Genomic DNA, 60,948 nt, shown 5'->3' on the forward strand with positions numbered 1-60,948 from the left:
GGAGGGTGTGGGGGGCGGGGTGTCCCGTTTCCGGGGGAAATGCAGAGTTGTGCTTTAGGGTTTTTTTGTCTTTTTCACAGCAGCTTTCTTTCCCCTAGGATATCAGTGTGATGGGTCGGAGACACTTCTAACGACAGGCCTGTGTGTGAATCATTATCCAAAATGTTGAAAGTAGCCATTCCAGAAATGTGTCCTCTGTTCTTGAGACACATTCTCCGCCTCTGGTTTCAGTCCAGCTGCCCCGAACGAGCAGACGTCAGAGCCGTGAGAGACCGGGCGCCCTGGGCGAGGGCGACAGGAGGCAGACGGGACCGGGTTTCTGGGTCCCGAGTTTTCAGCTCTGCACCGCAGCAGCCACGGCCATGGGCACCGGATTCTGGAATGTGCCACCGGGATCCGGGATCCAAACGGGTGGTGGCCTGAAGTCAGTGCGCCGTGCGCCGCGGCGGGAGGAGCCCGGAGACGGAGACGGTGCCCAAGGAGGACACGAAGGGGGAGGTCGCACCGGGAAACCCCGTCGGGTGAGAAACGCGGGGGGACTCGCGCATTCATCCACGGGGCCCCGGGAGCAGGGCCGTAACGGGGGGCAGACCTGTGTCCTGTTGGGTTACACGAGGCTCAGGCCCCGCCCGCCGGCCCTGGCCCGGCCCGGCCCGGCCCGCTCAGGGTGGGCCCCTGGCTTCCGCTCCCACCTGCCGCCACGCCCACCGCGGCCCTGAGGTCCCGCCCGCTGTGCCCCCGCGGCGCCTGCGCTGCTGGGTCTGCGGCTCCAGCCTCGGGCTCCTTTCCTCGCACGGAGGAGAACGTCCGTTTTCAGACTCGGACACAAACGAGCCCCGCCTCGGACACAACGGCCACCGGTCCGGGCGCAGCGGCCACCACACCGGGCCTGCGGGTGCGGAACGCCTCTCCCGGGGCCTCTGCCCAAGCCCGTTCTGGCTGGCGGTGTGCTCCCCGGGTCGGAGCTCCGGGTCGCCTGCGCCCCGAACCGCTCGGCTGGGCCTGGTCGTCCCCCCTCGTCTCCCCGAGTCCGTCGCGGGAGAGGCCGGCCGGCCGGCTGCGCTCTGCACCTGCTTGGGAGGAGTCTGTTTTCTGGCGGGAAGTTAAAAAGTGCTGCTCTCTTCGCAACTTTTTACCGGAGTACGTTTTCTGTATGCCTGTGTTAATTTGGGGGAATTTCTCTGCTCGCACCTGGACAAACACGGGGACACGTGTGGTCACACACATGCAGGAACACACATGCTCACGGGCACACACGTGGGCTCACTGTCATACATGCATCATGAGCGTGCACTCAGATGCAACATGTGTGTGCGCACACACTCGTGCACACGCACACACACCCCTCCTCTCTGACCCGGCCCCACGTCTGGCGCGGTGTCCGTCCGCCCGGCCCGCCGGCCCGCCGTCCAGTCGGAAAAGCAGCGCCAGCCTGGCGCCGCGTGGGCCGCGGGCTTCCCGGGTCACCTGGGTCACCTGGACTTGCTGGCCTCCCATGGGCGTTAAAAAACAGGGTGATATTAGTTTCACTTCAAACCTTTCATTATTCAGTTTCGTTTACATCTCAGTATGTTTCTTTGTTTTCAGCAGATGTGTCTTCTGATATGTTCTTAAGAATGTGAAGAAACTTCTGAAAATAATTTTCCATATTTTGGAGAACACTGAAGTCATATTGTCCCCTGACCTTAAATATTTCAGGTGTAAACACACTTTACATTTTTATTGACTATTTTATAACAGGCTCCAAATAACCCTGTTTTCTCTCCCTCTTTATTTCTTCGAAAACATTTTCTTTAAAACCGACGTCGTTGCAGCAGGAATATGTGGGCTTCCCTCCGTCTCTGTCTGTTGCTTCCGTGGTCAGAACCCTTCCCAACCGCAGCAGGAGGGGAGCGGGGCTCCCAGCAACCGGGGTGCGCCATCCTCAGGACCCCAGCTCTGATGGCGCCCTGACAACAGCACCCGCCTGCCCGTCCCCCCATCCCCCTGCCACATCCCCGGTTCCTGCCTGCCCGTCCTCTTGGGACGGTGCTTCCCTGCAATTTACATCAACTCGTTTCCTGCTGTGTGTGGTCCTGTGTCATTTCAAGAAGCTTCCGGAAGCCCTGGCTGGGTGGCCCATGGGGAGGAGCGGTCTCCATACACCAAGGCTGCAGGCTGACCCCTGGTCAGGCGCTGGCCAGAAACAGCCGAGGAGGAGAGACGAGGGGAAAGATGAACCAGTGTCTCTCTCCCTTCCTCGCTCTCTCTCAAATTAAGAAAGAACATTTTTAATAACAGAAAACTGCAGGAGAGACTGGGGAAGGGCAGGTCCACAGCCCCAGAAGCTCCCCGAAGCCCCAGGGGTGGGGACTGTGTGCTGTGGCCTCTGAGGGACGGACACCCCTGAACCTGAAGGGCCCCCCAGCCATGGGACCCACATCCAAGACGACTCCATCCAGCAAAGCTGGCATTTAGAATGGAAGGGCAGATAAAGTGCTTCCCAGATAAGGTCAAGTTCAAGGAGTTCCTCATCACCAAGCCCTTATTATGTGAAATGTTGAAGGACTTATCTAAGAAAAAGAAGATCAAAACTATGGACAGTAAAATGTCAACAAACTCACAACTATCAACAACTGAACCTAAAAAAAAAAAACTAAGCAAACAACTAGAACAGGAACAGAATCACAGAAATGGAGATCACATGGAGGTTATCAGCGGGGAGGGGGAGGATGGAGGAAAAAGTATGAGGAATAAGAAGCATAAATGGTAGGTAGAAAACAGACAGGGGGAGGTTAGGAATAGTGTAGGAAATCGAGAAGCCAAAGAACTCATACATACAACCCATGGACATGAACTTGGGGGAACGCAGGTAGGTGGGGGTTGCAGAGCAGAGGAGAATAAAAGGGAGGGGAAAATGGGACAACTGTATCCCATTTCAATTAAATATACTTAAAAAAGTAAAACAAAATGAAAAAGAGAACCTTTAAAAAAAATAAAACCACCACAGCAAAAGTCATGGATGCAGTCCACATCTTTGAAAGAAAAATGTTGTTTTATTTATTTCGCAGCAGAAGAGAGAGCAATGTGGTTCCACTTAGGACGGTTCTTGTTTGTGCGTTGCTCATCCCTCTGCAACGCGCACCAGGGCTGACGCGGCGCCCACGGAATGTGGCCTCCCATGCCTGGGCCCCTCCGTCACCGCGCCGCGCCTGTGGGTGTCCAGGTTGGAGGGCAGAGTTTTGGGTTTCGGCCGGAGGTTGAGCGTTCTCCTGGCAGTTACAGAAAAGGTGCGTTCTGGGCCCGGAGGGCGGCGTGACGTCCGGCGGAGGTCTTGGGTAAAGCCGAGGCAGCAGCTGGAGAACAGCGTGGGGGCACTCGGAGCAGCTGCCCGCAGAGCCCGCGCTCAGGGAGGGGGCGACACACAGCGGCCACTCGGCAGGGTCCCGCCGGAGGGCCCGGGGCGAGAAGTCCCAGCCTGAGGGGCAGGGAGCGGGGCAGCGGAGGGTGACAGCGACACCCTGGAGGGTCTGAATGGGGGTGTCGCCCTCCCCGAGTCTCGCGTTCCAGCGGGAAGAGGCAGCGTGGCGTCGCGCTCAGTGTCGAATGCTCGTGACTGTCCTTCCCTTCCTGCCGGGAGCTTGTTTTGCCGACCTGACGGGCAACGGCCACTCTAGCACCAAGGGACTCGACCCGGGGGCTTCTCTCCGCAGCGGCTGCCCCTGCAAGTCACACAGTGAGTGACCGTGGCCCTGCGAGGCCCTGGGTCACGTCCCCGGGGTCCCAGCAGGCACGGTTCCCGGCTGGCCTCCGCTCCAGCCAGCGTGCCTGGTTGGCGGAGGCGGGGCTGGGCAGGAGCCCCCGCAGACTGTGGGCCCCAGGAGCCCGGGTCCCGCCGAGCCCGCGAAGAGAGAGTGACGGCCGGGGATGAGCGTTCGCGTGAAAGCGTGACTCCGCTGTGGACACGACTTCAGCAGACGCCCCCCGAGCCCCCTGCTGGCCGTGAAAAGAAGTCCCCCGACCTCCCTGGGGCGCGTTTGTCCCAGCGCTGCAGGCCGGGGCACACACCGCTGCCCCCCTCCCGGGGGGCCCTCTGCCCGCCTGGCCTCCCCACTCTTCCCCTTGCAGCCTTCGATTCTCTTGCCATTAAGTTCAAAACCACGGACACCCACCCTGGTTTCTGGCCAGACTCGCGTGGCCTCCCCTCGACACGAACTTCCTGTGACCGTCCAGTTCTAGCTGCCTGGGCATCTGTGTCGTCTCCTGAGCCTCGAGCGCCGGGAAAAGGTGGGCCTTCACCTGCATCGGCTCATTTTCTGGCCCTGTTGAAAAGCTCCCCTGAACCACACCCGTGAAACACACAGATTTACTCTGGGGCCGGTCAGTGGGAGATACTTTCACAGCTTGAGGCCTCGCACCCCGAGCCACTCATAACCCCCTCCTGCTGAGCCCATCGCCCGTCGGCTGCCCCCCGGGGTGGCACCCCCGGCAGAGCCTGGACTTCGGGTTACCGCTCCACGGCTCCCGGCTCAGCCACAGACCGTCCCCGGCTGCAGATGCTCAGGGGTGGGCAGCCCTCAGCCCGGGGACGTGTCCGAGACCCCTGGGGGTGCCTGAAACCACGGGAGGCCCAGCCCCCACTGGCACCACGCTGGTTCCGTACGCTCACGTCTGGTGAAGTCCGGTTTGTAAACCAGGCACAGGTAAGAGACGAACAACAGTAACTCATGAGACAATAGAATAATTTTAATATACTGCAATCAAAGTTATTCGAATGTGGTCTCCCCCCCACCTCGTACTAACTTATATATTTTTCAGTCCGAAATGATTCCTGACTCTGCGTCACTCATCCGGCAGGCTCAGCGCTTCCCGGCACAACACGCCGCCATCGGCCGGAGCAGCTCTCGCCACATGTCCCGCCCGCCTGCAGCCCAGGCCTGTCCACACCTGCTCTTCCTCGAACTGCGCAGGGAGAAGGCTCGCTCTCGCCGCAGACCCCACGACCCCAGCGACTCCAGCGTGTGCATCTGCTTCCTTTCACGCCCAGAACCCTCACCTTCTCCTCAGAGCGGCTTCCCAGCCTCCTCTGTCCCGCCCGCACCGCCTGCACCACCTGCACCGCCGCCCTCGTGCTTCGGGGCCACTCAGGTGACATGCGGGTGGCTGGGGCGCCACCTCTGCGACCCACGAGGGGCCACCTAACAACCCAGGCACCTGCCCAGGGTCCGGCAGGCCGGGAGGGCCCGCAGGGTGGGGACACCGGACCAAGGGGTGAGCCGTGTCCCAGTGGGGTTTCACCACGCTGTCCAGGATGGCACGCAATTTAAAACGTGTGAATTGTCTATTTCTGGAATTTTCCACTTAATATTTTGGAACAGGGCTGATGGGGAGTAACTGAGCCACAGGACATGAAACTGCAGATGAGGGACGAGCACTGGACTGTGAAGCTATTAACAGCAGCAAAACTGCAGCCGGGCCAGGAGGAAACAATCGGAGTGAGTTATTTTTAGTTAGGGCACAAAGCAGAGTTGGCACCGAAGAAAAGGCGTGAGAGGGAAAAAGAGGAGGGAGGGGCGGCAGGGTTTTACAGCCCTGCTTGGAAAGCCACATTTGCCATTTTAGAAAAATCAAACAGTTGGACACTGGCAATTTTATTCGGTTCAATGTAATAATGCCAACGCCAAGGTACCTGCTGCTCCCACAGAAACCCGCTCCTCCAGGCGGGGGGCCTACAGCCTGGCGCACAGGCCCGGTCCCTTGCCACCTGACCGCCACCCTTTGGAGAGCACCGCCCCTGGGGCCTGGAGCGCGCAGTCCGCGGCGCCTCCGCCCGCGGGAAGGAGTGAGCGTCTATGCCTCCCCGCGGCGGCCGCAGCCGGACAGAAGCGGTTTGATCCAGAGGGTGTTGGGACCACCCCCAGAGCCGCACTCCTGTTCCGCAGCCCGCAGAGCACGGGGTGCCCGAGTGTGTGAAGCCAGGACAGGCGCCTGGTGGGGAGGTGCTGTGCCGTTCCCATCCCAGCACCGAGGGAGCCCTCCGGGCCGCCCAGGCGACACACAGTGGTGCCGGCCTGCGCCGTGGAGACCGTCCACCTCGCTCGGCCCGCGCGGGGATCCGGACGGTGCCGGGTCCGCCTGCCCGCACACGCTGCAGGACGGCTCTGAGCTCCCTGGTGTGGCCACGCGGTGTCTTCCCGCAGCCTCGGGGCCCCTGGGCTCTCGGCCCGTCCCCATCACTCCCTCTCCAGCAGGTCCCCTCAGAAGCAGCCCCCCCGGCTTCCTCCTCTCCTCAGGGGTGCCCCCCACCTCTCGGGCCCCACCCTGGCACTTCCGATCCTCCCGGTCCCCCCGCGGCCCCGCTGTCGCCTGGCCCTCCCGGTTCCCGCGCACCCGGGGGACCCGCAGCCCGAGGCCAGGCTCGCTCAGCAGCTCAGCGCCTCTGTCCAGGGCGAAGGGGGGGGTCACAAGCCCGGCGCGGCGCCTCCGTCCCACATGCCCGGGGCCTGACTGTGTCCGTGGACGTCACGGGTGGAGAGGACGCCCTGGACGGCTTTCCCAGGCTCCTCGGTCCCGGGACACGAGTGTAGCAACAGCGACACCTGTCGAACTCGCAGGATTATCACACGGACAGGCTGCCGCAGTGCAACCAGGTAAAAACGGACGTTCTCCGTAACGCGTCGCGCTATTTACCTCTCGGGCGTCCGAGGAAGGCACAAGGACCGCCCCCTTCGCCGTGGAGCGCGCGGGCTCGTCGCCCAGAAACAGCCGACGGCTCAGGAGGCCGAGCCGGGTGGGCCTCGCGCGCGCGCCGCAGCGCACGGCGGATGACTGCGCGCCCCGCGACTGCGGTACCCCGGCCTTCGCCGGCCGCTACAGAAGCACCTGCCGCCGCACCCGCCCTGCGTGCGGCCTTGCCCGCGGCAGCCCCGCGCGGCCTGTCCGCGGCTCCTGGGAAGCGGACTGGACGGAGCTTTCCGGCAACTCCGCGGCGCTTCCAGATCCCCCTGTCCTGGCTTCTCCCCCGTGAAGCTCCCTAGTCCCTCCATAGGCGAGGCCACCGTTTACGTTAACTGGGTATGTGTTCCTAAGGTGTGTTAGCTATCATCATGGATGTTACATAGTTTTTAATTTCTTTTTTTAAAGATTTTATTTATTTTTAGGCAGGGGGGAGGGAGGGAGGAAGAGAGAGAGAAACAGCAATGTGTGGTTGCCTTTCATGTGGCCCCACTGGGGACCTGGCCTGCAACCCAGGCATGTTCCCTGACCGGGGATTGAACCTGTGACACTTTGGTTCGCAGCCCGCGCTCAATCCACTGAGCTACACCAGCCAGGGCTTCTTCTTAAAGTCATAGTTAACGTAACTGGAATTGTGACTGACTTTGGAGAAAATGTATAGGAAAATAAAGGAAATATATAAGAAATTAATTTTTTTAATTTACAAAAACAGATAAAAACCTAAATGAAGGCAGGATAGACAGAAACCGCCGTTCACGATGAAAGTCGCCGCAAAGCGGGCGCATCGAGAACAGCCAAGGGCCGCGCGTGGCTCCGCCCCCACCGGCCGGCACGCGGGGGCCCACGTTCGCAGCGGTGGTGGCACCAGGGGAGCGCGCAGGCCGCCTGGCAGGTCCCCACAGGGGGGTGTGGGCGAGGAAGGGAATCTCCCACAGGGACGGACGAGCCCTGAGGACGCTGCGGGGCGAGGGCAGCCGGGCCCGCGGCGCGGACGCCGTGCGAGCCCACCCACTCACGGGCAGTCCCGGGGCAGCGCAGCCAGGAGGCCGCCCGGGGCCAGGGCGGGGGATGGGCGTGAGGGTGGCGTGGGGACAGGCTGTCGGGTGGGGATGAGAGCCTCCCCGGGGGCCGGGGCGGTTGCACAACACGTGAACCGAGTTAATGCTACCGAACCGCACATGTGAAAATGATTAAGATGGTGATCACGTTACATGTGTCTCACCACGATCAAGAATTACATTTTAAAATAAAAATTAAATGATGTAACTGGAATTAAGAATGTTAAATAAGAGTGTACGGGCTTCTTGCCCTAAAACCTGCTTTATTTACCTATTTTAACCATGTTAAATAAATTTAACAATGTAATTACTGTTACGTAAATGGATAAAGATGTTTGGGTAACTCTGAATCTCAGAAAAAATGAAAACGAGTTGCTCTAAGTTTTGCCACTGAAAAAGCCTGCGAAGACAAGGGTGCACTCAGGGGCAGTGTGTGCAGGTCCCCACAAGAAGCCCAGGAATCCGGGTGTGACGTTTCTTGGGGGGGCGGGGGACTGCAGGCTGCATCCCAGGAGGCAGGCGCGATGAGGCAGTGGGGCCCGGGGGGATGGAAGCCCCCACCCCAGTTTCCCAAGTGGGATGGGTGACATTGGGTCTCCCCTCAGAGGCCCTAACAGCGTGGCACCCAGGTTGTTGGCCATGGGACCTGGAATTGTTCCGGAAGCCTTCCAGGCTTCTTCCAGGATCCTGGGAGGACTTGCTTCTGGGACCTTCAGAGGCAGCTGGCCCCGGCCTCGCTGGGCCGGCCAGCAGCACGCAAAGATGAAGCCCATGGGCAGAGGCCGGTTCACCGAGCAAAACCGGGGGCGTCAGGCAGGCCCAGCACCACCCCAAGTGAAGCCTCACTCTGCAAAGTCTAGTTTGTGCAGCAAACTCTAGATTATTTTTACTGAAGAACGTTCTGCTCTAAGCTGACCGAATTCTGTGCAGGAGGGTGGCTGCAGGGGTCCCTCTGAGGACCAGACCTCAGGCATGTGTGGTGGCACAGAGATGCAGTGGGCGGCTCAGGGGACCGACCCCAGGCACGCCCGAGCCCTGAGGTCCTCAAGCCGGTGGGCCGGGCTCCAGGTCAGTGGTCACTCGGCTCCGAACAGCTGAAGTTTGCCGTCCAGGGTGGCCGTGGCGAGCTGTGAGGGAAACAAGTGCAGGATAAGCCCCTGGCTGCCTCCCGTCACCGGGAGACCCATCAGCTGAGCGAGGGGCCAGCCAACCTTCTTGTCGGTCACTTTCTAGAACACTGACCTCGGTGGTAAGAACAGCCTCCGCTGGCCCGAGTGCCCCGGGCCCCACCCCCGTTCCCCCGGGAGTGAAGAAACAGATCCCAGCACGTGGGCTCCTCACCAGCACTAGGTGCCCCCAGGGGCCCGTCCCCTCCTCAGCCAGGCCCACCCACCCATCCCGGCTGCTCAGGACGCAGGGCCCCAGGTGGCTTCCCACCCGCCCACCTCCCATTGGGCCAGCCGAGCAGAGGGGGCTCCTGGTCCGCCGCCAGCCCGCCGGCTCAGTGAGGCGGGAGGGCCAAGGTCATGGGGCCAGCGAGGTCTCTGGTCTAGGCCTTGGTCCGCTCAGGGCCACAACCGGAGGACAGGGCAGGGACCCCCTTTGGCCGCAGCACGGTGAGGGAGCAGCCTTCCCCCTGCGCTCCTCAGAGGTGTGGGCGTCCCACTGCAACCGGCCTCCGACCGCAGCCGGGCGGCACACAAGCTTGGTGTGACCACAACCAGTGTGCGGGGACGTGGCCAACAGCCCCCAGGGGCCTGGAGACGGGGGCCATGCCCGGGGCCCAGGTGCCGCAGAGCCAGCGTCGCGGGAGGTGGCCCACATGGGACGCTGGCTGTGCCGGGCCCGGCGGCTCATGGCACTCTGTCCTCGGCGGGGTCCCTCGGCACCACCCGACCCTGGAGTCCCAGCCCACCACCGAGGCTGAGGGGAGTTCTTGCGGCCTGTCTCCCACGCTGGCGTTGATGCAGCCACATCGGCACTGATGCAGACACAGAGACAGACAGACAGACATGGACAGAGGGTGGATGCGGCTGCCTTACACTAGAGGAGACCTGCAGGGCCATCAGAAGCCGCGCAGAGAAGCATCTAGAACTTCTGTCGCACAGCAGCAATTTGACACACCCCCCGTTTCAGAGGGGGCACTGGGGACACAGACGTGAATCCGAGCTCGGCCCCACTCGGGTTTGCCGTGCGACGTGGGGAGTCAGTGGAGGCTGGGCCACCTGCGTTCGGGCAACTCCTGCGTAACAGACCAGGGTAAGGTCGCCTGTGGGGAACCGAAGGGCTGGAGCAGCACCTCTCGGAGCCAGGCACCCAGGAGCTCTGCACCCATGTGGGGCCATGGTGGAACCAAGCGTGACAGGTGGGTGTGGGGCTTCGGACCGAGTCACAGTCCCCACGACGCTGCGGGGCGGGGCGGGGGGGGGGGCGTGATGCTCACCGCGCACTTCAGAGCGGACACCGCTGGGGGGCGGGGCTGTGTTCTCATCTCAAAGAACCGGCCCCGGAAAACAAAGCCCGACTTCGCACCGGAGAAAGCTGTGCTCGCGGGCAAGTCCCCAAGTGCTCTACACTCGTGGGCCAGTCGCGTGCGTGTCAAATGCGTCTGCCAGAACCATATTGGAGACGACGGCGGTGCCGACGCGCAGCCGGCACTGTAGAACCGGTCCTCCCGTTCTAGAGCCCTCGTCTGCCAACACCGCTGCCAGCGCCCCACCGGTGACACCGGGAAGCGCTCGCTGCCCTTCCCAGAGCAGGTCTTGAAGCGACACAGGGGTGACAGTGCGAGAGCCGGGCACCGCTCCCGTCCCATCTCCAAACGCGGGAGCCACTGGGAAAGGGGAATCGACAAGTCGAGGGGCGAACGCATCAGCCCTCACGCAGGAGAATCCCGCTAACATCCGTCCCACAGTCGGACCGCAGCGCCAGAGCTCCGGAGAACACAGGCCGCGCGTCCCCGGTGTGCGTCTGTGACCCTGGAGGGGCAGGGCAGGGGGGCGGGGGGCCGGAGGGGCCCGGAAAACGCGCCCCAGGAAGCCAGGGACAGAGCTCTGCGAGAGGCTTTTTAAAGGAGGCCCAGGGACATGAAACAAGCCCGTTGGAGCCAGGGGACCAGAGGCCCATCGGCGCGGGGCGAGGGGAGGACGGAGGAGGGGCGTGAGACCTCGGAGGGCGGGGCCGGCGGCGGGGTGGCGGGAGCCAGAACCGGCTCGGACCGGCCGAGCGGATGGGCCCTTTGTCACAGGGTTCCTGGCACGGCGGAGGGAGCCGAGGAACAAACGCCGATCCCGGAGCCGCAGAGTCCCGGGAACACGCCTGTCAGCACCTGTGATGTATGTCGTCCTTACCCTCCTTCCCTGCACAAACCATGTGGTTCTCATTCTCTGGCCCACATGGGTCAGAAAAAAACCAAACAAACAAACAGAAAAAAAAAAAAAACACCAAACACCCTGAGAGCCCTGCAGCCGCCCGGTTTCCATGGCAGCTGCGGCCCCTCCGCCCCAGTGCAGACTCTGGTCCGAGTGGGCAGGGGGCTCCCCCGGCTCCCGCGACGGCCTCGTGGGCGCCGGCCCCAGGGAGGCAGGGCGGCTGGGGACCACGCGGAGGGGAACGGGGGCTCCTTTCCCGAAACAGGACGAGGCCACCCCGTCGCAGTGGAAAGTCAGTTCCCACCGGAGCGGGGCCGCTCAGTCCCCCGTGGCCGAGGGCGCGCTCCAGGGCGGTGGGCAGGAGAGAACAGCCCTAGGTTTTGGCCGGGCTCGTGCCTCTGCACCCCTGCGCGGGCGAGAAATTGAGGGCAGGGGCCACGGGAAGCCACAGGCGAGGCTGCGAGTCCGCGAGGCCGCCCTCTGCCGGCCTGGAGTAGGTCCCGTCTCCGTCCCTACGGAGGGCGGCGGAGGCGGGGCTCCGGTGGCCGTGGAGACACGGAGGCCAACCGTGGTTGGGGCTCATGAGGATGAGCGGGGTGGGGGGGGGCGGCGTACACAACCCCAGGTGCCCAGGAGAGACCGGGGAGCGAGTCACGTGACCGACGAGCAGCACGGGCTCAGCCGCTGCTGTTCCCCGAGCACCTGGCGGAGCGCACCGCGGACCCCGGGCCCTCGTGCACGGCCTCGAAGGAGACGCGTCGAAAACGCGTGGAGACACGACACAGGATGAGGCGCTGCCGCGAATAGCCGGAAGACTGGCCGGACCCACAGCGAACCCAGGAGCAGGAGCAGATCACCCACGCAGGCAGGAGGTCGCCTTGGGGAGGGCGGAGGGGAAAGGGCTGCGGAGGGAGTCGCCCCAACTCAGCGAGGCAGCAGGACGCGATCCATGGAGGCCAGCTGACCGGGTCCCACGTCGATTTGGTGGTTCCAGAAGGAGAGAAGGGGGGGGGGAGATGGAGAAGAGGGGGCACGTGAAGGAACAGAAGCTGGAACTGCCCGGAGCCAGGGGGACATCGAGGCGTCTCTGAGAGAGCAGAGAGCGTCCCGGGGACGCAGGGCACACCCGCACCCGAGGTGCTTACGGAGGCAGCCAGAGCGGCGCCGGCGACAGCCCCGCCTACCCAGCGGCTCGTCCTGAATCTCTGCTGCACTGGGAGCAGACACGCGCCGGCCCCACGCACAGGCCCGGCTCCCGCGGGGGACGCTGAGCAGGTGACTCTGGGGGGCAGTGTGAATCGAGGGCCACGTTTCCACACGAGGCTCGTTTTTCAGTTTTAAATGTTACTGTTAGTTATCAGCCACTAGCTTTGTCAGGGAAAGTAAACCTTTAATTCTGATGAAAATAAATGGACCAACGTTTTGCTTCATGTTTCATAGTTTTCAAGTTTTGTCTCTCAGGTCTTTCCAAAGCACAGATCACAAAGCGATTCTACATGTTTTCCTACCTGCTGCCAGTTTCACCTTTACATTTATGTGATTACATCATCAGATATGCACAGGCTTAAAGAGAAACACAGGTTGGTTTTTTCTTAATATAGAGCCATTTTTCTTAAACGTCATGGCAAGTAATCCACCTTTTTCCCGTTGTCTTGTGGTGCCATATTCAGTGTGTACTAAATCCCCGAACGGACGCTGGCCACCTCGGAGTTCTCTAGTATGTCCTTCTGGTGCTGCTTCGGATCTCTGGTCAGTGCCACGTAGCTTCTGCTTCTGTGGTTTCGAAGTACTTCTCACCTGACAGAGAAACTGGGGAGGTCAATTAGCCTTCAGCAAATCTATTCTTTCCCAATATACGTGCTTTGCGGCGAGTTTGCTGAGCCTTTCTGGGACTGGGCCGAGAGTGCACGGTGAGTGTGCAGCTGGTGAGAGTGCGGTGAGTGGGCAGCTAGCGGGAGCCGTGGGAGGACGCGGGACACCCCAGACCCGGGTCCGCGAGGCCCAATCAAGTTTCTCCGTTTCCTCCTCAGTTCTGCTTTCCTCAGCTGAGCTCCCAGAAGCTCTCAGTCCTGTTTGCTGCCGAGAAGGAAATCTTGTTTTATTTGCAGTTCATGTTGTTGGTGCATTGATTGTTGAAACTAGGTGTTAACTTCCAGTTAAACGAATCAGATCATCTGCAATTGGTGAACTTTTTCCTCTTCTAAGCCTTTCACTCTCGTTTGTCTTCCTCTCGTTGCTTCGTCGACCAGGACAGCCCACGTCTTGGCTGCAGCGGGACCCGGGGGTGAGAGCATTGCCCTCCTGGCTGCCGTGGGCTCAGGTGAGCCCCACCAGGTCCGTTGTGTGGAGGGCAGGGTGGAGCTGAAAGGTGCCCGTCCTGCCAACGGCGCAGCCTCGCTCAGAGCTCGCACAGGGGAGCCGTGGCTGGGGGTGACGCAGCCCCGGGGCATGCAGGGGGCCAGGGAGGGGACACCACCTGTCGGAGCTCTCGCGGCAGAGCTGCATAGACCACGGGTGCTCCTCAAGGTGGCACAGGACATGTCGATCAGGGCTGACAGGACACCGTGCCGCACAGGAGCACGGAAGCCAAGGCCTTTGAGCGGACTGCGGAGACAGCCAAGAGGAGCGGGCTGGCCGGCCAACACCCGGTGGACACTGCTCTGACTGACCCTCAGGCCACCGCAGACTCTGCCTTGCAAGACGTTACCGGCTGCCTCCCGACCCAGACCTGACCTGACTCTTGGGACCCAGTTCGTCGTCCCCAAACTCTCCTGCGAGACATCACCGCCGACCGTTTCCGAGAGACTGTTTCCGACGCTGGGTTGCCGGAGACTTGATCGGACCCCATCGGGGAAAGCTGGTCAGTGAAGGGCAGGGTCGCCTGCGTGGGCTCCCTGTGACTCCCTAGTGCCTGTGTCGCCAGCAGGGCGGGTAGCCGGGTGGATGGCCTGGCGCCTCCGTGCCGGAGGCTGGGTGCTGGTTCAGGGGAAGACCACCGCGCAGCGGCTCGCAGGGCAGGCGCATTCCTTGCGACGGTCCTGCTGGTCACATGGGGGCAGGGACGCCAAGCCAGCCGGGCAGGCGCAGAGTTGGCCGGGGGCCCACATCCCCCTCCCGTGTGGGCGTCTGAGCTGCCTCCCGGGCCCGGGCTGCATGGAGTCCCCGGCGGCAGAGACCCCTGACGGGGCCAGACACTGACCAAGGCGGAGAGCAGAAGGTTTACTTTGGAGGAAGAGCCCAAAACTGGCTCTCATCTGAAAGCTCCGTGGACCAGTGCAGATGAGAAGCAGAACACGCCACTGTTTCCCGTTTCGGCTGGACGACCGCCCGTCTGGTTCACAGGTTTCGAGAGCGCAACGCCGTGAGGACAACTGCGTGCCCCCTCGGCCTGCAGGCATCTGTCCTCAGCCTCTGGTCGGTGGGAGCACGGCGCCCCCGTCGGCGGCGGCCCCGACCCCCGGTTCCCAGACGCAGACCCAGCCCGGGCCCCTCCTGCTCCGCTGGCTCCGCGCCGCTGGGCCGGGCTGAGCAGCAGGGCTGAACTCTCTCCAGATGGCTCCAGTGTGCAGCCAAGGCCGAGCGCTCCAAAGATTTAAATTCTGTAATTTCATTACTCCTCAAAGCTCTCTAATCCAGGATAAATATTTCCACTTCGTTGAAAGTTGCTGATCCAACATGTGGGAACGTTTTGTGGCTGCGCCCTGGCTTCTCCCCCCCAGGCTTCCAGTAACTCGGCGTCACGGGCTCCGTCCGCGCAGCCTTGCTGTCGGGGCGGGCGTCCCGCGTGACTCGGAGCTGGCTGGCCCGGAACCCCGGGTGCGTTCCCCCTGGAATGCCCCATGTGCAGGAGCCGCAGGAGTGGTCCGGAGCACATGTCGCCGCTGGAATCCACAGCTGTGCCCTCCCTGCGTCCTAGCGTGACTGTGGCCTCCCCACTGAGTGGCTGTGGGGTCGGCCGGCGACCCCAGGACTGGCCACTCTGCACTGGGGAGCTCGACTCCGACACGCTGTGGGGACGCGGGACAACCCCACGGCAGCCGTCCGGCGCACCGTGAAACGCCGCACTCTCCGTTAGAAGGCGGCGAGGGGTGCGTGGGGACGCCAGGCCGGGTGGGCCGGGACTCCGCACTCCCACAGCGGCTGCTGCCCGAGAAGGAAGGCCTCGCCTGCCCGGCTGCTCCCACCGCGCCCCCAGCCGCCCTGGCCTGTGCCAGGTGGGCGCGGTGGGAGCCCAGGGGAGCAGGTCTGTGGCAGGGCGGCGCACACAGCCACGCCCGCCTGCCCTGAGGGCCTGGCCGTGCGAGTGGAGGAGACGGACAGCGGGACAAGACCACAGACGGAGGTCCTGGAGGGGCCACCCGCCACGTGCCGCTCCCGGGGCACGCGCTCGCGCCTGCTGCTCCCTGCCACTGCCGCCAGGACAGACGACCGTGAACTCAGTGGCTCAAAGCAGTCGCCTCCCCGTTCTGTCAGTCAGAGTCCAGAATGGGCCTCACGGTGCGGAGACCACGGGGCCCACACGGCCGCCACCTGCGTCAGGCCGGCCTCAGCCCTGGGCCCCGGCCCCTCATCCACCTTCAAAGCCGGCGACATCACGTCGCTCCCCCGATGCCTCGGGCTTCCTCCTGAGCCCCCTCGTGAGCCCCCGGCCACTTGGGTGATGCAGAGTGACCTCTGCGCCGACCAGGTGACGGGGACCTTCACCCATCTTCCTCCCCCCAGTGCCCTGTGGGGTCACGGGTTCACGGACACCGGTGGGGTCGCCATCCTGCCCGACCTCAGAGAGGAGCTAAGGGTCAGCAGAGCAGTGACGCAGGTGGAACTGTCGACGTTCTTCTGGGGCAACAACAACTACGACAAGGCCACCCGTGGCAGGCGCCCCCAAATACCACCCACCCCACGCCACGTCGCCTCGCCCGGGACCGGATCGGACTGTCATCACGTGTCCTGGCTCCTCAGAACATGGGGCCAGACCCGGCCGTCCCGCTGGCCACAGGTCTGCAGCCCCGAGAGGCGAGCTCGCACTCGGACCACGATGGCGGCGGCGGCGGCGGCCGGAGCCCCAGCTGCAGGCAGCAACTCCGGAGAAGCCTCTGGGCTGACCAGCCAGTCGCCACAACACACGCAGCTTCACGGAAAAACACAAGTTCGGATCGAAGCTGCGAAGGCGGCTTCTGTGAGCGGCCGACGCTCCCATGGGTGGGAGGGCCTCGCCGACGACAGAGGGCCAGCCCTCGCCCGCACAGGCACGTGGCGGCGTCACCAGTCCTGGGGGGGATCGCGAGTGGGCCAGCCCCGGGCACGGGGCTCTCCCCCAGGGCTCCTGGGGGCGCCCCCACACCGCGCCCCTTGACCTGCTGCTCTGCTCCTTGTTTTGGAAGGAGGGTGAGAGGGCCTGACGGGGGTGGGGGGGGCGCACTGAGATGCTCCCTTCTCGCGCCGGGGACTTCTCGGCACAGGGGGCTCCCTCGCGTTCTCAAGGTCTGCCGTGACTCCCTGGCCGGCCCAGGCTGCCCAGAGCCGCGCAGAGTGAAAGACCGATTCTCGTTCCGCTCCAGCCACAAAACACCCTTTTCCCGTTACTTTCGACCTGGATCCGTCCAGCCGACGTGAGGTTCCAGCCAAGAGCCGTGCAGCGGAAAGCCGGCCGTCTGCCCCGCCTCCGGTGGGGCGCACACAGCTCCCGGGCCTCCGGGAAGAAGGGCTTCCTGACAACTGGGTTTAAACCGGCGGGGACAGGTTAACGAGCGCTGGATACAGAGGGATGGGGGTAAATTTATTTCCCTGTGCGTCAAAGAGCCGACGGGTGGTGGAGTGGGCGGAGGGGAGGGCAGGCCGTGACAGAGCACACGCGGAAAGCGGCAGCAGCTCCGTGGCTGGGGGAGCACATCCTGCTGCTGCTGGAACACTGAGTCACGGCGCCCGCGGCCTCTGGGCGGGCGGCTCCTGCTCCCACTGCCCCCACGCAGTCACGGCCGGGGAGAAAATCGGGGACCTGGGCCCCTCCGTTGCCTCTGCTTTTCCTGTCGTTGCACCCAGACCCCGTCGAGAAGGACGGGGTCCCGGGCCGACCCCCCCCGTGGCGCGTCCCGCGGGGCAGCGGCCACGCTCAGCCTGGCAACCTTTCCCTTGGAGCCTCGTCACCCCGTGCTGCCCGCTAGCTTATCGCAGAGTATTCTCAACCTTCTGGTGAGTTCCAGCCAGTTAAAACCAGCTCCCAGCGGCTGGGTCTCGTTCTCTGCATGAGGTCTCTCTGGACAGAGGGACAGAGACAGACAGACAGAGAAGCCAGTGCAGGCCCTGCCTGCCACCTGCCGCACCCGCCGCAGCACAGGGGTGGTGGCTCCTGCAGGAGCAGGTGCCGCGGGTGCACCGGCGGGCGCAGACAAGGGCCCCCTCTGTGCGTGGGGATTGGGGCTCCGACACCCTGAGCCCGTGGGCGGGTTTCCCTGGCGTCGGCAGAGCTGAGACTGAAACTCAGGCACAAACACCGCTGCTCCCGGGGGCCTGGCCACTGCTGGGGCGCAGGGCTCTGGCTGACCCCTGCCCATCGAGCCCGCGGCCGCAGAGGGCCGCAGAGGGCCCCAGAGGCCCGGACGGCCCCAACCCTGCAGCTGCCCGCAGGGGCCCCTGTGGTCAAAGTGCTCTGAGGCGGCCACAGTGCAGATCCCTGGGCCCCAGCCCCCTTGATGCGGCGGGACGGAGTGGGGCCCGGAATCTGCATTCTCCCCAGGCCTGGGCGACACGGCGGCTGGCCGGACCCCACCTTGAGCAGCGCGGCTCCAGGCTCTGCCACCGGTGAGCCCCACGCGGTGCACACTCCTCAGGACACAGCTGCCCGCAGCCGGGACCCTGCATCTCCCCCGCCCGCTGTGCCGGGGGGCGCGACCACAGCCAGCGAGGGTGGGGCAGGCGAACATGGGGCTGTCCAGGGCATTTTAAAGACGACGAAAGTGTGACTTCTGAAAACACTACTCTTCCTATTTCATACTTGACTTTCCAGATTCTACTCTAGGTCTTTGACTTGTTTCCTCAGGAGACGCAATTGGCTTCCAAAAGCAGCCTTCTCCCTCCTTTCCTGCCCTTTCCAATCCGATCGCTGGCAGGAGGGAGAGGGGGCGGGGCGGGCAGAGGCAGCAGGTGTGTCCCTGCCACGGGCGCTCGGGGCCGGTGACCTGCGCAGAACCGCTGCACCGTGGCCCTGGGCCCTGCTGGGAGGGGCTCGGGGCTGGCACGTGCCCCCCACGCCACGCGGCACGCTCCTCACCACTCGCAGACCGCAGGTCCCCAAGGCCTCGGACGTCACAGCGGATCACGCCCACAGGGCGCCCCCGTCTCAGTCCCCGTCCAGGGCCCCGGGGCCCGCTTCTCCTCGACTCCGCTGATCCCTCACTCGCACCGAGCTGGACCCGAGACGTCCGTCGTCGAGGCTGCGGCGGGGGGTTCTGACTCAGCGTCGAGCGAGTCTCTGCTGCCGCCGGACTCGCCGTGGAATCGGCAGAGCACGTCTCTGAAGCCTCAGTCAGTGAACGTCATGAGGTTACCCGACACCAACCCTTGACTCCTCCGGCTGCTGCTTCCCCCGAGGAAAGAAAAGTGCCAAATGCCAGGTTCTTCACACCCCATTTTCCACTCTGCACAAAAACGCAACACCGAACACACGGACCTGCCAGGGAGCTTTCTCCGTACACCAGCCGCACTGCCTTCCCGAACCTAAGGGACCCGTCAGTCACCGCGACCGATGGCCGTGATCAATGACCACAGTCGACCGTGATCGATGACCACAGTCAATGACCATGATCGAGGACCGTGATCGATGACCACAGTCGATGACCATGATCGAGGACCGTGATCGATGACCAGGATCAATGGCCGTGATCAATGACCACAGTCAATGACCAAGATCGATGACCCCAGCCGCTCTGTCCCGTGGGGCCCAGGGTGGGCGTCACCTGAGGCATGAGCCCCTGCTCTCCTCCAACGAGCGAACGTGGGAAAGGTGAAAAGCATTTGCGAGCCCACTCATGATTTGAATCCTGGGTGACAAAGAATCACACTTCCAAGTCCAGCGAGTCTACGAACCAGGAGCACAGTCGTGGAGCTTCAGACCGCCCTCCACTCGGCCACGTCGCTCCAGAGGCAGCCCAGGGCGGCGGGGCGAGGAGCCGGGCAACAGTGGCCGGTGAGACCCTCTGCGGCCCCTGCCCCGGGCCCGGCAGGCCACACACCAGCGGGATGCCGACAACATGATTTAAAACGTATTTAAAGGCTGCGAACAGGAGGCGTTCAACACTGCAAGGCAGCGGAACCATCTGTTCAGTTTCCCCCCACAGACGCCAGAGGGAACGGCTCGAGTGGCCTCTGGATTTGTGTTAAGGGCACCCTCGAGATTTCAGAAAAGCAGGTAGACGCATCGCACCTGGCCGGTGGGCCAGATGGAGTCTCTCCATCTGGAAACAAAGTCTGCGGAGGACAGGAAAGGGACGCGCAGAACACGAAGTCTCGGGTGCCGGGCTGCGGGTGACATCGCCCCCAGCTCTAACGGCCACGGGCCCCGACAGGGAAGCGAACCCCATGATGTCGACAGCACCGAGAAACACAGAGAGGGAGTCGGCACCCCATGGGTGCACTGCAGGCTGCTCCAGGAGACAAAAGAGGCTGCCTTACCGTGTACAAGAGATGATCGATAACTAGACATCTTTCTGGTGGATTCTGCTAAAAACAAAGAACTAACACCAATCATTCTCAAATTTTTCCAGATGACAGAACAGGAGGGAACAGTCCCTAACTCCTCCTGCGAGGCTGGACAGCACGGCCACAAGAGAGGGGGACGGCAGAGCCACACCCCTGGGCCAGAGAGGCACAAAAGTCCTCTGTTCGAAACGCAGGACAAACGCAGCCACAGAAGGGCCGTCCACGGCGACCCAGTGGGACCTCCCCCGTGAGTGCAGTGCTGGGGGAACACACAAAATCAACTCCTGGAACACGCCAGTCAGTGCAATGCAAACATACCATCACCTCCACAGACACAGCAAAACAATGTGGAAAAGGCACACAGCTCAGGACGACGACGCCCAGCAGACCAGGCGCAGAGGAGACCCGCCGGCGGCCATCTACACGCCCTCGTCCAGCACCACCCACGGCGGCGAGAGACCGAGCCCGTCCCCCCCCCCAACCCACACACTGCAGCCTGGGTGGGGCCTCTGGGCCCAGGACCTCCATGCCGCCTTGTCCAGGCCGCCCCAGCCAGAGCAGTCAGCCGAGAGAAGGACATGAAAACTATCTAGAATGAAAAAGGATAAATAAAAGCCCTACCCACTGGCATACGATGTGACTTTAACATCGTAAGTTCCAAAAATCCATTAAAAATAGCGAGCAAAGCGAATAAAACCGCTCGTCTGGGCCGCAGGACACAAGATCAGTGTAACAGAAATCAGCTGCATGTTTACGTAGTAGCAGGACACACTCCAAAATGGAATTAAGAAAACAATTCAATTTACAATAGCATCTAGAAGAATGAAATACTCAGGACTTAGTTTTTTAAAAAGATGGGCACGACTTGTACAGTGACAACCAGGAACCGTTGCTGCAGAAAATGAAATAAGATCTAAACAAGTGGAAAAATATCCCGTATTCGTGGAACGGAAAACACTGTCATTACAGCAGTAAAAACCCCAAAGCTGAATCAGAGATTCGATGCGATCAAAACCCCCAACTTCTTTTTCAGGCACAAAAACATTGCCTGCCCCCGAGACCCCCATGGAAATGCCAGGGCCCAAAGAGCCACAGCCGTCTCGAGAAGAAGGAAGTTGGGGACACTCCCGGGGCCGGCACTTGCAACAGGGACCAGCACTCGGCACTCGGAGTGTGGCAGGTGCCGAGAGACAGGCAGGCAGGGAGCGGGCGAGAACTGGGAGCCCGGAAGTGAGAGACCGAACGGTCTACCGGTTTCTACCAGCGGCTCCAGTGCCATCCGATGGAGGTGAAGAGTCGTCGTCCTGTGAACTGACGGGATGGAGCCACTGCTCGCGCACCAGGGAAGCACGCAGGCGGACAAATGCAGCCCCCGACTCACATCGCGTGGGCCGGCCCAAACGTTCGCTGGGTTTTTGCCATGAGAAGGATCCAGTAGCACTTAGTTGTCTTTAGCTCCATCTGAAACTATTTCGTTAGATTGTATTGTGACAGCTGTCATGTCAGCATGCATTTAAAAAAACTTATCAAAATTGGTGAATTTCTGTACAGCCATTTTAATATTGAGGATGGAAGAAAGTACGCATTTGTGGTGTGTTATGCTTTATTATTTCAAGAAAGGTAAAAACACAACTGAAATGTAAAAAAAAAGCAGATGGGTGCAGTGTATGGAGAAGGGGCTGTGACTGAAGGAATGTGTCAGAAGTGGTTTGCCAAGTTCCGTGCTGGAGATTCCTCGCTGGACGATGCCCCACGGTCCAGAAGACCAACTGGAGTGGACGGCAGTCAAACTGAGACACTAGTTGAGAACAATCAGTGTGACGCCACATCAGAGACAGCTGACACACTCTAAATGTCCAAATGAATAACATTATTGGTAAAAATGAAAAATGTGTCCTTTATTTTATGGAAAAAACATACGGTCTTTTTGGCTAAGCCAGTATTAATGCAAAAACCGAGACAGGTCAGCTAAGACTACGAAATTCTTGAAAGAAAACACGGAGGTAAATCTTCGTAACTGTGGCTTTGGCAAATGCGTCTCTGAATGACGCTCAAACCACAAGCACCCAAAAACCAGATAAACTGAACTGACCGAAATGGAAACTCCTGTGTGTTGAGGAACACCGTCAAGAAAGTGAGGACAGCCCACAAAAGGGGGAACTGGACGTCACCTACACGTCTGGTAAGCGTCTGGTGCTCAGAATATATGATAATCTATTAAAACCGAACAGTAAGTGTCAAAGAACCCAATTTAAAAATGGGCAAAGTACTCGGACAGAATGTCTCCCCCAAAACAGAGTTTCTCCCAGGCTCAGGGATGCACAGATGGCCGACCAACACGTCAGCCACCTTCAGCGTCGTTAATCATCAGGGAGACGCTCAGCAGAATCCTGAGGCACCGCGGTACAGCCCTGGGAGCAGCCCCAGGGAGCACGGGAGGTCACCAGGGCCGGCGGGCACTGGCTGGGCGGAGGTGTCGGGCCTTTCACGTTGCGCGTGAAGTCTGGACGAACGCAGCACATGGAAGAGTCTGGCAGGCGCTCCCACAGCTGGAGACCTAATTGCTGTGTGACGCGGAGACCCACTGCCGGGCCTGTGCTCGCACGGCAGGGCTGGGAAGATGTTCAGAGACGACTGGTCCACGAATCCCACAGCAGCACCTTCCGTGTGGCCCAAGCGTGGGAACCGCCCCAAGTCCATCAGCAGACGGGCAAGCTGAGGGTGGCCTCTCCAAGCCGCGAAGCAGTTCCGAGCTGGGAGCAGGAGGGAGGCACCGGCCGTGCTACAGGGTGGACGGGCCTTGGAACCCTCGTTCTCAGAGGCAGGTGCCAGGCCCCAGCGGACACAGGTTGTGAAATGCCACACCCACGCGGCGGCTGGAACAGGTGAGGCTGTGGACGTGGGGTGGGTTCGTCTGCCTGGGGCAGGGGTGCGGGGTGGGGGGGTCTGCCTGCCAGCAGGCGGGGGTTTCTTGGGGAGGGGGGTGCCATCGTTTTGGGACAGACAGGGGGCAGGACTGCACGACATACAAGTGCGCTCAAGCCAAAGGCACTGCAGTAAAAGATGGTGAATTTTAAGTCACGGAAACGATGTTTCAGTAAAAAGATCTAATAAACGTGCATTCTGAAACATTTGCAGATGAATTCCCAGCTGGGATTTGCTCCCACAGGACCTGCAGGTACGGGCTGGGTGGGGCAGAAGCAGGGGGTCGTCAGGGTTCGCCTCTGGACACACTGGGGAGTTTGCTTACGATTATCTTTGCAAGAACGACCAAGTAAACCCTTATGAAAAGGGCGGCTGAGGTGTAGTTATTATAAACCTACATAATCAAAATTGGTGGACTCTGCTGAAATGGAAAATAATGTTAAGAAGCCGACCCAAGATATTACACAAAGGACCTGGCATTTCAGATTATTGAGGGAAAAATGGGGTGTCTGCTCATCCTTTGAGAGAAACACAAATGGGTAAAAGCCTTACCTAGTACCTTATGCACAGATGAACTGCACACGGATATTTTAAATAAGATTAAAAATACATTTATATTTACATAATGTGTTCTAAACAAAACTAGAAAACTATCAGTGAACATATAATCTTAGAAGTTCTCCTAAATCTAATTAATTAAAAAAAACAGATTTTTTTAAATATCAGAAACACAAAAATTATTGTTAACATATGGAAAGGGGCTGACACCCAAGTTAAAAGTGTCTCTAAGGAAAAAAAACTTAAAGGGAGAATAAATAATCCACAAAAAAGTGAAATACCAAAGTCCAAGACACTAAGCACGGTCCCTTCTCCTGCCACCTGGCATCCGAACCCCCGTGCTCTGGGGCGCCCCTCCGTGAGCCACAAAGGCAAACGGAGGTGATGCCCCCCACCCCCCGGGCGCCCCCTCCACCGCTCGGGAGCCGCCTGCAGTCTCGGCAACAACTGTTTTAGCGTGAGAGTCTTCCCTGTTCGATGTAGACAAGGTTTTCTCCCGCCCTGTTAGAAGGTACACCGATACGAGTTGACCCAAACTTTTTAGAGAAAACTGGGCAATGTTTATCAAAAGCTGTCAGGAAGTGAGGACACTCACTCACAATGACACTTCCGAAACTCACCACAGAAGTGACCCCAAAGGCACAGAAAGTGTGTCCCCATGGACAGCTGTCACAGCGCGGTGAGCACCAGCCACCTGACCAGACGAGTCCTACACGCGGCAACCAAGTGCTGGCCAGGTCCATCACGGGCCGGACACCAAACTCCTCGGCGTGACCCGCCGGACTCAAACAGCACCTGCAGTGGCATGCGGTTTTCCACACACGTTCAGGGGAAACCGAGTTTCTGTGCACACGCGCTCACAATGGTGGCCTCTGCATGTGGGAAGAAGCTAAGGACCAAGGGCTGGTGTTTTTCTCCTTCCATTTATTTGCTTTGTCTTGTTTGTGTTTATTTTCTACTTTCTAAAATGGTGTATGTTGTTTCTTTATGCTCTGGCTCGTGTGGCTCCGTCGACTGAGCACGGGCCTGTGAACCAAAGGGTCGCCAGTTCAAGTTCCAGGCAGGGCACATGCCCAGGTTGTGGGTCAGGTCCCCAGTGAGGGGCAACAAGAGGCAACCACACATTGATGTTTCTCTCCTTCTTTCTCCCTCCCTTCCTCTCTCTAAAAACAAATAAATCTTTAAAAAATAAGTAAAATGGTATATATTGTTTGTTTAAAATATATATCGAGCATCTAGAAATATCATCCCTTAAGTTAAAAGACAATTCCGACACATTGCGTGTCTGCCTCTTAAACCCCCCATTCAATGGCTGCACATTCTACAGCTTGTGCCGAGACAGAGACTTTTTCTCATGGCCAAACCGCGCTCGTTAAGTCAGAAGTGTGATCCACTTTCTAATTCGGCTCCAGCTTCTCTTTGGGGAGTCGGTGAGAGAGGCGAGCTTTGGACCAGGCTCGCTGGAGTGAGTCACCGCGTTTGAGATTCCACTCGGCAACTGCTGAGGAGACGCAGCAGAGCCCGCGCGGCTCTCCCGGGGACGGTGCTATGTGGCTCTCCGCTGTGCTCCCCGGCTGTCTCTGTGCCGGGCCCGCCCTCGAGCTGACAGCCAGCTGCCGTGTCCGCCACGCACGCCCTCCCGGCGTTGCGCAACTCTGGACCGATGGGACACGTGCGTGGAGAGCGAGCTGATTTCGACACGACTTCTTCAAGCTGAGCTTGTAAATCACTTACAAAGCAGCCGAGCAGAACAAAATCACCGCCAACCGCCACATTCCTCTGCCATGACCACAGTGTGCGGGGCCGGAGGCCCTGCCAGGCCATCCGGAACAAATCCCTTCCCCGCGCCAGAAGTTAGCTCAACGACCATTAGAGGGAACACGAACCATCTTCCGTGGCCACGACTCCAGCACTGCAGCACACGCAGCTGCACGTGTGCCACAGGCAGCACGGGCGGCTGTCACGGCGACGGTGCGTGAGCTGCCGTGGAGACCCCCGGCCGCCCAGCAGGAGCACAGCCGCAGCCCAAGGGGCCCAGTCCAGTCCCTGCCTTTCCCTGTTTACCAGGAGGGAGAACGACAGTCCCACGCGCTGTCAGGAAGGGCGGGAAGTGCAAGCCCGACGCCGGTCAGCGGCACTCGCGTCACCTCCTGCGGTCCTGCTCCGCTTCATCCACGCGGCCGACATCCCTGTCCAGCCTCCGCAGTGGACACACGTGTTTTCTCACAGTCAAGCGCCTTTTGGAAGTTCTCCGAGTGCAAAGGAGCCCAGGCACCCCCGGGGGGCGAGGGGCGGCGCAGAGAAGCAGGTCTCCTTCCCTCTGCCCCGCCCCTCCCCACACCCGGCCCATTTCTCACTCACATTTCTGATCAAATGACAATTTAACACTATTGCCAACACTTCAGCACCGCACGCCAAGGGCCGCAGTGACAATCACAGTCGAGCAGGCGGAGCAGGTTCTCTTCACTGCTTGTTCACCGAGGCTCAGGGAGCTGCGTCCCCGGCGCCGACGCATCGCACAGGGGCGACCGGAATTACACCAGCCATCTTTTGAGGCACTTCCCTTCACTGTCAAGCAATTGTGTGAGAATGGACCAGGTGTGTCCGTCAGTGACTGTGGCTGGAATCAAGGCTCATGGAAATCACGGAGGCCATGTGGACAGCGCCTCCTCGGGGGCGGCTGGCAGCTGGGCAGGAGGCTGGTGGGAGGGCACTCAGGCGGGCGGGCCGCAGACCCTCACTTGTGACACCAGGGTCTCAGCTCACCGGGCCGCCGGGTGATGCCAGAGGACAGAGGCCACAGGCGGCGGATGCACAATGAGGGAGCTCGTGGGGACACAGCAGATGCCGCAGAGGGCCCGGCGATCACTGCAGTCTCAGCAGAGCAGGCGCTGGCCATCCAGCCTCCCGCAGTCCAGAGCGCAGCTGGTGGGGAGAGTCACAGACTCGGGGATGGACGACACTGAGTCCGCAAAACACAAGAGGAGCGGGGCCAAGACGGCGGCAACCCAACCTCGCCGTGGGCAGTGGTGGGTGCGCGCAGGGCTGAGAGGAGCGGGTGTCTGTCAGCAGCACTGACCCTGGGCACGTCGGGCGCCTGGACTGGACAAAGCCTGGCCAGCTCTCCGAGGCTCTTTTCCACGGAAAGTGTCAGGTGTGATTTGGTCACAGTGTATTCAGCAGCAAGATGGAAACTCAAGGAAAACTGCTCAAATAGATGTGGTGGCAACAATCTCCTTCCATTAAGTTCAATCAAAATAGATTTTTCCCTGTATTTTAAAATTTAAAATCCTGACCACGAGAAGAATATCGTATTTTCCAAGTTCTCAGGGTGCCCCGGTGTTGTGACCCCTCAACACACCTCGGAAGGAACACAGAGGAGTCCTCTGTGCCGCCGGGGGTGGGCAGACGGGGGGAGGGCCCCAGGGGAGAGTCCCAGCTCCCTGAGCCCAGCAGCAGAGCGGCCGGAGCCCCGCCGGCAGGCCCCGGGACAAGGGGCAGAGTCTGTGGGGAGTCACTGCTGGGACCCCAGCTGCTCTGCAGCCCCTAGGCCCGCTTGTCCCGCTGCTGCACCAGGCGCTGCGGGGAGTCAGCTCCGTCCCCCTCCCCAGGGAGGTCTCGGGGCCCCACAAGCAGGGCCGGACAGCAGCCCGACGCCGAGCAACCAGTGGAGGTCCCAGTGCAGACAGGGAGTCCCACACCGCCCCACCACCCACCCGCAGCCCCCAGGGAGGACTCGGCTGGGGCTGCCGGCCCAGGTGCGGCCCTGACTGGCCTCTCCCAGTTTCTGGAACGTTGCCTGGGGCCCTGACACCAGCACCGTGAGATCCTGACATGTGGCGTTCATCTAACATTTTGAGGGGGTCGTCGAGTCTCGTCCACGCCGGGCCCTCCCCCAGACATTAGACACAGATCACACACACTCTCCGGCCATCGGACGGGCCCCTCCACGCGCGGCATGGACCTTCCCCAGGAAGCAGCAGCCTCAGGACTGGGGCGCGGCAGGACAGGACCCACACAGGGCCGCACCCCTGGTAGCTCTGGGGGTGCGCATCCTGCCCAGCAGGGGTTTCTTCTCTGCCAGGGAGATGCTCGTCTCACTCGGAGATCCGCACCCCTTCTCCGGTCAACCCAGCACACGGACATGGAGGCAGCCCCTCCACAGAGACCCTGCCAGGGCCCGGCGACCACCCCAGTTAACACATCGGCATCCCAGTCTCCCCAAGGAACCTGACACACTCGCGGCAGCGGGCAGACACCGATGACGGCCTTCTCTGGCCCGCAGCTCCGGACTCACGGGGACAGAGCGGAACCGAGACGCCCAGGTCCTCGCCGCGTAACACGCCTTACATCCTCTGCACAGAGTCTTCCTCTGCGCTCTGACGCGAGGCCACTCACCATCTGCAGGGCCGGCTTGCGGCCCATTCACGTTCTCTTCGCTTCTCCTACAGTGAAAGTTCCTGTGAACTTGTGCTCCTTCTCCCTCCAAATCCTTCCCACGAGAATTTTCAAAGTCCTGTCCTGACTCCCTCTGCGCTTCTCGTCCTGCGTCCGTCCCTTGGCGCCAACTGGTGCCGGTGCCGCCTGTCCGCTCCCGGACACCCCACAGTCCCCTGACTGCAGCTGAGCAGGTGTGCGTCGGCACGGAGCGACACACACTCTGTCAGACAAAGCCCTCTAGACTTTTCTGTCTCCCCAGGAAGGTCCATTTCCTGCGTTTGTGTCCACGCACACAATGGAAACTAGCACGAAACTTAAATGTTATGAAGGCTCACCCAAACGACGACCGACAGGTACAAGGTAAGTAAGACCCGCGGGCACGCAGAAAGGCCGTACCTGGGGGACAGACGGGCTGAAGGCCACCGTGGTGACGGTGTCTGTGTGTCCTGACAGTCGGTGGGAGAAGGTGCTGGAGCCCATCTCGTACACGTACGCCTGGAAGACAGAACCAGCAGGCATCCTGTGTTGGGAAAGTCAACAGCCCTGTTACACAGAGACCGAGTCTGCCGGGTGCCCGTGAACTGCCGCAGCAGCCCCTCGTGTATCGGACAGAACACGTACGTCACCAAAGTAGGTTTACAAACAAGGCGCTTCTCTTCCCTCCAGATTTTCACGTTAACAAACCTGTATTATACTCATTACCCTATCACAAGCCTCCACCATGCTGTGAGCAGTTTTAAACATTTGCTCACGACTGGTGATTAATTTTAAGGAAGGAGTAAGCTCTTATACTCCAGCCTCTCGACTGCTGGTCGTTGGTACCAACTCACCGCCAAGCATTCCCCAGCTTGGGATGCAGTGAAGGAAGCTTGACTCAGCGCGAACAGCTCAGTTGTGAGGCCGCACGGTTCTGCCGCAGCCCAGGTGTTGCAGCTCAGCCCCCACCTGGCTACACAGCTCCGCTTGGGTTTTTTCAGCTCAGCCAGGAACAGGCAAACCCCAGCCTTCAGTGAAAAGGGAGACCCTGCTCCCAAAACCTGGAGGACCACTCCCCTATATATATGCACAGGAGCCCCGCCCCTGGTCCCTGATTGGTCTGTCCTCATGCAAATGAGGATGCCAAATCCTCAGTTTGATTGGCCCAAAAGGCACTGTCCTCATTGGTCATAATAGAGCCACTGGGATTGGTCAGAGCTGCACAGCTCCGATTGGATGGGGAAAGCCCCAGTCCTATTGGCTGAAACAGGATCCCAGGGGCTGTTCTCTAAGGGATCAGCGGCAGGAACAGTGCAGGTGGACGGCTCAGTGCATCTGCTCCCTGAGTGTGGGTTGTGTGAGGGGCCCAGTGCACCAACAGTTGCTAGGCTTTGTGTTTTATTTTTTATTTATTTTCAAAAAGATTTTACTTATTTTTAGAGAGAGGGGAAAGGATGGAGAGAGAGGGAGAGAAAAACATCCATGTGTGGCTGCCTCTCACGCACCCCCTACTGGGGCCCTAGCCCACAACCCAGGCATGTGTCCTGACTGGGAATCGAACTGGTAACCCTTTGGTTCACAGGCTGATGCTCAGTCCACTGAGCCACACCAGCCTGAGCTCAGACTAGATTTATTCATCTATTTTCTCCCCTTGCTGTGCGCCCTGCGATGTATACTTTCTACTGCCTTCACTCAAACTTGGTCTTGAGCTTTGAAAAGTGTTTTCTCTCGCTTTCCTAAATTTGTCTGTTTTCATCTCACACACTGTTGTCCAGCGATTTCACTTCCAAGCTCTCGTGTTTCTGCTTCGGCTGCTCTGTTAAAGTCTGTGTTTTCTTAGCTCAGCTCCCATGCAACTATACCGTGGGGCTTCATCGGAATGGAAGGCACACTTCTCTGGTGTGGTCTCATCGTCTGCGAGACGTTTTCTGGTTCATCCTCATCTTGTGTTGTGAAAAGGGCAGCCACACACGGAGCTCCTACGGCACTGTGGACTAGGGTGGACTAGAAACAGGACACACGGGAGGACACAGACGAAGTCAAACAGGCACTCCAGGGACACACTGGGACGGTGTCGGTGGGGCGCACAGGACATGCGTGTTTACATTCTGCAGTGTGACGCCACAGAACCAGCAGGCTGTGCAGAGCAGAAAGGAAGAGTGGTCGGCCGTGACTGGCCTCCCAGCCGCTGGTGAAACCTCCCGCTGCGACCGAGGGCATTTCCCTCGTCCTGGACTGCAGTGCGATTCTCTGGCTTCACATGCTCTGACGCTCTGTCTCGAGGGGCACACGGGTTCGGAGGAGGACACGTTCCGTGCAGACTGCCACCGCCGCGGTCCCCAGACGCCCCTCGTGACCACTGGCAACGCGTCGGGCCTTCGAGTGCACGGCACACCTCCGAGTCCGCACGCCGGCTTCATTGTCCGTCTTCCTGCTGCCGGTGTCTGTGCGTCTTCCCACTCCTGAGCTCAGTCGTCGTATTTCCAAGCTGCACTCGCATGTGCTGAATTAAGACACAGGGACCCCAAGTTTCAAGGAGATCCAGTGAGTACAGCGGGCTTGCGCTCGGCTTCTGAGAGAACAAGCCCGCACTCAGGCCGTCTCGGGGTTTCCTGGGTGACATCCAGGTGTGTCTGAGCGAACGAGGGTTGTGTATTCCACCTGAAACCAGGAAGGTACTGTACGTAATAAGACGTTACAAAAGACAATTTGATACATGGGTGGGTTGACTGGAATACATGGGTACGTGACTGGATGCAGAGAAACAAGTTAGAGGAAAAACCAAACTTTCCACATGTTTGTTGCTGTTCATGGTAGTGGTGATGTTGGCACAGTTTTTATTCAAAATCGCAAAAAGAGTAATAGCAAAATTTTTAAAAAGTATATCCAAGATGGTGGCAAATAGTTCATATTGTCAAATAAATGCTACTTATTTTAATATTTTAGGTTGCTTTAATAAATCGGCAAATCATTAATTAGCTGTAGGTAATCAATCTTGAGAATACACTGCTTCCTCTGAGAACACCTGCACCTCCTCAGGCAGAGATGAACTCCAGCGCCGGCCCAGCAGGTGACAGAGACGGCAAGAGAGCACAGATCGTTACGAGCTAGAAAAATTTCGAGTAACTTTTCCTATTTGAAAGTTTCATAAAACAGTTTTCAATATTCTTAAATTCGATTCTCATCAGTTAAACTGAATATTTCAGAAAGTAAATGTGACTCAAATTGTACGGTGATTATTTCCAAATAAACGTTATGATTTCCTTGAACTTTCGGAAATTTCTGCGAGTCTTTTTGGTTTACACGACAAATGGCTCTCTAAGTCAGTGTCTGTCCCCGACCTGTCGGAAGGTGCGCGTTACTTCGTTGCGTGTGCTGCTATCTGGTGAGGCAGAGAGAGCACGGCACGCGTCTGACACTCGGCAAGCAGCTCCTGCAGTGGAAAATGCAGGAGACAGGGACGAAGCAGCGGGTGGGGCCGGGGGTTCTGCACTTCGCTCAACACACCCCTGTGGCCTCTCATGGCGCACGTCGCTGTCGGTTAAGACACCGCTCGGGTGCGGCGGTCTCGAGACTCACACTCCCGTCTCAGCCAACGTGCACCAACACCCCTCCCCCTCCGGGGGCAGCGACGAGCACCTACGTGTCGGTCCTCGGCCCCGCTGGCCAGGAGCCGCCCACACGGGCTGAAGGCCAGGCCACACGGGTAGCAGCGGCTGGGGTGGCCTTCGAATCGGCGCTCGCACCTACGGGAAATAAAATGAAACGATTTCTTCGTTTTTAACACAAATCAGGATAAAAATACTGACCCATGGCTTTTCTTCAGAAAAATGGACAAACCAGTAAGATCGTTTTTCTATGTGAGGATATTGAACCCTCGGCAAGGATCTTTGAAAGTAATCAAAGGATTTCCAGAATCGCAATTTCTCAGAGGTCCAAGTGAAACGCTTTATATGTGAGGACTATTAAGTGATAAACATAGTGTTAAAAACATAAACTAACCTTTTAAAATCATAAATTATTTAAGTCAGTGATTCAGAAACTTTTGGGCGGTGCTACATTCTGCCAAGGCAGGGTAAGCTACACAGCCAACTACGTATGAAGTGCCGTGTCAGACGTTTGTGGTGAAAAGGCGGGCCCCACCCCGTGTGCGGCAGACCCTTCTCCGGGGGGCCCGCGTGAGCGGCGCGCCCAGCCTCGTCACGTCTGGGGGGCGACCAGACGCGCCTGCGGCCGTGAGAGCGCAGTGCTCCGTGCGGCCCACGGCAGCACGTGCCCCGCCCCCACCCTGGCTGCCACCCGCCGGGCAGGGCGGGCCTCACCTCAGGGTCCTCAGGTCCCACAGCCGGACCCCGTCACCCACGGCTGCCGTGGCGAAGAGGTTGTACGCCTGCGGCTGCTGGGTGGCAAAGGGCGATCCCTGCGGGGAAGCACAGGACAGGACGGCTGCGTGTGTGCCGACCCGCTCACGCTCGCCCGCCCCACTGCGGCCGCCGCACGGCTGGGTCTGGAGTGCGAAGCAAGGGGAAACTTCCTTCTCCTTTCCACCAGTTTCGTAACTGGACTCCCGACCCCCTCCCACGTGGACAGCTGCCGACGGCGTCCCACCCTGAGACTCGCCGACGCTCTCCGCCCCGAGGAGCAGAGAGGGGAGTAAAGACACGCCCGGGAGAGACCGCGGGACCGAGCTGTCGGTCTCCGCGGCTGACGGTCGAAGGCAGGTCACGATCCAGCCGGCAGTCTGCTGACGTGCGACCGGGCCCCGAGACCCCCGTGACGACCCGGGTGAGAGGCCGCAGGTGCCTCCTGGCGCTGACCCTGAGGGCACGGGCCCCGACTCCCCCGGCTGCGCAGGCCCACCGCCCCCCAGGCTGCGGCTGCTGCCACCAGAACACTGACTACACCTCGTGAGGGAGCTGACGGCACCACGTCCACACCGCCATGGGCTCGGAAACTGAACTCTCCCACGGTTCACGAGGATCTCCTTCCTTCCACGTGGAGAATGCCCGCAACATCCGGGCAGACACAACGAAGTCTGCCCGTGGGCCCTGTGCGTACGCTGCACCCAGGCCCACAGTTGGGCTCCTTTGCGACCGGAAGTGCAGGCTCAGACAAACCCAACAACAACAAACGCACATCGAGTCCTACCTCTGCGCCAGACAGCCCCCACCCCTTCCCCCCGTCACACCTGTGCAGTGCACACCGCTCCACGCCCACCTCCAGGCGGGCCGCGGCGCACGCACGCCCCGCATCAGCAGGGCCCCCTGCTCCACAGCTGGGTCAGCGGGACCGGCGGTGTCCCCGGAGGCCGCGCACGAGCAAGCACAGAGTCAGCAAACACCGGAGCCGGTCTCCGGGGCACGGGGCGCGTGCAAGGCTCTGAGCACAAAAGGAACAGACTCGGCCCTGGTTCCACGGACAGGCGGGCGGGTGGGGTCCGGGCGGTGACAGCGCCTCCCAGCAGCGCCGGAGGGCGGGCCACCGACAGAGGGCGGCAGCGCACAGGGTCAGAGGCTTCTGAGTGTCACCGGCTTCCCAGTAAACCCCAGAAGGACGTGAAGAACAGGACGAGTAAGAGAAAAATAAAACGGGTCTTTGCACGGAGATGCTGGCGGACCAGCGTCCACACAGGAGAATGACGAGAAGGAAGGTGGAGGGACCACAGCAGAAAGACCCCAGGGACACGGATGAAAACTCGGAGGCCGCCCTGGCGGGCCGAGCTGCCCGACCAGCGGCGCGGGCCTGGCATCGCCGTCTCAGCCGCCGCCTCACGCAGAAGTCCCAGCACGCGGCACAGGGACAGCCGCGAGCGCCCGAGGGCCTGCTGCGCGGGGCTTCCGGCCCCTCCGTCTGTGTTCGTGCAGCGGTTCTGCACGAGAGCAGGGAGCAAGGTGATGGTCTCCTCAGCACCTCTCTCCAGGCCGATGTTTTCCACATACGAACCGGGAAAACTCCCTCGTATCCTAATCTGAAATGTCCTAATCAATCAGACGCTGGGGGACACTGATGGAGTCAAGACAGACGCCTTCGAAGACCCCCACCCGACACCGCAGAGGCCCCTGGGGAGAAAACTGCCCACCTGCAGGGGCCCCTCCCACAGCCCTGCGCTGCTCCCCCCACCCGGCCCGGCCCGCCCCAGGCCCGCGCGCCCAGAGGGGCGGCAGGAACTGTGAGGCCTGGGCCAGCACTTCCTTTCCCACTCACGCCTGTGACCGAGCAGGCGTGTCCGGGACCGGGAACGCCGCGCTCAAACCGCGGATGAGAGTCTCCGCACCCGCGCAGCAAGACTTGACTTTGAACACCGTGCCCTTGCATCGTGACGTGGCCCGGCTGGCACTGGGCGGGGGGGGCCGCCCTCGATCCGGAAAGCCGTCCTGAACGTGCGGGAAGTCGCACCTGCAGCTGAGTTCGCTCCACACGCAGGTTCTCCCCGCGGTCTCCAGACGGACAGATGGACGGATGGATGGACGGCCGCTCCGAGGAGCAGGGCCCCTCAGACGGCACTGTGAAACGGGAACTCGCCCACACGCTCGTCTCCAGTCCTGAGCCCGGGCCCTCCGCGGGGGGTTTGTAAACCATTTCTCTGTCGAACGGAGCAGCCACACCCGAAGCCCAGAAGCCGTGGGCGCACGAAGGCTGCTCCGCAGCCGAGACTCGGTGTGGCCGTCCCTCGGGCCCTCCATGCGGGGACACCCACGCCCTCGGTGAGATTTAAGCGGGGTCAAAAACGGGCCTTAAACTAACCCAAGACCAACATACGAAGCTCAACCCCCACCGCGACGCGGGACTCTGCGCATGTCAACGCCAAGGCTGGGAACGACGCAACGGTCGACGAGACTGCGCCTCCGGCCAGCGGCAGGCTCCGAGCGCCAGCGCGACTCCTCACGCACGACATGCAGCGTGGAGCGCTCACCTTGTTCTGGCAGATCTGGTGCACGGGCCGTGTGTGGGCTCCCGCGACCACGGCTGCACTGCGGCCGGCGTTGAGGTCGAAGACTTCCACGGCCCTGTTCCGGCCGGCGGCCAGCACGAGGTCTGCGGGGTCGGGTTAGGGAGCGCTCGCGAGCCCTGTGTACGCGGTGAGGGAACGCCGCCCTGGGGGGCGAGGGGGACCGGTGCGGTCTACGGCCCAGCCCCACGCCGGCCCCTCGTCTCCAGGTGCTGATGGAGCTTGGGGGGCTTCGGAGGACAAGGGGGATACGCCGGGGTGCAGCGGATCTTGAGGTGGAAGTCCACGAGCTCCCCTAACAGCTGAGCGAGGTCCGAGGGGGGCGGGGAGCAGCACGGCAGGCTGACGCACAGGCGCTGGGCTCGGGAGACGCCCCGAGATGAACGCCAGCGGAGCCCACGGGGCCAGCTCGCGGGGCCCAGGCTGCACAAGTGAGCGGGGGAACACGTCGCCAGGGAGCGTGACCGACGGCAGGGAACTGGTGCACGGGGACGGTGTACGGACTCAGGGTCCCGTCGCCCCCAGAACTACCCAACTGCCCGTGGTTAGCCGAGAATGAGGACCAGTGTTCGTGGCAGAAAAAATGCACGAAAACCCCAAGAAGTGTGCACTGCAGACCGAGTGCCGGCCGAGATGCTGAGCGGCGGCCGCCGCCCCAGAGCAGGCAGAGCCGCCTCCACGGCTGCCGGACAGAACCACAGGCTCTGCCCGGCCGTGGTGCTGTGCTGCTTTTAGCAAAGGTTCTAGAATAGAGACAACATCTTGCAGAATGTACTAGAACCTTCTAACACCTCACGCCAGTCCTTATGAAACTTCAGCAACAGACATCTTCAAAAGAATCTGAACTGGGGCTTTGATAAATTAAAATGTTATAAAATAAAGTCCTGGAGGTTGTGACGTTTGCTTTTAAGTAAACTTAAATTAAAGCTTTTTCATTAAAAGGTGTGCTGTTGGCCATAACACCTCAGAGCATCACAGGTTTGGGCTCAACCTGACATCCCTTTGACTGCAGCTGCTGAGTCTTGCGGCCCCCACGTGGGGGGCGGGGCGGGGCGGGGCCGGGGCAGGGGGCGGGGCGGGGCGGGGGGCGGGGCAGTCCGACCGGTTGGCTGGCGTGCGCAGTGGGCGTGGCTTGGCTTTGCCACGCACGCAGTTTCTACCCACTGCTCTACCCGCCACCGAGGAGAAACAGCAGGTGAGATGCTCTGCCGCACCGGTTTTTCCCTGTGCGGGCTTTTTGCCGTTGGGCTGCACCTGTGCCGTTATCTAGAGTCTGCGTGCACCGCCCGCCCCCGCGCCCGGCCGCAGCCCGGAGCTCAGGGAGGAAGGATACGGGAGTAGAACTCGTTGACGGCGGACAGGCAGGTGATCTCCGCGGCGCCCGCCATGGGGAGCCTGAAGACCGGGCTGCATCCGCTCCGCTGTTTGTACCTGGGAAGAAGGCGAAGATAACCAGCGGCTCTGCTCGCCTCCACGGCAACGAGGCGTCCTACCTACGAATCACCCAAATCAAACAAGTTTTCACATCACCTAATAGTCATGTCTTACAACGCTGAGCGAACGTGAGCTACCTTGACCTTACTTTGCAAAACGTCATGAAAGAAACGTTGTGTGTGTAGCCAAAAATAACGCACTGCTGTCTATGAGAAAGCACGCTTTTCTCCTAGTTCTAAAGTAATTCTGTATCCATAATGAGACATCCAGTCGCTAATAAAGGGTTTGTATTGCCGTCCAAACGTGCTTTCCTCATGTTTCCTAAAGGCTTGATAAGCATGTGGTCTGAGCCCCTACAATGACCCTGCAGAGCGCAGGCACCGGTCAGCAGTGCTGGGAGGGCGGGGTGGGGCCAGGAGGTCCAGAGGGGCAGGGGAGCAGGAAAGCACGGGCCGGGTCGGTGGTCAGAGCACAGGCGGGTGAGGGGCCGAGCCACTGGGGGCTCCATGAGGATGAGCCAGGCCGCCAACCCCACCTTCCACTGGCAGGTTGGTGCTGCATGAGGTCCGGGCCCCCAGTGGGTGCTCCTGGGGTGACTTGGGTGCAGGACAGGACTCCTGCGTACAGGGACCAGAAGGGGCAGCTCAGAGAGCACCGCCCCACGGAGATGCCAGGGACAAAGTGGGTGACGCCCCAGGTGTGGGGACGGAGCCCAGGGACAGCAGGACAGCCACCGAGGCAGAGAGCAGTTGGTGATGGGGGCTGCCGAGCCCTGCGGACCGCAGAGGCGAGGGAAGGCACCTCGGAGAGAGAGCGGGTCGCGTGTGAGGGCGCAGGGCGTGTGAGGGCGCGTGGCGGAAACCCCGGGCAGCGGGCAGGACCCTTGAGGGGCTGCAGCCGTGAAAATAAAGCGGCTCTGAGGGCCGGGCCGGGGCGGGGACACCGGTTTACGTCACGCCGTCAGTCCGCAGCAGCTGCACTCATTTCGACCCGACAGCAAGAGTGGCCCAGGGCTGGGGGCTGGGGTGCGGGCCCTGGGGGGAGGGAGGGGTCTGCCGAGGGCCAGGCGTGAGGAGGCGCTGGCAGCGGGCCCCTCGGCAGACCATCACAGGGCGGGGCAGGTGCAGACCCAGGCCGCCAGTCCCGCCACCACCTGAGGGAACAGCAGCCTGGCGACAGGTGCTCTGGCCTGTGGCCGCCCAGGTGAAGGCCCTGCGCTGCGAGCCCGAGGGCTCAGGGATTAGTGGCCACGCCCAGCTGAGGCCGGTACTTGGGGGTACTAGGGGTCCGAGAGTGACACACAGGCCCGGGGACACCCAGCCCAGCCCAGCCAGGGGAGCACGTCTGGGGACGCAGGTACGGCCGCCTGCTGGGAGAGGACGCCGGCTGAGCTCTCTGCAACCCCCAGGGTCACCCAGCCACGCCCTCACCCGTGATGCAGGATGACACACAGCTGCCACCGCTACAGAGGGAAGGGCCCAGGGGGGTGGCCACCGACCTGTTCATCTCGTCCTTGCGCGTGTCCACGTGGTACTTGAGCAGCAGCAGCTCAGGGCCCGCGGACAGCAGCAGGAAGGCGTCGAGGTAGTAAAACTGGGCGGCGCGCACGGGCTGCGCCAACACGGCCTTGCCCTGCAGAGCACACGGTGCGGTCACCATCGCGTGATGCCCGAGGCGCCGTGGGAACACCTCTGCTCTCAATGGGGAGTGTCCCCCCGAGCCCCGAGCACGGGCCCCACTACAGGTGCCAACGTCTCGGCTCCCTGCTGCTGCTTCTGCTCCCCGAGTCCTTCTGCACGAGGCTATGGGGTCAAACCTTCCCAACGCCAGTGTGGGGAGGGTGGCCCTCAAAAACCAGTGGGAAAGACTTAAAACTGGGCAGAAAAGATATTCACTGTCGAGGATTCTGCTAAAGCCAAAATCTTAAACGGGCTTCGAACAGCGGGTGCAAGGCATCTGCGCTCACTCGGCACAGCCTGCATGTGGGGCGCTGACCCCTGGGCACACGCCGCCTCCGCCCGAGCCCGAGCCCGAGCCCTCCCGGGTTAGCTCTCCTGGCGTCCGGCCCCGTCTCACAGAGAGACTCACACACACACAAGAAAATGTGACTCGAGTCTTTGAAAGCTGGCAACGCGCCGGCTGGTGAGGTGACACATCAGGGCCCAGGGCCCGTCCCCCTGCCCACCCCGTTGCTCCCTGCCCCCGCGGGCCCCCACACTGTCTGCCGCCCAGCGGCCTCCACCGATGCCCCAGAACGGCTCGTTTTTCCCCCGAAAAGCTTCCTCCCGAAGGCACGCCCCGGGCCACCACGCCCTCTGACGTGGAACATGTGCCCGCGGGCTAGTGCGCGGTTTTGCCCTTTTGAGTCCAACTGCAGGTGTGTGTGCACGTGTGTGTCATGCACACGGGCCCGCCATGCGTGTGTGTGCATTCACACGTGTGCCCTCAGAAACGCTCCTGTCACTGTCAGTGCCTTGAAGCACACAGCTGGTCGGCCCTGCTTCCTCGCCCCCTCACTGAGGGGCGAGGTTGGCCCCCGGGGCGGTGACCGCCCAGCCACCTCGCAGGCACAGGCGGGGCCCCAGAGGTCGGCTCGGTTACCAGACACAGGACGGCCTCCCTGCTGCGTGCCGACCACAGCCTCAGCGTCCCGTCCTGGGAGGCGGACAGCAGCCATCGGCCATCGTGGCTCCAGTCCAGGGTGCTCACAGCCCCGTCGTGACCTGGCGGGGGACAGACAGGAGGGAGGGGCCAGGGTCACGGTCAGCGTGACGCCCGTGGAACCACAGCCCATGGAGACGGCAACTTCATTGTGAGGCTTTAGGTGGTTTCTGAAGAATGTGTTCCCAAAATTCACATTTAAATACGTCCATTTTTTAAAATATGAAGTTCAAAATTGTGTGCATCTAAGAACAGGTTTTAAAAGAACCTTATGTTCACTCATTAGGTGAAGTAGTTTTTTGGTAAAGGAGAGAATAAACAAATGGGACTTCATTAAAAAAAAGCTTCCACATGGCTGAAGAAAGCAGCATTAAAATGAAAAGGGAGCCAACCATATGGGAAAACATATTTGCCAATAAAACCTTGGACAAGGGTTTGATCTCCAAAATACATGAAGAACCCACGTGAGTCCACTCAAGGTAGACAAACAATCCAATTAAAAAATGGGCAAAAGACCTGAACAGACACTTCTCCAAGGAGGACACACAGAGGGCCCAGAGACACATGAAAAGATGCTCAGCATCACTAGCCATCAGACAGATGCAAATTAAAACCACAATGAGATACCGCCTCACACCGGTCAGAATGGCCATCACAACCAAATCAACGAACAAGTGTTGGAGAGGATGTGGAGAAAAGGGAACCCTAGTGCACTGTGGGTGGGAATGCAGACTGGGGCAGCCACTGTGGAAAACAGTATGGAACTTCCTCAGAAAACTAAAAATGGATCTGCCTTTTGACCCTGCGATTCCACTGCTGGGACTCTATCCTAAGAATCCTAAAACACCAATCCAAAAGAACCTCTGCACCCCGATGTTCATAGCAGCAAAATTTACAATAGCTAGGTGCTGGAAGCAACCTAGGTGCCCATCAGAAAAGTGAGTGGATCAAAAAACTCTGGTACATTTACACAATGGAATTCTATGCAGCAGAAAGGAGGAAGGAGGTCCTACCCTTTGCAACAGCATGGATGCGACGGGAGAGCATTGTGCTGAGTGAAATACGCCAGGTATGCCAGGTACGTGAGGGACAAGTACCATGTGGTCTCACCTGTAAGTGGAGCCTAATCAACAAACAAACAAGCAGCAACACAGAACCAGAGACACGGAAACACGGAAAGACTGAAGGTACAAGAGGGGAGGGGGGAGGGGCAACAGGGCAAAAAGGGGAAGGGTCGAGTCCAGGCGCGTGGACAAGTCCCCAGGGACGAGGACAGCGGGGTGGGGGGAGGACTGAATGTGGGAGCGGGGTGGGCGGGGCAGGGGGAGTGATGGGGGAATGGGGACGACTGTAGGGGAACAACAAAACAACTGAAACCGCGGAAGAACCTGACACAATGCGCAGAAGCCTGCGGGCTCCCGAGGGCGCACTTTGAGGAGCTGTTTTCCTTGGACGCTGAAGGGAAGCGTCGGGGGGGCCGCTGAGCGTGCTCACACGAGACCCGACTGTCGGGAAGACCCCGCGGAGCTCTGGCCACAGCAGCAGGCCTCACGGCGCCGCCCTGGGGGGCTCCGACACCTCGGACACCCATCTCACAGCCCCCACCCCGGCGCCCCGAACACACGGGAACGCGGAGCAGACGAAGGGGTCTGGAGAGGACCGGAGACGGGCTCCCCGGTCCCACCGGAGCGCCCGAGGAGGCTCCAGGACCAGGCAGCGGGTCCCTTGGACGCCGCGGCCCTTACGCCCATGGTCACCACATCAGCCAGTCGTGTCTGAGGACACGGGGCGGCTGGAAGGTCAGGCCGGTCGCGCGTACAGGCCTGGGCCCGGCCACCGTGGGTGCAGGGCGCGCCCCCCAACCACAGAGAAACCAACCGAGGCCTGAGGGAGCGAGGGCACCCTGCAGCCTGCACGGCCCGGTGACGGGGCACACTGGCAGCGCCGCCCGAGGTGCCTGCAACCCGCACTCTGCGAGGGAAGCCGTGCAGGGTAAGCCCCCGTGGCTGCGAGCGCCTGCTGTCCCCAGGTCTCCGCACGAGCCCTGGCCCCTGCTGCTGCCACACGGGAGTCACACATGATTGTTTGCTGAGGACACGATGAGCCCCACAGTCCCCTGGCCACGCGTGTCGGGGAACCAGAAGAACCACACAGCTAGTGGATCCAGGAGGGCCGGTCCCAGTTCTGGGACAGGCAGGGAACCAGCGGCCATCTGAGTGGCTTTGCTGCCCTCTGCTGGGCACTTCTGGGAGTGCCATCACCTCTGCTGCTTAGCTGACAAGTGGCCAGGAAGGGCAGCGTGACCTTACACTGGACTGTGTGTCAGAGGCTCCTTGACCACTGCCACCACTGCCGAGGGGCCCAGAGGCCCCTGTGCAGCCACCCTCTCAGCCCAGGGGGTGAAGGCCCGGCTGCCGGGCTGCAGGACCTGCACATGCTGACGTGCTGGCCACGTGAGCGGCTCCATTTCCTGGCACAGTGGTCAGGCCACTCTGAGCCCCCCCCCGCACACACACACACACACACACACACACACACATGCAGCACAGAGCGGGCAAGGGCGCGTGGTCTAGGGACACCAACAGGAAGTCATGGCGTGTAAGGGTCCAATTCGTCCAGGTCCACTGCAGCCCCCGTGTCCCCCCCTTGCCCTCCCCTCCCTGCTGCCCCTGACAAGCAATCAGCCCTACAGACAGGGTGGGTGAGCCCCAGGCCTGCCCCGAGGCCCCCACCCAGAGCCGGTCCCCAGAGGGGCCCAGCCCCAGAGGAGTGCAGGCAGGGGGATGAGGCGGAGCCTCGCTTCTCGGTCAGGAAGCAAGACGGCCCGAGCCGAACATCGTCCTTTCCCAAAGATGGGTGTTCTGTGCGTCCACCACCTTCCGTGGAGTTTTAATGGAACGTGCCCCGGCCCTTGTCCCTGGGCGGGGCGCCGCCGACGGTGGTGCTGGGCGGGGAACGGTCTCCCTTCTGAGCGGAAACCTGGACTCCTTCACCAAGTTGGACACAATCGTCACCGGCTGCCCTTGAACTTGCGCTGTGCCCTCGTGGGCCAAGCGCTCCGCAGGGAGCTCCAGTTCAGCACCCAGCTCCCCCCGCAGTCAGAAGGCCCAGCCCGGCCTTCCCCGCCTGCCGCCGCGTGCCGACGGTGCGGCCCCAGACGCAGCCTCGCACCCAACGGCCCCTGCAGGCCCAGCCGGGGCGCTGGCCGCAGCTCCCGGCTCACAGGGGCCGCCCTCTCCGGGCAGCAGAGCTCTGGGGAGTGCGGCTCGTTAAACCCCTGCCTCAGCCCCAACTCCGCCTTGACTCTGCTCTGCTCCTGTCTTCAAGGAGGCAACACTGGCCTGCAGCCACGAACAACCAGGGACAAAGGGAGACCGGCCAGCAAATTCTCGTTCACCGAGGTCTGGACACGGCTTACCTGAGAAAACAGCAGGTGCCCCGGTGAGATCGGCACCGAAGACCAGCAACACGTGGTTGGCCAGGCCACAGGCCAGCCGCCGCCCGTCTCCTGCTCGAGAAAACGAGAGAGGCCCTCAGACCGCGGCTCCCGGGAGGCGCGCCTGCAGGAGGAGGGGCGCAGGACGCCTGGGGCACAGCCTGGCGCCGCCTCGGGAAGCGGCAACTCCCAGGAGGAGCAGGCCCCAACCTTCTTCACTGGCACGGCCCCAGCACTGCGGGCCACGTGGCTTCCTCTCCGGAGCCAGGGTGCACAGCAGGGTGGCTGTGCCCCGAGCCCTGGGCGCCAACCCAGCGTCCCGCCGGCAGACTTCCCAGCGGCACCTCTGCCGAAGCAGCTCCGTCCAGACTTTTCCCCGAGAGGAGACAGGGATACACCTGCAGGCGTGAGGGCCCCGGCCCACACAACCACACGCTGAGCAACGAGCACGTTGAACGAACGTCCCGAGGACGTCTAGTGCACGGGCGAGGCCCCAGATCTGACTTCCCAGGGTCACTTCACAACGCCTCTGGCCGGAGCTGCACGACCAGCAGAGGGAACGGAGCCCAGCCGCCAGCCCTGAAAACCCTCGGGGCTGCACCTGGAACGCTCAGGCCCAAGGCTGGTCACGCCCTTGAGGGTGGCGGCCAGGCCCTCCTTCCACCGACCGGACCCACGAGACAGGCCCGGCGGGCGCGTGCTCCAGACACACGCGGGCCGTGGAGCTGCCCCCTCGCGGCTCCCACCTGGTGCAGGGCAGACAGCCAGAGCCGGAGGCCGGGAGGCACGTCTGACACAGGCGTCTGGGTGCCCCGGGGCCAGGCGGCTGCGGGAGCAGCGGCAGCAGGGCGGCCGGGACGCCTGCAGCATCACCTGTGCGCTCTCCTTCGCCCGCCCCGGGACCTGGTGACCGGCTTCCAGGGCGGGGCGCCGTCTGTTCAGCCGTCCCCTCCTCCCTGGGAGCCGTCCCGCCAGGCCGCCCGCAGGCCAGAGGAGAAGGGGAGGGGACGCGGGGACACGGGCACGAGGGGCACAGACCTGGGAGCCTGCGCCCCGAGCCCAGGGTCACGGCCCGGCTCCGCCCCAGCCCCACTGACTCACGGGCGAGGGAGAGAGTCCGGATCCCCACCTAGTCTGTCTAACCGCAGGCCCTGCCGCACGGCCTCGGGCCACCGAGCGTCGGTGAAGTCCAGCGGCAGCGGTGCCCCCCTGGACGCCGTACCTGAGAACTGGACGCAGCACACGGCGGCCGGGCCCTGGGGGACGGCGAGCTGCCTGCGGAGGGTGGTCGGCACGGACTTCTCCGAGGGGTACTCCTCGCTGGAGGGGGGAGACGGGCGAACACAGAGACTGAGAGAGGGTCCACGGCCGGGGGGAGTGAAGACCCACACAGTGGGGTCTCCCCACTGCCGTGCACGGTTCCACCCCGTCAGACTCGAATGTCTGCACAGTGTCGCTCTCAGAGCGACGAGGTGGCTCTTCACAATACACTTGGGTCCCTCGGTGCCCCGAATGCTGGTGTTTTCAGTGCAAATTATCAAGAATGTGTCGTATTCACTCTCAACTGACCCGGATGGATACCGGATGGCTGGGGGGAGGGGCAGGTCCCCGGGGGAAGTGTCTCTCTGCCTGGCTCAGACACTGCTCGGGGCCCCGTGACACTGACCACGCACAGGGGCAAGCGGCCCCTTCACCGGACAGTCACCCCGTTCCCAGGGTCTGGGGGCAAGGGCGGCATGCCCGGCGGCCTCTCCACACCCTCTCCCCGCCCGCTCCTCAGGGCAGGAGCCTGCTGGGCAGCCTCAGGGCAGCGGCCAGGCCAGGCCGGGGCCGGCAGGCTGTGGGGGCCTCGCACGCCCTCCCCGCTCTGAGGCCCAGACCCACAGGCAGACGCGGCCTGAAGCCCGCACCTCACGGTGCCACCGCGGGTCCCAGAACCATGGTGATGGCCAGAGCATGACAGGGGGCCAGAGGGAGGGGGCAGCTGTGATGGGGAAGCACACATGCTTACCCATGTGTCACACGCTTATCTGCACACACGTATCTCCATGCAGATCCGCATGCATGCCTGCGCTTATCCAACCACACTTGCATCCTTATCTACACGTGTGCACTCGTGTATCCATACATGTCTGCATCCCATCCACACGCATGTTCACAGCTATGCTCACACTTGTTCAAAGTACCCACACACGTCCGTACCCACCCACACATGTATCTACGTGTGTATCTAGATGCACATCCACATTTATCTGGGAACATATCCCCACATGCATCCCCACACGTGTCCACATGCCTGCCTCGCAGCACGCAGGGCCATCCCTTCAGCCTCAGGCTCAGGGGTCCGGATGCCGGGACCCAGGACAGGTGTGGGGCCTGCGCCCTCCCTACAGGAGGCCCCTGAGAACCGCTGTGTCGCCCGGGGCGGCTGGGTCTGGAGGGCCAGGCCCTGCACCCCAGTCTCCAGGAGCGCGGCTGGGGCCTGGCCCTGGGGCTGTGCTTGCCGCCCCACGGCTGCCTCACAGGGCGGGGCTCCCGCCCCCAGCACAGCCCGGCAGCCACGGCCCCGAGGAGCAGGACCAGGGAGGAGGGCGGCACTGGCGTCCGCTCAGACCTGCAGGCGGACAGGGCTCTTCAGCCGACCGACGAGGGTCAGCGTGAACAACCTTTCAGACCCTGCGGCCCGGACCTCCGCCCACACGACCTGGGATGAAGCCCCACACGCACATGCACGGCCTGCTGTCCCCCAACGGCCGAGACGGCCGGGCCGGCCCCGCCGGGGTCGGGTGTGGAGCCGGAGGCGGCCGCGCCCGGGCAGGGCTGAGGGCGGAGGAGCCAGCCTGAGTCCAGCTCGCACATCGCTGGCCCCCCAAGACCGGGGCTGGTCCGCCCCCGGCGCCAGCACCCCGACCCAGTGGCTCCCTAAGGACCCCGCCAACGACAACCGTCCGCTGCAGAGCCCCCTAAAGGTAGACTGTAACAAAAACTCAGTGTTCCAAAGCTGGGGGGGACAGGCAGAGCAGCGGCATGTCTGAAGCATGACAAATACGACAGAATTAAATTTGACTGAAGGGTCTTCGCACGTGCGTGGGTGTGCACCCACATCCGTGTAAGCAGGCGTGTGTAAATGAGGCCTCCGCCATCCGACATGGCTCAGTGAACTGCATGAGGGTCGCTCCGAGTCACCCGGGGGTGCGCGGGGGTGCGGGGCGGGGTGCGCGGGGGTCCGTACCGCTGGTGCACGTTCCTGCGCCCTGAGGACCTGTCCTGGCCGCCCTTGACGGCGGTCTTCCGTGAGAATGTGGCGGCGCTGCGGGAAAACCGCACGTGGGTCTCAGACGTGCTGAGGGCTGCTCAGGAGATCCGCGGAAACGCAGGTCCGTGTGAAAGCACCACTGGCGCCCCACGTCCACGACAGACCGCCCCTCCCAGTCACTCACCAACACTGCCGGGCCGGGCCAGGCCGGGCGATGGGGAGGCCAGGGGACACTCAGGGGGGTGTGGAAGGTGTGAGGTCAGTGGGGACGGCTGGCCACGGGGAGCCCTGGGGAGCCCGCCCAGCGCCCGACCTGCCCACTGACTGCAGGGGACCCCCCCCAAAGGCTTCCCAGTGCTGGGGCCGTGTCGGGGCCGTGCATGTCGGGGCCCGTGGAGAGCAGACACAGGCTCAGGTCCGAGGCAGCAGCAGGGAGGCCGCGTGTCTGCATCCTGCTCCTGAGAACCGCGGGGCCCCCGGGCGGCCGGACCTGCAGTTCTTGGCACGCACCCTGTCCTGCCCTGGCCCAGCCGCCCCTCAGGCAGCCCCCTCTGGGCGCAGGGCTGCACAGCCGGGCGACAGAGCGACAGTGCGGGCCTGTGGTCTGGGAGCGACATGCACCTCACGGGGCCACGGCCGGAGGGCTGACCGCAGGCCGGGACCAGGACACTCTCAGCAAACACTTCCTGCACAGCTGCTGCCGCTCGGCGACTGGGACCCTCCGGGCCGGGCCCCCTCTACTTGCTGCCGGTGCCTGCTTCCCGTCCCGGGGGGGTGCCCACCTCCTGTTCTGTGCGGGGGGGGCACCCGCAGGGCACACTGCGGGCATTTGAGCCCCGACAGCCACGGGGTGCACGTCCCGCCCCCACGCACACAAGGAGCCCGCAGACACTCACTGCGGGGCGGCCGCGTAGCCGGACGACCGGATGGAGCTGTGGAACACCAGGGGCTGGTCCCGCACGGCGCCCCGGGCAGCTGCAGCGGGGGCACGGGGTCAGAGCGGCCGGCGTCTCCCACCGACCTGGGAGACGTCGGGAGCACGTCTGTGCTCCCTCCCGCGTCCCGGAGAGCACCACACTGACCAGCGCGTTTGTGGCCGCCCGGCCTGGCCCATCTCTCCGCAGCGACCCCGAAGCGCAGAGGGGAGGTCGGCGAGACGCAGGAGCTGAAATGAACGGGACGTTGCAGGGGGCAGGCGCACCCGCCAGAGCCGTCTGGACCCTCGCGCCGAGAGCACAGTGCAGGGGCGAGTGCACAGGGGCGAGTGCATGGGGCAAGTGTGCAGGGGTGAGTGTGCAGGGGCGAGTGCATGGGGCGAGTGTGCAGGGGCGAGTGCATGGGGCGAGTGTGCAGGGGCGAGTGCATGGGGCGAGTGTGCAGGGGCGAGTGTGCAGGGGCGAGTGCATGGGGCGAGTGTGCAGGGGTGTGAGCGCACAGCATTTGGGGGCAGCTGCCGAGCGTCCGCTCGTCTTCCCGAGAACCAAAGCCGCATGTCGGCGGAAGGGCTGCGGCCCTGCCCCCTGCGTTCCGCCCCGGAGCGCGGTGTGTCCCGCACAGACGTGACCCGCGCCCCTGGTGTTAGACAGGATGGACACGCAGTGAGTTCTTCCGGATGAGGGCAGTGCAGCCGGGAGCTCACCACTTTACTCCAGATGCTGCCAGCTGGCACCCGGACACACCCAGCCCCCACCTGCGCAGAGCCCCCCGGGCAGGCCCACCTGCAGAGACCCACCTGCAGAGACCCACCTGGGCAGCACTGAGAGAGGCGTTCCCGGGAGGGGGCGCTGCTGAGACCTCACGAGAGCGGCCAGGTCGACCTCCAGCAGCGCGACCTCACCCCCAAACATGGAGGCGAGCAAGCAGAAGGCCTGCGAAGGCCGGGAAGAGGCAGGCAACTGCGACCCGGTCGCGAACGCCGGGCCCGACTCCCCGCACATGCAGCTCTGCCGGCAGCAGGCATGCGTCCGGCACTGAGGGCTCCAGGGCCTGACCGTCAGGGCCGTCGGCTCGGCCCCGACACCCCCCACACCCTCCCCACACAGACCTCGGCACTGAGCCCGCATGGCTCGGGTGGGAGACGTGAGCACGGTTCCCGTGGACAGACGGATGGACGGACACACCCCCCCCACAGACCCCGGGTGCTGAGTGCGGAGGACTGACCTTTTCATCGCCGCTCGTCACGGCACAGGATCCAGCAACCTGAATGCTGAGGTGCCTGAAATCTTGATTTTCGGCAGGAAAAACAAAGCAGCAGCGTTTAGAAGGCGAGAAGGGGAACTAATCGGGTCAAGCAGCGACACGTCTGCCCAGTGAGCTCCCGACACCGCAGGGACAGAGCGGGGCCCGCCAGCTGGGCCGCTACACGCACGTGCACACACACACACGCACATGCATGCACACACGCAGACACACACGGGGGGCGGGGACGGGCAGAGGCGGGAGGAGGGGGAGGCAGGGCCCAGAGGAAGGAGTGTCGTCCCCTGAGGCGGGGTGCTGTGGGCTGGGCCGTGCTCAGCATCCGACTCATCCCCAGCCCCAGGGCCCCGAGGCAGCAGGGGCCTGCCTCTGCGGAGCCAGAGGAGAAGGGGGCTCGGAATTCCAGCAGGGGGTGCAGCAGAGGGGCGGGGCAGAGGGAAGCCCCGGCAGGTGCCTTCCCGACTGGGCCCTTGCTGACAGGGAGGAGGGGCATCCTGACCCCTCCAGCCAGCCGGGTGCACAGACCGTGGGGGCGGGACTGGAGGGAAGGGCGCGGCGGCCCAGCCGGCACAGGCCCAGTCGGACCCCCATGAGGCTGTCTGCACAAGGCAGGCACAGGTGTCCTGCCCTGGGGGGGCGGGCGGGCGGGCGGGCGCCAAGGGCCAGGGCCGTCCCACGCAGCCAGGACACCGGGGAGAGGGCGCAGCGGGCCCGAGAACAGGGAGCTGCACCACAGGCCCCGGCAGAACCAGACGCCCGTCCCCGGGCCGCCGCAGCCACCAGCCCCCCACCCCGCAGTGCCCACCGCCTGAGAGGAGCAGGCTGTCGCGAGAGCGCCAGGTCCCTGGTCCCCACACCCAAGGGACAGCCGTTCGGCCCTGAACCAGCTCCCCCAGAGCAGCCGGGAAACCCCGACGGGACCCGCCCGAGGTGCGCCGGAGGGACTCGAAACCTGGATCTCACCCTCATAGAGCAAGACGGCCTCCAGTTCAAAGTTGGCCAAGTTCAGCAGGAAAGAGCCCGTGGAGCTGCCGACCCACAGGCCGCCGGTGCTCGCAGCGGGGAGGCTGCTGGAGGGAGAGAGACAGGAACGCCGCGCCGGCCTTAGTGCAGCTCCGTGCCTCGGGGTCCCCGCGCCTCCCCCAGCGCTCCGTGGCTCTGAGCGCAACCGCACAAGCGTGCCGCTGTTAACCCTGTTTGGGGCCCCGGCTGGTGTGGATCAGTGGTCAAGTGCCTGCCTGCAAACCCAAAGGTCGCCAGTTCGATCCCCAGTCAGGGCACAGGCCTGGGCTGGGGCCCAGGTCCCCACTGGGGGCCATGTGAGAGGCAACCACACACTTCAGTTTCTCTCCCTCTCTTTCCCCTTCACTTCCCCTCTCTTTAAAAATAAATAAAGTCTTTTAAAGAAAAAGGATAAAAAAATAAAATTTTTTGGAATTTCTTAGGAACCTAGTCTCTTGTGAAGACAAGGAACCCAAAACGCCATAACCTGGTCCCCTCTCAACTCTGATCTGCGACCTTTTCATTGCTTCTGAGGTCACAAGAGCTGGAGCCACGGCCTCCGCAGGACCGCAGGCAGCGGGGGCCCCGGGAGGAGCTTGGTGCCGCCGCGCTTGACGGAGGCGGCTCTGCAGGTGACAGACAGATGGGGGGGCGGGCGGGGGGGGGGGAACCACCCCCCGGGCAGCAGGGCACTCGACTGCAGAGGGCAGAGGTCAGGCTCCACCTGGACTTTATGAGCAGAATGGAACGACCCCACCTCTGTCATTAAGTACATTTACAACGACCGACCAAGCGCACCAGCTTCAAGACTTAAAACTCGCAGCCCTAGGAACACCTGCAGTTATGACCACTCTCCACCCCCCGCCCCCAGGAGCTCCCTCCTGGGGCCCGGAGGCACTCAGCAGACTCACAGGCCCCGGTCAGGACCGCGGAGGCGCGCCAGGTCGCAGCGCGCCAGGCCCAGCGCAGGAAGCGTCGCGTCCACCGCGTCCCCTCGCCCCGGTGCGTCTGCGGAGGGAAGCTCACTGTCCTCTGGGAACACAGGCGCTGGTGACCCGACAGGCGAGGTGGCCGCGGGCGGCAGGTGTCGCCGGAAGCTCGTGCTGCCGCCAGCACAGCAGGGGCCCCCGGGGGACGGGCAGCGTCCTCAGGACGAGGAGCGGGGTGAGGGTGCCCGGCCGTGAGGGCGGGCGGGGTTCCGCGTGCGGACCGCAGAGGGGCGAGCGGCCGTGGCCGCATGGACGTTACTTCGTAATGAGCGGGAGCTGATGCCACAAACAGCGAAACGCTGAGGGCCAAGACGCAGGGCGGCAGGGGAAATGGACACGTCGGGGAAAGGTGATTTCTGAGCTGGTTTAGAAGGAAAATGGTTTACAGCCCTCGGCAGAAACACACACACAGGCCAACTAAACTGAGAGAACAACAACGATGAGAAACCTGAAGGTCGGCGAAGACGCATGTGCCGTGCAAGGAAAACGAACGGACTAGACCCACCCGTGAGAATCACTCGCTGGGTGGAAAGTGAAATCGGACGTTTTCCAGCGGCGTGGGCTCCAGGCAGGCGGGCGGACAAGGGGGCACGCGACCACCCGGAGAGCCTGGGCCGAGCACCCGGAGGACAGGGGTGGGGGTGGGGTGGGGGGCAGCCAGTGCGCCGGCGTGACACCCACCCCCGGCACACAGGCGGGAGGGGGCCCACCCTCACCCCTCCCCTGCTGTCCGCACCCCACCCACCACGTGGGACCCTGTGCCGGTCGCTCCGAGAGCCCGGGCAGAGTCTCGGGCCGTTACCTGGCCAGCCGCACGGCCTGGGCCCAGCCATCCTGGCACGGAAGCTCTCCACCTGCTTCCTCAGGTCGACGCGCGTCACACACCGGTAACGGTGGCTTTCCACCAAACTGCAGACACAGAGCTGGACGGGCGACGGGGACAGGAGGCGGAAAAGGCCCACGAGCAAGTGAGCGGCAGCCGCCAGGGCAGGAGGCCAGGCCCCAGGGGCCTGGGGGGGGCGTCCCGGAGCCTCTGCCCGGGGTCAGGGCCTGGCCTCCAGCGCCCTCTGCAGAAGCCGCCCTCGGGTGGGGGCGGCGATGTCCCCAGGCCCTGCCTCCCCAGCGTCGCCCGCCTGAGAGGACCTGCTCTGCCTCCCGACCCCCGACGACCCGCCCCCCCACCCACGTGGCTGCAGAGGAAACGCCCCCACACACACGAGAGCCTTGCCAGAACCCTGCCCTCCACACCAGGACACGGGCCCTCCGTGTGGTTCCGGCACCGAGTCCCAAACACCCGGGGACCTCTGGGAGGTTCACAGTGACCTGAGGGTCGGCTGGCTGCCAGGGTGGCCTGCGGCCCACTCCAGACTTCCCGGGAGGGCGAGGGGCCAGAGCTGGGGCTCCGTCACCAAGGCTACCGATTCATTCAATCAATGGTGCCCCCGTGGTGAGGCCTCCAGGAAATCCCAAAATTATGGGGCCCAGCCTGGCGAGCACAGCCCTCATGAGGCGGACGCACCCTCCTCCACAGGACAGCGGTGTCTGGGTGGGGACCCCAGCCCCGCCTGGTACGACTCTGCACTTGGTGGCTGACACAGAGCAGCCTAGAGACCATGAGCCTCTCCGGTGGATCAGTCAAAGCCAAGGAGGGTTGGGGGACCCTCTGATACACAGGCACGTGGGCAGAGGTGGGGGGAACCTGGGGACAGGCCCCTCACCCATGGGGTCGGACCTCCCCCAGGCCTGAGCTGAGCTGCAGGACGCCCGGCTGGTGTTACCGAGAACTTCCCAGTGTGGGACCAGCCGCCTCCCGTTCGGTGGGCAGAGTGTCGGGGGTGAGGGTTGTGGGTGGAAATAAAATGAGATTGCCCTGGGCGGCGGGGGGGGGGGGACACACGGAGGGAGAGCAGGGTTCTTCCTGAGGGGACACTGTTCCCGAATTCCATCAGCGGATAAAGAGAACAGGACCCGGACTGGGTGAAATGACCCTTAATCGCTCGCCTAGAAATCCGAGTTTTGAAGATTTCTGCAGGAGGGACGAGGCTGGCTGGGAGGCTGCGGGGGGGGCGGAGGGATGTGGGGGGCTCTGAGCGGGGCCCGCCAGTGCCACAGCTGCGGGCGGCGGGGTCACACTCTCACCTGGCCCTCGGCACAGCCGGCCACCAGCTGCTGGCTCTGCTCGTCCATGCAGAGGCTCAGGAGGGGGGCGGCTGCGGGGGGAACAGACCTCGCTCAGCCCCTGAGGCACCGATGCGGTGCGGGCGGAGGGCTCCGCTTCGCCGACTCCGACCCAGGTTCCCACCGTCCTTGGTGCCGGCTTCTCGGCAGGTGGGGCCCCGGTGAGGACTTCGGGGGTCCCCGTGAGCACCAGGCGGGCGGGGGCCGCCGGGTCCAGGCGACCCTCCCCTGGCTGCCCTGCACCCCTCGCGCCGTCCCCTCCCGACCCCTGGCTGTGCCGGGGCCCAGGGCGAGCGCAGAGCAGGTCCACCCAGGGAACTCTCGGCCCCCCACGGATCGGCTCCGGAGAGACCGAAACCGGTGAAACCGCGGGGCCGGTGGTGGTGGAAACGGCAGTGGAATGGTCATCCGTTTGAAACCGCTGCCTCGCAGGCCGTTTCGCTTCAGACGTGTCAGACGTGTTCCGACTCCACGCTGCCGAGAGCTCAGGAGGGGAGTCAAGGCGAACGGATGTCCAAGAACATCCCACACCCTAAAACACTGGGAACGACAGCAGCGTCGAGACTGTGATGGTTTTCTTGACAAACGTTTCCACGTAATTTCAGGAAGGTAGTTCCCGTTTCATTCCAGGAAACATGCTCTGCCCCTGCGATTGGTGGCGCATTCGAGACGCCCCAGGATCGGACGCTTCTCGCAGGTCAGCAGCCTCAGGAAGGGCGCCCTGCCCCGCCGGGGGACAGGTGCCTGCGGGCTCCCAGAGCTGTGTTCTTGGACTGCCGCTGGGGAGGCAGCCCCCTTGTCTGGGACATGAACGTGCACCGGGGAGCGGGAGGCTCCGGGGACGCCCACCGCAGAAGGTGCTGGCGGGGGGGGTGGCCTGCAGAGGAGTCGCGCCAGCCCCGAGGTATCGCCCACCCCGGGAAGACCCGTGCGTGCACCCTGCTCAGCACCCCCCCCCAGCCCCTCAAGGGACCCTGGGCGGACGTCAGCCGTGACCGGGGGATGGACAGTGTGAGGAGAGCACACAATGATGGGGACGCCCGGGAGCCGGACCAGCGCTCCCTGCCTGAGCAGCTGGGGTGCAGCCGGCCATCCCCGGCCTCGCCCGGCCCACGGCAGGGTGGGTCGGCGGCCCTGCCCCAGCGCGGCACTGGGCCGGCTCCCGGGGCAGCACCGGCCGCACATCTCCCGCCTTGCAAAGCTCCAAACAACTCCTACACTTCCCCTGAAAACTGAGAGAATTGGCGGGGGGGGCAGCTGTTTCTGTCTTCAGTCACACGGGCGCTGGGGCGTCCCCGGGAGCGGTACCTGTGAGCACCGGCGAGCTGTGCAGCAAGGATCCCATGCGGCTGTCCCAGACCTTCGGACAGACAGGGGCCTCCTCAGCAGCGGCGGCAGCGCTCCCGCCGTCACTGGCGGCGTGAGCTCGCACTGCAAGCCACGCACCAGTCACTCTACATGAAAGGTCTCTGAGAGAGAGACATGCACGGGCACGAGAGCTGCCCGGCGCACCCTGCGTGTCCAGAGGGTTCGGAAGACCCAGGACGAGGCCGGCAGGGACTCAGAGGCAGGAGGGAGCCGGCCTCGGGCTGCACGTGACCTCACGGCTTCCACTCTGGGACAGACACGCTCAGTGCCTCCGACTCCCAGAGACCACAGGCAGCATCACGCCGCTCACTCCCTCCGCTTCCAGACAGCACAGCGGGCGCAGCGTGGCTCGTGTTTTCATTTCCTCTCTTCTCAAGCCCAGCCGACCCTGGAAAGAGGTTCCTGCTCCGGGCCCCTCAGAGCCGCCCTGCAGATGCTCTGACGTTCTCCTCCCCGGCCCTGAGCTCCCTCCCAGCGTCCCGGGCCCCACCCACGACCCCAGCCACAGTGTCGGGCTGAAGGGCGGGGCGTGGCAGGAACACAGTCACAGACAGACGTGGCGGCGACCACAAACGTGAGGCCCTGCACGGCCGTGCCACCGCCCAGCGGCTCCAGCCCCGTCCTGTGTGCGAGCCGCCCCTCACCTTGAAGCACCTGTCCTCCGCCACGGAGACCAGGACGTGCGGCTGCCAGGGACAGAACTCCGCCGCCGTCACGGGGCCCTGGTGCCCCTGCAGCTGGGCCAGCACGGACCGGGCCTGGGGTGGACAGTGGGGGGACCAGACGCTGCAGCTGGCGGCTTCCGAGTCACCCAAAGCAGCTCCCTCCGCACACACTGCGCACGTCCCTCCTCCGTGCGCACTCCGACGCTCCCCATGCGCACACCCTGGGGATCGCGTCGGATGGCTGTGCACAAGCGTGGGGGCCCGGGAGCAGGGGCGGCGACAGGGAAGCCGGGCAGGCCGACCTTCACGAAGCCTGAGCAGGCGTCTTCCCCGAAACGCTCGGTGTTCGGAGCCGAGGCCCAGGCCGCGGACGAGCCTCGGAGGGCTGTGAGCCCGAGGACATGTCTGCTGCCGGCCGCTGACGCCACTCTTGACCGACCTCCCCGGGGGAAGCCTGCGTTTCCCAGTCGGCGTGCAGAGACCCGAGTGCACGCGGGGCCCGGCCCGCTCGGCCCCGCCCCGCCACAGCGCGGCACCAACGTGACGTCACGCCCGCGTCCTCCTCGACCTGCGTCCTGTCTCCAGGCCCCAGCCAGGAGACTCTCCGCAGACGGACGGCTGGGAGCGGGACTCGCGGCTCCGGGGCCCGGGTGACCTGTTTCCACGGGACGCTGAGGGCCGGCCACGAGTCCGGCCGGGGTGGGGGGGGCAGAACGCTGCTCCTGCTGCCTGACAGCGGCCGGGAACGCCGTGCCACGGTCAGGCACAGGACGCGGCCATCGCGGAACCTTCCGAGGACACATGCACTGACCCGCCCGACCCTGACTGAGGAGTCGGGGAGAGGAGCCCCAGTCTCGGTGGGAAGCGGGCTGTGAAGAAGTAGGGGGCCCACAGCAGAGCCTGCTGCGCGGGCTCAGAGCATCCGCGGGGTGGGGGCCGGCAGGAAGACGGAGGTTTCACGCCCACCATTGGACCTCCCGGATGGGGGGGAGGGGGGGATTGGGGGGGGGCGCCCAGCTCACACCGAGAGCAGCGTCTGGTTCCCGGGGCTCGAGTGCAGAGAAGGACGTGTGCTCGCTCGCCGCCCCGAACGTGTTCGCGAAGGCCGCCCCACCAAACACACCGCTGGCGAGAGGCAGGCGGCCCTGGCGCCCCCGGGGACTCACCTCGACGTCCAGCAGGAGGACCTGGTTGCCAGCGCACACCGCGGCCGCCCGGTCGTCTGGACGGAACCGCACACACGGCACCTTTCCCAGCAGGGTGCCCAGGACAGCGCCGCGCGGACCCACCCCTGCGGGCACAGGCGTCACGTCGGTTATCGGAGGTGGGACAGCCCTGCCGGGGGCGTCGCCAGCCCCTCCGCAGCCACCCGCAGAGCGGCGGCCTTCCCGGGTCTCTGGCTCTGAGAGCAGTCAAGACGACGAACACAAGACTCCTCCCGGAAACGTGGGGAGCTGGTCAGAAGGGCCCAGACGCCCCATCGCAGAGGGCGCCCGCCCCGTCAGCCCCGGAGAGGGCGCAGGTGCGCCTGTGCCGACCCCCCGCCCGGCAGGGACCCTGGGCACCCCGGGGCTCCGGACCAGGCTCGGGACTCCTGCCGTCCACCATCCCGGGAGAGGCCACCACGTGTCAGGATCCCCGTGAGGCCCCCAGAGACTCAGGGGGGGGCTTTGGGGACACCACCCCTTCCAGCCAAAACTGCCTGTTTACAAAGACCTGGGTGGGGAGCAGGTACCAGACACAAGTTTTACTGGACATGTGTGTGCACGTGTGAGTGTGGTGTGTGTTCATGTGTGTGTGCACTGCACGTGTGTGTCACATGTGAGCACTGCACATGTATGCATGTGTGTTATATGTTACTATACATGTGCCTGCATCCTGTAAACTGGCATGCCATGTGTCATGTGTGCATGCGTGCCTGTACTGTACGTGTGTGTGTTGTGTGCCCACGCACATGTTTGTGTGGCGTGTGCTGCAGGTGCCTTTCTGTGTGTTTCCTATGGGTGCGCACAATGTGTGTGCATGTATGTCATGTGGGTTCATGTGTTGTGGTTGTGTGTGCACATGCATGTGTGTTCACATGTGTGGGCATGTGTGTATTGTACGTGTGTGCAGGTGCTGGTGGTGATGCACTCAAAACAGAGTGGCCACACTACAAATTAAAAGAGGTGGATGAAATAGGCTGTTGCCCAAAATTGATTTTAAAGTAATCCTATAAACTCCAAATGGCACTCCATAATGTGGTCCTTGCTGACCTTTCACAGCCACCTGACAAAACCCTGACCCACCTCCCATCCACACAGGCTCGCTCCCGGCTCCACAGAGGGGCCAAGCTCTGCACACCCAGGCCCCCACCCCCCCTCTGCCTAAACTGTGCCTCCCGCCCAGCACCAGGCCCCACCCCCCAGCTCCTGTCTCCCCAGCTCAGTGACACCTCGAACACCGGTCCATGCGGCTGCCAGGACCTCTGCCAGGGGCCCCCTCCACTGCGCCACCCACAGGGCACAACCACCTCTAGCCTGCATGTCCTGCTCTGCGCCGGCCGCCCCCTCACCCCCGTCTCTGTAAGGAAAGGACACCCCAGCTTGCCCCATGCCCCAGTCCCACAAAAATCACAGATTTCAAAGGAAGAAAATGCAGACGATTAAACCCATGGAGCATAGAATCTCGGCTTCTCATGTGGCCCTGGTCCGTGGCCTGCACGGTTCCCACACAGGGCTCCCTGCCCCACAGCTGGTGTCCAGGTCGCAGGGGTCGAACGGGATCCCAAAGCCCTCATGTTACCCACTCTATTTAAGGGTACGTAGTTCCCTTTGTACAAGTTCCCTTTGTACAAGTTCCCCAAATACGTTTCCACTCTGCACTTACCCCGCAGGGCTTGCTCTCTGCACTCGTCCAGTCTCCACGTTACAACGCAGTCTGGCGACGCCGAGCAGACCAGCGGCGGGCTCCCTGCATTCCCAAAGGCCACGGCGGTGACCGGGTCACGGTGTCCTCTGAGGACGAGGAGCTACACATCCACAAGAAATCGCAGGTTAGAGGTAGCAAACGAAAGAACGTAACGGCATAACCTCAAACTAAGAAGCCAAATGCATGGAGTTTTCCCGACGTATCGATTGCATACATTCGTTTATTCGAGTCCCCATGTAGTGCTAAATGGTCCTCTCAGGTTAGGCATTTCGCTGTTGCTCAGCCTCAGGAATCACACACACTAGCAAAGTGACCAGCTCCCCTCCGCCCCGCTGGTCCATCTTCAGTAACGGAGTGCGCGCCCACTGCGCCCTCTGCTGGCCGGGGGGGGGACGGCAGTGTGAACTCTGCAGCTAAGGAGGGTACCGAGGACAGAGCCGGAGGAGGGGGCTCCGGGGGGCTGCACCTGCGTTGTGGTGAACTGCAGCTGGACAGCGGGCAGCCAGGTGACCTGGCGAGACCCAGGCCAAGAGGCTGGTGGCGCGGCTCAGGGTAGGGAGGCGGCAGAGACGTGACCTCGGGGGAGGAGACCAGAGCGCCCGGGGCCCTCCGTCAGGGGTGGGCGGTCTCCCCCAGCAGCACAGCGACTGCTGGGAGGACTGCAGGTTGGGGGGCAACCCCCGAGCACCCCGTGGGCTCCCGCGGGCCTCACTTGCAGCTCTCTGCCACCGAGGCCCGGAGCGAAGGCCAAGATCACTCAGACGCCACAGCACGCTGGTAGAACCTACCTCCCCGTTCTGTACAACGAAGTTTGTTTTCATTAAGAGGGTTCAAACAACTACGTTAGCCACAAACCATTCTAAAAAGGTGGTGTCTCCAAAACTCCCTCCCTTTAATGTAAAAGGGCCGGCGACAGACCTAATAAAGTCCCTTAAGGGTGTTAATATTAAGAATCTGTAAAATTCCAGCTGGTCCTGACTGTGTGAGGATGAACCTGTCCTCACTCCTGTTCCTTCTGAAGGACTTTTCCAATGCAGCGGCTCTGCACAGCTCGCTTCATGGAAACCGCGTTCACGGAACGCCTCGGGCGCGTTCCCGTCCTCCCCTGGGCTGTCAGCGGAACCCTGCTGGCGTCTTGGGCTGGAGAGGGACACGGGGCTGTGGGGGGCCCCGGGGCTGCGCACCTGGCCCGCGGGGTCCGTGCTGCTCCACACGCAGAGGCCGGGGCCTCTAGCGGGGAAGGCGCAGAGGGGCGGGCGGCAGGCCAGTGGCACGGGCGAGGCGCGGGGCCAGGACCCCACCAGGCGCGTCTCGGTGACTATGTCGCCGCTGCCACCGCCGGGCCTCTCGGAGGGACTCTGTGGTCCTTCCATCCGGGCCTGAAAGCACAGCACACAGACACGGGGGTGACGCTCCAGGCAGACGGTGGCCTGTCAGGCGTGGGTGCACGACTGCCCACGGGGCGCACTCGGCCCGTCACCCAGACCCCTCCCTGCTCCCGGGGAGAGGAGGCCCCTGCACACCCGGGAGGGCCCGTCCGGACTGCCCCACCCTCAGGCTCAGCCCTACCCGCCCCCGCAGGGAAACGGGGTGCAGCCCGCCCCGGGTGTGCAGAGCAGGAGTGGGGCCTGTGCAGCCCGGGCCCCCCTGGCGGGCTCCCCACATCCTCAAACCCCCCAAGGCCACATCACACACGGGCAGCACAGCCCTGCCCTGGTCCCAGGCTCACCCCCACTCCAGCGCCCCAGACAGCAGGGCACGTGGATGTGGGATCCTGAGTAGTCGGAGGTGTGCAGGCCCCTGTGCTCGCTGGGCGGGTCCGGTGATGGCAGCAGATAGCAGCCTCGAGCCCAGGCTGGGGACACAAACAGACACACGCGTGTGTCAGACGTGGGACAGCTCTTCTCCAGTTCGCCAGCCCGGTTCTGCCAACTAACGTTCTTCACAGCTGCCGAGGCCTGGCAGTGACCTTCATGTCAAAAAAACGGCAAAGGCATCAAAGCTCCCATGATCCCCTTCACAGACACTGCGCTCACAGGGGGTGTGTCTGCCACAGGGACCGGCCCAGGTCCCCGAGCGCAAGCCGCTGTCACCAGGCCGCGCCCATGGCTGCTGAGAAGCCTCAAGCACCTCAGGTAATGGAGGGCCGCGTGCAAAACCTTACATTTTTAAAAACTTTTGAGAATGCACACATAAAATTGTGATGAAACACTATCTTACTTCTTTAACACAAACTGTCCTCATCGCCACCGTGACCCCTGCAGAGCTGAGCGCAGTCACTGGGAAACAGCGCAACACCTCTGAACCAGGTGCAGTCCTCAAGTCCCTCCTGGAGACGTCAACACGCACCTCCGTGAACATCAGTGAGTGTGTCACACCCTCTAGTTCTTACAGCACGCCTTTCGAGTTGGTCTTTTTTCCAAGTCAGGTGTTCGGCAGAGGCAGCAGCAGCGGTGGGGTCGCCCCACCCAGACTCGCGTCTCTACCCCTGCCTGCCTCGGGCACCCACAGCGGCACAGGGAAGGGGTCCCTGCGTGTCCCTGCGTGTCCCTGGCTCCAAGGCAGCGCCCACCCACGAGGGTGCGTGCCAAGGGGCAGGGGCAGGGTCACAGTCACAGAGCCGCCTGGCACCCTTGCCTGCCACCCGCAGCCACACATCACGCCTGGCACCGTGCCACCACACGGCCAGGAGGAGAGCCGCAGAACCAACCAAAACCACCCTGGTCGGCTGACTGGGTGGACTCACGGCGCCCAGGCAGGAGGAAGACAACCCCCCACCCAGTCCTGGTGCCCCGTCCCCAGCTGAACCCCCTTTATCTCCTGGGGTGTTACCATATGCCCTCAATCGGAATTTAAAGTGTGGTCTCCTCCATCCCACCTGGACCGAGGCGCCGAGGCTTGTGCCTGCGTCCACATCCGTGTCCGGTGCTGGTGTCTCCAGGGTCAGAGGCTGGCCCTTCCTTGCAGGGTCCCCGGGGACCTCAGCACCCCATCCCCACACTGCCTCTTTCTGCTGGCTCCCGGCACCAGGCCAGGCCTCTGGGTGCAGTTCTTTCCAGAGCACTGGAGAACAGCTGCTCCTCGGTGGCCCCCGGAGCTGTGCGGGCGTCTCCCAGGGCCCCTAGTCCCCCTCGTCCAGGAGGAGGGGTGGGACCAGAGACGGAGAGAGGAGACTGGGACCCCTCTGCCCTTCCAAGACAGTGAGGCCGGCCCCCTCAGGAGCCGCACATGTGCCTGTAGGGGGCAGAAGAGAGGGCCCAGCCCCACACGTTGGAAGCAAAGGCCCAGATTACCCACGGCCTGCTTTGCGGCCTCACCCAGAACCACGTGCTGTCTATCATCGTCATTAAGAATTTCACACGCTGGGCAACAGTGTTTTCACTGCCAGCACAGAACTGGAGATGACAGAGTCTAAGGCTCAGAGGCCACACGCTGGGCTACGGGCGCCCTGGGAGCCCTGCAGGACACATGCGCCGGGACAGGAGCTTGTGCCCGGACACGGCAGAAGGCGGCCTGGCACTGCTGCGGACGACACAGGGCCAGACCCCTCAGCCAGGACAAGGCGTGGGGGCCTGAGTGGGGTGGGGTGAGAGCACACGGAGAGGTGGAAAATCACCTCAAGTGACAAGAAAACACACAGCAAGTAAAACACTCATGTCTGAGTGTCTCGGAGCTGCCATTAGCCTGCGCACACACATGCACCCGCCCAAAACATCCCAGTCCCTCCCAACACACGTGGCAAATCCCTAGTCCTCAGAGTGCTCGGAGGTGCGGCCGTCGGGAAGCAATGAGGCCACAGGGGTGGGGCCCTTGGGGTGGGACCCCAGAGAGCTCGCTGCCCTGCCCGCGTGAGGACGAAGCCAGGGGAGGGCGCTGCTGCCCTTGACCACCAGCTCTCCCTCTGCCTCTGGAAACCACCAGATCCGCTTCCCTGCAGCGAGGTGCCGGTGGGGCCGAGGGCTGGCCAGGGCCGCAGGGACAGGGAGTCTGGGGGCCTGAGTACTGTGGGCCCTGCAAACCCAGCCCATAAATCCCTCCCATGCACGGTCCTCTCTTCTCTTCCTCCACCCACGGGCTAAACACAAGGACGGGCAGCGCTCGGGACGGAGGAACCGCAGGAGGAGGGGGGCCTCCGGGCCCTGGCATGCAGGGAAATGCCCGACTCGTG

The 60,948-nt window shown here is 62.6% G+C and overlaps 1 protein-coding gene across 9 annotated transcripts; it reads right to left on the reverse strand.

The window, feature by feature from the left end:
* Positions 1–8,015: 8,015 nt before the first annotated feature.
* Positions 8,016–59,412, reverse strand: WDR27 (WD repeat domain 27). 9 transcript variants are annotated; one of them, XM_045842937.1, is made up of 26 exons: positions 59,001–59,412; positions 58,510–58,635; positions 57,965–58,159; positions 56,739–56,880; positions 55,037–55,161; positions 53,850–53,963; positions 53,146–53,197; positions 51,799–51,869; positions 50,462–50,582; positions 49,582–49,702; positions 48,632–48,738; positions 47,633–47,694; positions 47,219–47,340; positions 46,555–46,637; positions 46,369–46,447; positions 45,449–45,526; positions 43,439–43,536; positions 42,199–42,288; positions 38,721–38,842; positions 37,618–37,751; positions 36,019–36,116; positions 34,650–34,771; positions 32,059–32,156; positions 31,380–31,482; positions 28,157–28,255; positions 8,016–8,899 (listed from the first exon to the last, which is right to left on the reverse strand). In XM_045842937.1, exons 1-26 carry the CDS (start codon positions 59,139–59,141, stop codon positions 8,849–8,851), a joined length of 2,754 nt encoding a protein of 917 aa, XP_045698893.1. In that variant the 5' UTR covers positions 59,142–59,412; the 3' UTR covers positions 8,016–8,848. The 9 variants fall into 9 exon arrangements, 8 of the variants coding, with proteins under 8 accessions (XP_045698893.1, XP_045698897.1, XP_045698896.1 ...); XM_045842940.1 differs by lacking the exon at positions 8,016–8,899 and adding an exon at positions 24,465–26,589; XM_045842939.1 differs by lacking the exon at positions 8,016–8,899 and adding an exon at positions 24,465–27,765.
* Positions 59,413–60,948: the final 1,536 nt, after the last annotated feature.

Source organism: Phyllostomus hastatus, unplaced genomic scaffold (genome assembly GCF_019186645.2).
Source record: "Phyllostomus hastatus isolate PE091 unplaced genomic scaffold, TTU_PhHast_1.1 phas_contig_40, whole genome shotgun sequence".
Lineage (NCBI taxonomy): Eukaryota > Metazoa > Chordata > Mammalia > Chiroptera > Phyllostomidae > Phyllostomus > Phyllostomus hastatus.

Coding starts and splice junctions, on each gene's coding strand:
- WDR27 (XM_045842937.1), bottom strand. CDS start 59,141: ATGTTCACGGAGGTGCGTGTTGACGTCTCCAGGAGGGACTTGAGGACT. Junction 42,289..43,438: donor GTGCTGCGTCCAGTTCTCAG/GTACGGCGTCCA, acceptor TTTCTCGAGCAG/GAGACGGGCGGCGGCTGGCC. Junction 34,772..36,018: donor CGTCAACGAGTTCTACTCCC/GTATCCTTCCTC, acceptor CCGACCCCGCAG/ACCTCGTGCTGGCCGCCGGC.